This window comes from Phocoena sinus, chromosome 20 (genome assembly GCF_008692025.1).
Source record: "Phocoena sinus isolate mPhoSin1 chromosome 20, mPhoSin1.pri, whole genome shotgun sequence".
Classification (NCBI taxonomy): domain Eukaryota; kingdom Metazoa; phylum Chordata; class Mammalia; order Artiodactyla; family Phocoenidae; genus Phocoena; species Phocoena sinus.
This window is the reverse complement of record NC_045782.1, coordinates 27207554-27279642: the sequence shown is the minus strand read 5'-3', so window position 1 is coordinate 27279642 and position 72089 is coordinate 27207554. Positions and strand designations below refer to the sequence as shown.

At 44.0% G+C, this 72089-nt stretch overlaps 1 protein-coding gene across 4 annotated transcripts; it reads right to left on the bottom strand.

Annotated features, from left to right (window-relative positions):
• Positions 1-16907: 16907 nt before the first annotated feature.
• On the bottom strand, positions 16908-65594 carry SCPEP1 (serine carboxypeptidase 1). 4 transcript variants are annotated; one of them, XM_032615904.1, is made up of 14 exons: positions 65466-65594; positions 63436-63584; positions 58627-58716; positions 55969-56124; positions 55550-55624; positions 42619-42691; positions 40381-40500; positions 38639-38676; positions 37987-38115; positions 37265-37358; positions 36370-36483; positions 33628-33765; positions 32453-32616; positions 16908-22078 (listed from the first exon to the last, which is right to left on the bottom strand). In XM_032615904.1, exons 1-14 carry the CDS (start codon positions 65527-65529, stop codon positions 22016-22018), a joined length of 1467 nt encoding a protein of 488 aa, XP_032471795.1. In that variant the 5' UTR covers positions 65530-65594; the 3' UTR covers positions 16908-22015. The 4 variants fall into 4 exon arrangements, with proteins under 4 accessions (XP_032471795.1, XP_032471794.1, XP_032471796.1 ...); XM_032615903.1 differs by lacking the exon at positions 40381-40500 and adding an exon at positions 30699-30783; XM_032615905.1 differs by lacking the exon at positions 40381-40500.
• Positions 65595-72089: the final 6495 nt, after the last annotated feature.

Below are 72089 nucleotides of genomic sequence, written 5' to 3'. Positions count from 1 at the left end.
CATTCACCAGACTGCTGTTTCCTTGGGAATAGCGTATTATGTTTCTGAATCTTGCACAGCCACCTGTGATTGCTCCATCGTGAGCTGTGGGTCCTATATCAACCCAAACATGCTCTTCCACTTTGCAGCTCTCAAAACCAAAGACAGTGCTCCTAAATTACTCTCATAATCTATTCTAGTAAAGGTTCTTCAGGAAGCTGATGATACCAAACCACAAAATAAGATTCTTCACGCTGTACCCTCTAGTTTCAATTGTTTCTCGATTTTGCCCTCCCCCAATGTGGACCACCTCCTTGGTGACCAGAGGTATTGGAGTTACTCTCTGTTGTCCCCACATAATCCATACTTTTGGGGTGGCTTTGAGGCTTGAGGCTGAAGCTCAGACTGATAGAAATGTGAGCATGGTTCAGTATCAAGGTCTGACCCAGCACTCTCTTTTAATATCATTTTAGTCTTTACAGATAACAATAACTTAGGGACTGTGTGTTTTGCTTTTTTCTTATTCGTTTGCAGTTTTTTAAAAAAAATTTATTTATTTTTGGCTGCATTGGGTCTTCATTGCTGTGCGCGGGCTTTCTCTAGTTGCAGCAAGCAGGGCTACTCTTTGTTGTGGTGCACGGTCTTCTCATTGCGGTGGCTTCTCTCGTTGTGGAGCATGGGCTCTAGGCGTGCAGGCTTCAATAGCTGTAGCACGCAGGCTCAGTAGTCGTGGAGCACGGGCTTAGTTGCTCTGCGGCATGTGGGATCTTCCTGGACCAGGGCTCGAACCCCTGTCCCCTGCATTGGCAGGTGGATTCTTAACCACTGCACCACCAGGGAAGCCCTCGTTTGCATTTCTTATGTATCCAGTGTACCAACTCCCTGGGAGCTATTAATTTTTACTGTTAGTAATTTATCCCACCACAGCTGCTGCTCCATACTGTGGATGCCCACATGACTACCCAGGGATTAAAGGTTCCTTACACTCCACTCACTTTTCCTCTTCCCAAATCACATGTTTCAGTGAGCAAGGCCGTTTTAGCAAATCCCACATTTTTTCAGACACTGAAAGAGCTGTTTTAACACACAGTACTTGTGATACCAAACATGGGTTTTTTTTTTTTTCACATCAACAACCAATTCTCTGATTCTCTGACACCAACTAGGTGTCTTACAATTCAACTCAATTCTGACACTAACCACCCAGAGCTAGCATCAGGCCCACAGGTTTAAGGGCTCAGTCTCATACATCAGACACTGGTCACAAATGGGGTGGTTAGGGTACCCACACTTCTATCTAAATTGGCTAAAGTTTGGGGGTTCCTACAAATCCATCTCCAAGGTTCAATAATTCACTAGAACAACTCACTCAGGAAACAATTTACTTACTATTACAGGTTTATTATAAAGGATACAACTTAGGAACAGTCAAATGGAAGAGATACGTAGGGCACAGTATGGGGTGAGGGGTACACAGCTTCCATGTCCTCTCCAGACACATCACCCTCCCAGCACCTTGATGTGTTCACCAATCCAGAAGGTCCAATAACTGGAAAGTTTTATATGAAATACTATTAAATGAAAAAAAGGGTAGGATATAAAATATAAATACATGATGACTAAAAACACATAAAAATTAAATTTCCACATGGTGCCTGAGCTTGATCGCTCTCTTCTTGATCCCAGATGGTAAGGCTGAAGTTACGAAAGAAGGTGTGAAACTACCATGAGTCCAGGAAAAGTATTTGGGAGGTAGCTATTCTTTACAACTGTACTCAGACAGTGATCATCAGGAATAGAGAAAATTAAGCCAAGTGACAAATGGGTCACTGAAGAAATCAAAGAGGAAATAAAAAAGTACCTAGAGGCAAGTGAAAATGAAAACACAACAATCCAAAAAGCTATGGGACATAGCAAAAGCAGTTCTGAGGGGAAAGTTTATAGTGATAGAAGCTAGCCTCAGGAAACAAGAAAAATCTCAAATAAACAACCTAAATTTACATCTAAAGTAACTAGAAAAAGAAGAACAAACAAAACCCGAAGTTAGTAGAAGGAATGAAATCATAAAGATCAGAGCAGAAATAAATGACATAGAGACAAAAAAAAATCAATAAAACTAAGAGCTGGTTCTTTGAGAAGATAAGCGAAACTGATAAACCTTTAGCCAGATTCATCAAGAAAAAAGAGAGGGCCCAACTTAATAAAATCAGAAATGAAAAAGAAGTCAACACCAAAACCACAGAAATACAAAGGATCATAATAAATTACCATGACACAATTAAACACCAATAAAATGGACAACTTAGAAGAAATGGACAAATTCCTAGAAATGTACAACCTCTCAAGACTGAATCAGGAAGAAATAGAAAACAAAAGCCCAGGATCAGATGGCTTCATAGGTAAATTCTATCAGATGTTTAGAGAAGAGTTAACATCTATCCTTCTCAAACTATTCCAAAAAATTGCAGAGGAAGAAATGCTTCTGAACTCATTCAATGAGGCCAGCATCACCCTGAGACCAAAACCAAAGATATCACAAAAAAAGAAAATTATAGGCCAATATCACTGATGAATGAACATAGATGCAAAATTCCTCAACAAAATATTAGCAAACCTATGCAACAATACATTAAAAGGATCATACATCACGATCCAGGGGATTTACCCCAGGGATGCAAGGATGGATCAATATCCACAAATCAATCAATGTGACACATTACATTAACAAACTGAAGAACAAAAATCATATAATCACCTCAATAAATGCAAAAAAAAAAAGCTTTTGACAAATGTCAGCATCCATTTATGATTAAAAACTCTCCAGAAAGCGGGTATAGAGGGAACATACCTCAACATAATAAAGGCCACATATGACAAGCACACAGCTGAACACAATTTTCCATGATGAAAAGCAGAAAGCACTTCCTCTAAGATCAGGAACAAGACAAGGATGCCCACTCTCGCCACTTTTATCCAACATAGTATTAGAAGTCCCAGCCACAGCAAGCAGATAAGAAAAAGAAATAAAAGGAATCCAAATTGTAAAGGAATAAGTAAAAGTGTCAGTGTTTGCAAATGACATGATACTATACATAGAAAATCCTAAAAATGCCACCAAAAAACTAATAGAACTCATCAGAATTTGGTAAAGTTCCAAGATATAAAATTAATATACAGAAATATGTTGTGTTTCTATACACTAACAATAAACTATTGGAAGAGAAGTTAACAAAATAACCCCATTAAAGTTGTATCAAAAATAATAAAATACCTCGAAATAAATCTAACTAAGGAGATAAAAGACCTGTAGGTGGAAACTGTAAGGCACTGATGAAAGAAATTAAAGATGACACAGATGGACAGATATACGGTGTTCATGGATTGGAAGAATTAATATTGTTAAAATGACCATAATACCCAAAGCAATCTACAGATACAATGCAATCCCTATCAAAATACCAATGGCACTTTTCACAGAACTAGAACAAATAATTCTATAATTTGTATAGAAACACAAAAGAACTTGAATAGCCAAAACATTCTTGAGAAAGAAGAACCAAGCTGGAGGTATCATGCTCCCTGACTTCAAACTATACTACAAAGCTATAGTAATCAAAACAGTATTGGGCTTCCCTGGTGGCACAGTGGTTGAGAGTCCGCCTGCCAATGCAGGGGATACGGGTTCATGCCCCAGTTCGGGAAGATCCCACATGCTGCGGAGCGGCTGGGACTGTAAGCCATGGCCACTGAGCCTGTGCATCCGGAGCCTGTGCTCCGCAACGGGAGAGGCCACAACAGTGAGAGGCCCACATACCACAAAACAAAACAGTATGGTACTGGGGCTTCCCCGGTGCACAGTGGTTGAGAGTCTGCCTGCCAATGCACGGCACATGGCTTCGAGCCCTGGTCCAGGGGAATCCCACATGCCGTGGAGCAAGTGGGCCCGTGTGCCACAACTGCTGAGCCTGCACTCTGGAGCCCGCAAACCACAACTACTGAGCCCACGTGCCACAACTGTTGAGGCCTGTGCGCCTAGAGCCCATGCTCCGTGACGGGACAGGCCACCGCAATGAGAAGCTTGCACACCATGGCGAGGGTTGGTGTGCCCGTACACTCGCCGCAACTAGAGAGGGCCCACACACAGCAACGAAGACCCAATGCAGCCAGAAATAAATTAAAAAAAAAAAACAGTATGGTACTGGCACAAAAATAGACACACAGATCAATGGAGCAGAACAGAGAGCCCAGAAATAAACCCACACTTGTGTGGGCAATTAATCTATGACAAAGGAGGTAAGAATACATCATGGGGAAAAGACAGCCTAATAAATGGTGTTCAGAAAACTCGACAGCTACATGCAAAAGACTCAAGCTAGAGTATGTTCTCACACCATGCACAAAAATAAATTCAAAATGGATCAAAGACTTGAAACTGTAAAATTCCTAGAAGAAAACATAACCACTACACTTTTACATCAGTCTTAGTAACATTTTTTTGGATATATCTCCTCAGGCAAGAGAAACAAAAGCAAAAACAGACAAATTGGGCTGCTTCAAATTAAAAAGTTTTTGCACAGTGAAGGAAACTATCAACAAAATCAACAGGCCACCTACTGAATGGGAGAAGACATTTGCAAACAATATCTCCTATAAGGGGTTAATATCCAAAATATACAAAGAATGCATACAACTCAACATCAAAAACACCACTCAATTAAAAAATGAGCAGAACATTTTTTCCAAAGGAGACATACATATGGCCAACCAGTACATGAAAAGATGCTCAACATCACTAATCATCAAGGAAATGTAAATCAAAACCATAGTGAGTAGATAAATAAAAAGGACTCACTATATAGCACAGGGAACTATATTCAATGTCCTGTATTGGAAAAGAATCTGAAAAAGAATATATATATATATGTATATATATATATATATATATATATATATATATATATACACATATATATACATATGTATATATATAATATACATATGAATCAGTAAATAAACTATACTATGATTTATCACCTCATAACTGTCAGAATGGCTATCATTAAAAAGACAACAGGGGCTTCCCTGGTGGCGCAGTGGTTGAGAGTCCACCGGCCGATGCAGGGGACGCGCGTTCGTGCCCCGGTCCGGGAGGATCCCGCATGCCGCAGAGCGGCTGGGCCCGTGAGCCACGGCCGCTGAGCCTGCGCGTCCGGAGCCTGTGGTCCGCGGCGGGAGAGGCCACAGCAGTGAGAGGCCCGAGTACCGCAAAAAAATAAATTAATTAAAAAGACAACAAATACCATGTGTTGGTGAGGGTGTGGAGAAATGGGAACCCTTACGCACTGTTGGTGGCAATGTAAATTGGTGCAGTCACTATGGAAAACAGTATGGAGATTCCTCAAAAAATTAAAAATAGAACTACCATATGATCCATCAATTCCACTACTGGGTATTTATCTGAAGAATACAAAAACACTAACTAGAAAAGATATATGTATCACCTAAGTCCCAAATGAAACTGGAAACATGAAACTGGAAATGCACTTCTCCATTTCTTAAGTAGGTTCCAGGCTTCCTGTGTGATGCTCATAATTTAGTTTGGTTTGTCGAATATTTACCGCGTGCTCTTGTATGTCAGGCATTGGGACAGGTACTTGGGATCTGAAGATGAGTAAGACACATTCTTTTATTTGTTTATTTATATTTATTTTGAAAACATCTTTATTGGAGTATAACTGCTTTACAATGGTGTGTTAGTTTCTACTGTATAACAAAGTGAATCAGCTATACATATACATATATCCCCATATCTCCTCCATCTTGCATCTCCCTCCCACCATCCCTATCCCACCCCTCTAGGTGGTCACAAAGCACCGAGCTGATCTCCCTGTGTTACGCGGCTGCTTCCCACTAGCTATCTATTTTACATTCGGTAGCGTATGTATGTCGATGCTACTCTCACTTCGCCCCAGCTTCCCCCTCCCACCCATGTCCTCAAGTCCATTTTCTGTCTACCTTTTTATTCCTGCCCTGCAACTAGGTTACTCAGTACCGTTGTTTCTGTTTGTTTTTTAGATTCCATACATATGTGTTAGCATATGGTATTTGTTTTTCTCTTTCTGACTTACTTCACTCTGTATGACAGACTCTAGGTCCATCCACCTCACTACAAATAACTCAATTTCGTTTCTTTTTATGGCTGAGTAATATTCCTTTGTTTATATGTGCCACATCTTCTTTATCCATTCATCTGTTGATGGACATTTACGTTGGTTCCATGTCCTGGCTATTCTTAATAGTGCTGCAATGAACATTGTGGTACACGTCTCTTTTTGAATTATGGTTTTCTCAGGGTATATACCCAGTACTGGGATTGCTGGGTCATATGGTAGTTCTATTTTTAGTTTTTTAAGGAGCCTCCATACTGTTTTCCATAGTGGGTGTATCAATTTACTATGGATTGTAAATTCATCCCTTTTTGTAAATTGATACCAATTTACCTTTTCACCACACCCTTTCCAGCATTTATTGTTTCCAGATTTTTTGATAATGGCCGTTCTGACTGGTGTGAGGTGATACCTCATTGGAGTTTTTTTTTAAAAATAAATTTATTTTTTTATTTTTGGCTACATTGGCTCTTCGTTGCTGCACACGGGCTTACTCTAGTTGGAGTGAGCGGGGGCTATTCTTCATTATGGTGCGTAGGCTTCTCACTGTGGTGCCTTCTCTTGTTGTGGAGCATGGGCTCTAGGCACGTGGGCTGCAGTAGTTGTGGCATTTGGGCTCAGTTGTTGTGGCTTCTGGGCTTAGCTGCTCCACAGCATGTGGGGTCTTCCCGGACCAGGGCACGAACCTGTGTCCCCTGCATTGGCAGGTGGATTCTTAACCACTGTGCCACCCCGGAAGCCCCCTCATTGGAGTTTTGATTTGCATTTCTCTAATGATTAGTGATGCTGAGCATCTTTTCATGTGCCTCTTGGCCATCTGTATGTCTTCTTTGGTGAAATGTCTATTTAGGTCTTTCACTCATTTTTTAACTGGATTGTTTGTTTTTTTGATATTGAGCTCCATGAGCTGTTTGTATATTTTGGAGATTAATCCTTTGTTGTTTCATTTGCAAATATTTTCTCCAATTCTGAGGGTTGTTTTTTTGTCTTGTTTATAGTTTCCTTTGCTGTGCAAAAGCTTTTAAGTTTAATTAAATCCCATGTTTGTTTTTATTTCTGTTACTGTAGGAGGTGGTTCAAAAAAGATCTTGCTGTGGCTTATGTCAAGGAGTATTTTCCCTATGTTTTCCTCTAACAGTTTTATAGGGCCTGGTCTTATTTAAGTCTTTAATCCATTTGGAGTTTATTTTTGTGTATGGTGTTAGACAGTGTTCTAATTTCTTTCTTTTATATGTAGCTGTCCAGTTTTCCCAGCACCACTTGTTGAAGAGGCTGTCTTTTCTCCATTGTATGTTCTTGCCTGCTTTGTCGTAAATTAGGTGCCTGTATGTGTGTGAGTTTATCTCTGGGCACTCTATCTTGTACCATTGATCTATATTTCTGTTTTTGTGCCATTACCATACTGTCTTAATTACTGTAGCTTTGTGGTATAGCTTGAAGCCTGATTCCTCCAACTCAGTTTTTCTTTCTCCAGATTGCTTTGGCTATTCGGGGTCTTTTGTGTTTCCATACAAATTGTAAAGTTTTTTGTTCTAATTCTGTGAAGAATGGCATTGGTAGTTTGATAGGGATTGCACTGAATGTGCAGATTGCTTTTGTTAGTATAGTCCTTTTCACAATATTGATTCTTCCAATCTATGAACATGGTATATTTTTCCATCTGTTTATGTCATCTTTGATTTCTTTCATCAGTGTTTTATAGTTTTGAGTACAAGTCTTTTGCATCCTTAGGCAGGGTTATTTCTAGGTATTTTATTCTTTATCTTGCAGTGGTAAATGGAAGTGTTTCCTTAATTTCTCTTTCTGATTTTTCACTGTTGGTGCATAGGAATGCCAGAGATTTCTGTGCATTAATTTTGTATCCTGCAACCTTACCAAATTCATTGAATAGTTCTAGTAGTTTTCTGGTGAAATCTTTAGGATTTTCTGTGTACTGTATCATGTCATTGGCAAACAGTGACAGTTTTACTTCTTCTTTTCCAATTTGTATTCCTTTTATTGCTTTTTATTCTCTGACTGCTGTGGCGAGGACTTCCAAAACTATGTTGAATAAGAGTGGTGAGAGTGGACATCCTTGTGTTCTTCCTGATCTTAGTGGAAATGCTTTCAGTTTTTCACCATTGAGTATGATGCTTGCTGTGGGTTTGTCACATGTGGCCTTTATTATGTTGAGGTAAGTTCCCTCTATGCCCATATTCTGGAGAGTTTTCATCATAAACCAGTGTTGAATTTTGCCAAAAGCTTTTTCTGCATCTACTGAGATGATCATATGGTTTTTATTCCTTAATTTGTTAATGTAGTGTATCACACTGATTGATTTGTGTATATTGAAGAATCCTTGCATCCCTGGGATAAATGTCACTTGATCATGGTGTATGATCCTTTTAACGTGTTGTTGGATTCTGTTTGCTAGTATTTTGTTCAGGATTTTTACATCTATGTTCATCAGTGATATTGGTCTGTAATTTTCTTTTTTGTGTGTGATTATCTTTGTTTGGTTTTGGTGTCAGGGTGATGGTGGCTTCGTAGAATGAATCTGGGAGTGTTTCTCCCTCTGCAATTTTTTGGAGGAGTTTGAGAAGGATCAGTGTTAGCTCTTCTCTAAATGTTTGATAGAATTCTCCTGTGAAGCCATCTGGTCCTGGACTTTTGTTTGTTGGAAGATTTTTACTTACGGTTTCAATTTCATTACTTGTGATAGGTCTGTTTATATTTTCTAATTCTTCCTGGTTCAGTCTTGGAAAATTGCACCTTTCCAAGAATTTGTCCATTTCTTCATGGTTGTCCATTTTATTGGCATATAGTTGTTTGTAGTAGTCTCTTATCATCCATTTTATTTCTGCAGTGTCAGCTGTGATTTCTCCTTTTTCTTTTCTAATTTTATTGATTTGTGTCCTCTCCCTTTTTTTCTTGATGAGTTTCGCTAAGGATTTATCAATTTTGTTTATCTTCCCAAAGAACCAGCTTTTAGTTTGATTGATCTTTGCTATTGTTTTCTTCATTTCTATTTCATTTATTTCTGCTCTGATCTTTATGGTTTCTTTACTTCTACTGACTTTGGGTTTTCTGTGTTCTTCACTCTCTGGTTGTTTAAAGTGTAGGGTTAGATTGTTTTATTTGAGATTTTTCTTGTTTCTTGAGGTGAGGCTGTATTGCTATAAACTTCCCTCTTAGAACTGTTTTTGCTGCACCCCATAGTTTTTGGCTTATCATGTTCTCATTGTCATTTGTTTCTATGTATTTTTTAATTTCTTCTTTGATTTCTTCCATGATCTCTTGGTTATTTAGTAGTGCACTGTTTAGCCTCCATGTATTTGTGTTTTTTACAGGGTTTTTTTCCTGTAATTGATTTCCAATCTCATAGCATTGTGGTCAGAAAAGATGTTTGATACTATTACAATTTTCTTAAATTTTCCAAGGCTTGCTTTGTGACCCAAGATATGATCTATCCTGGAGAATGTTCTCTGTGCACTTGAGAAGAAAGTGTACTCAGCCACTTTTGGGTGGAAGTTCTAAATATCAATTAGATCTATCTGGTCTATTGTGTCATTTAAAGCTTGTGTTTCCTTATTTATTTTCTGTTTGGATGATCTGTCCATTGGTGTAAGTGGGGTGTTAAAGTCCCCTACTATTATTGTTTTACTGTTGATTTCTCTTTCCATGGTTTTTAGCAATTGCCGTATGTATTGAGGTGCTCCTATGTTGAGTGCATAAACCTTTATAATTATTATATCTTCTTCTTGGATTGATCCTTTGATCATTATGTAGTGCCCCTCCTTACCTCTTGTAACAGTCTTTATTTTAAAGTCTATTTTATCTGATACAAGTATTACTACTCCATCTTTCTTTTGATTTCCATTTGCATGGAGTATATTTTTCCATCCCTTCACTTTCAGTCTGTATGTGTCCCTAGGACTGAAGTGAGTCTTCTGTAGGTAGCATATATATGGGTCTTGTTTTTGTATCAATTCAGCCAGTCTGTGTCTTTTGGTTGGGGCATTTAATCCATTTACATTCAAGGTTATTATCAATATGTTCCTATTACCATTTTCTTAAATTGTTTTGGGTTTGTTTTTGTAGGTCTTTTTCTTCTCTTGTGTTTCCCACTTAGAGAAATTTCTTTAGCATTTGTTGTAAAGCTAGTTTGGTGGTGCTGAATTCTCTTAGCTTTTGCTTGTCTGAAAAGCTTTTGACTTCTCCATCGAATCTGAATGAGATCCTTGCTGGGTAGAGTAATCTTGATTGTAGGTGTTTTTCTTTCATCATTTTAAGTATATCCTGCCACTCCTTTCTGGCCTGCAGAGTTTCTGCTGAAAAATCAGCTAATAACCTTATGGGGATTCCTTTGTATGTTATTTTTTGCTTTTCCCTTGCTGCTTTTAATATTTTTTCTTTGAATTTAATTTTTGTTACTTTGATTAATATGTGTCTTGGTGTGTTTCTCCTAGGGTTTATCCTGTATGGGATTCTCTGTGCTTCCTGGACTTGGTTGCCTCTTTCCTTTCCCATGTTAGAGAAGTTTTCCACTATAGTCTCTTCAAATATTTTCTCAGACCTTTCTTTCTCTTTTCTTCTTCTGGGACCCCTATAATTCGAATGTTGGTGTGTTTAGTGCTGTCCCAGAGGTCTCTGAGATTGCCTTCAATTTTTTATTTAATAAAATTATTTTATTTATTTATTTTTGGCTGCATTGGGTCTTCATTGCTGTGCGTGGGCTTTCTCTAGTTGCGGTAAGCGGGGGCTATTCTTCGTTGCAGTGCATGGGCTTCTCATTGTGGTGGCTTCTCTTTTTGCAGAGCATGGACTCTAGAGCACAGGCTCAGTAGTTGTGGCTCACAGGCTTAGTTGCTCCTTAGCATGTGGGATCTTCCTAGACCAGGGCTCCAACTCGTGTCCCCTGCATTGGCTGGTGGATTCTTAACCACTGTGCCACAGGGAAGCCCCCTGTCTTCAATTCTTTTCCTTCTTTTTTCTTTATTCTGCTCCTTGGCAGTTATTTCCAACATTTTGTCTTCCAACTCACTTATTCATTTTTCTGCCTCAGTTATTCTGTTATTGATTCCTTCTCATGTATTTTTCATTTCAGTTATTGTGTTGTTCATCTGTTTGTTTGTTCTTTACTTCTTCTAGATCTTTGTTAAGCATTTCTTGTATTTTCTCAATCCATGTCTCCATTCTATTTCTTAGATTCTGGATCATGTTCACTATCATTACTCTGAATTCTTTTTCAGGTAGGTTGCCTACTTCCTCTTCATTTATTTGGTCTTGTAGGTTTTTACCTTGCTCCTTCATGTGTGACATTTTTTTGTCATCTTATTTATTTATTTATTTTTTTGACAGGTGGGATTGTGTTCCTGTCTTACTGGTTGTTTGGCCTGAGGCTTCCAACACTGGGGTTTGTAGGCTATTAGGTAGAGTTGGGTCTTGGTGCTGAGATGAAGAACTCCGTGAGATCTCACTCCTATGAATATTCCCTGGGGTCTGAGGTTCTCTGTTAGTCCAGTGGTTGGGACACAGAGCTCCCACTGCAGGAGCTTTGGCCCGACCCTAGGCTCGTGAACCAAGATCCTTCAAGCTGCCTGGGGCAGCAAGAAAAAAAGTAAAAAATAAAAGTAGACTAGTAAACTAACAGATATGTTAGGAAGAATATAAAAATAAAAATATAGATGAATCAACAACCAGAAGGTACATCAGTACCACAATAGTAAAAAGGAGGAGGGAAAAGAAAAAAAAAAGGGTGGGGAAAGGCCTTGGCTGTGGAGGGCAGGAACTAAACAAGGGAAAGGTTTGGGCGGTGGGTGGGGCCAATGCTCAGGACCCACAGAGTCAGTAAAGGCCCTGGGAGCTGTGGGGTGTGGGGTGTGGGGCTTAGGTTCAAGAAACAGAAGGGGCCCAGGCATATCACCCATCCCTGGTCTCAGACGGCAGGGGACCTCACCTGGGAGCCCAGCAGGCTTCCCAGGCTCAAGTGGGCAGGGCACCACCCTCCTCTCCTCTCCTGCTCCTCTGGTCTGGAAGGGCCCCTCCCACCTGACTCTCCTGATCTCCCCGGCCTCCCTCCTATGACCCCAAGGACCCGCGTGGCCTGGAGGGGGCTTTGGAGGGCAGGGGATCAGCCTGGGAGCTCAGTAGCCTCCCTGCTCCCTAGTGGGCATGGCAATTGCCCTCTGCTCCTCTCCCACTCCTCTCACCTGCCTCTCCTGTTCTCCCCTTGGCTTCCTTCCTATGCCCCCAAGGAGCCACATGACCTGGAGGGGGGTTTGGAGGGTGCTTTCGATGGCAGGGGATTGGCCTGGGAGCTCAGCAGGCTCCCCAGGCCCAAGTAAACAGGGCAATCACCCTCTGCTCCTCTCCTGCTCCTCCTGGATGGCTCCTCCCACCTGCCTCTCCTGATCCCCCCAGCCTCCCTCCTATGCCCCCAGGACCTACGTGGCCTGGATGGGGCTTTGGAGTGGGGGTACCGGCCTGGGAGCTCAGTAGGCTCCCTGGCCCGAGTGGGTCAGGCGATCGCCCTCCACTCCTCTCCTGCTCTTCCTGGAGAGTCCCTCCCATCTGCCTCTCCTGATCTCCCCACCCTCAGTGGCGCCAATCCTGTCTGGCCTCCACTTCTCCTCCCCCCTTAGTCCCCCTACATCCTACCGGTTCACTTTGGCATTCCGCCCGTCTCCTTGGGCATCAGAGTCTCCCACCAGCAGCCAGCAGGTGCCCTAGTTGTGGGGAGATGCTAACTCCGTGTCTTCCCACACCGCCATCTTGACTCCCTCTATTTTATATATAGTAGTGTGTATATGTTAATCTCAAGCTCCTAATTTCTCCCTCCCCCCAGCCTTTCCCCTTTGGTAACCATAAGTTTGTTTTCGAAGTCTGTGAGTCTGTTTCTGTTTTGTAAATAAGTTTATTTATGTCATCTTTTTAGATTCCACGTATAAGTTATATCATATGATATTTGTCCTTCTCTGTCTGACTTCACTTAGTATGATAATCTCTAGGTCCACCCATGTTGCTGCAAATGGTGTTATTTCATTCTTTTTTTATGGCCGAGTAACAGTCCATTGTATATACATATCCCATCTTCTTTATCCATTCCTCTGTCGATGGACGTTTAGGTTGCTTCCATGTCTTATGTATTGTAAGTAGTGCTCCAGTGAACACTGGGGTGCATATATCTTTTCAAATTATGGTTTTCTCCAGATATATGCCCAGGAGTGGGATTGCTGGATCATGTGGTAGTTCTATTTTTAGTTTAGTTTTTTTTTTAAACATCTTTATCAGAGTATAATTGCTTTACAATGGTGTGTCAGTTTCCATTGTATAGCAAAGTGAATCAGCTATATGTATACATATATCTCCATATCTCCTCCCTCTTGCGTCTCCCTCCCACCCTCCCTATCCCACCCCTCCAGGTGATCACAAAGCACTGAGCTGATCTCCCTGTGCTATGCGGCTGCTTCCCACTAGCTATCTATTTTACGTTTGGTAGTGTATATATGTCCATGCCACTCTCTCACTTTGTCCCAGCTTACCCTTCCCCCTCCCCATGTCCTCAAGTCTATTCTCTACATCTGCATCTTTATTCTATTTTTAGTTTTTTTAAGGAACCTCCATACTGTTCTCCATAGTGGTTGTACCAATTTACATTCCCACCAACAATGTAGGAAGGTTCCCTTTTCTCCACACCCTCTCCAGCATTTATTGTTGCAGAGTTTTTCATGATGGCCATTCTGACCTCTGTGAGGTGATATCTCATTCAGAAGGGCTTTCGTACTGGCACACTCTGCCTACAACCTGCTCGATTACCTATCCTACAGCATATATAGACCTCCATAAAGTGTAACTAACCTTGCAACAGATGGCCCTAAGTCAGGGGCACATTTCCTTGTGAGAAATACAATTCTTGTTCTTGCTATCATTGAAGACGTTGCTCCCAAGACTTCTGCAACAGTGAACTACATCTGCCAACAAAGTTGGAAAGAGAACAGCACAAATGAAAAGGTCAAGTTTTTGAAACGAGAAAATGTGGCATATTTTCATGCACAGATACGGCAAAAAGTGGGTATCACTGAATGGTGAAATCCCAGTCAGAGCCAATGAGGAAGACAAGCACCTGGAACAAAGCAAACTCAAGTGCAGCTCAGGGACTGCACGATTTGGAAGAGGTCCATTGTGTTCATTCCTCATTCCCGCTCTGGAGTGCCACTCAGCCAAACAACTAGCGAACACTGAAGGCCTACCCTGTGCCAGGGCCCCAGGAAGTGATCACTAGAAGACTGAGGATCACAGAGTACGGGTAGAGGGCTATGAGACTGAGTAAGGGGGCTGCTAACTTCCCAGGGGAATCAGGGAAGGCTTATGAGAGAAGGTCAGGTTTATGCTGAAACCTGAAAGATGAGGAAGAAAGTAGCTACGTGGGGAGGGGCAGGAGGTCTTTCAATAAGAAGGACACATGAAAAGTCCAGTGTTGGGTGCTGAAGAGTGGAGAGGGGAAAGGCTTCTTCCCTGTTTCTGGCTTTAAGTCTTCCTGAAGACTCAGAGCTCTTGCCTCACTTTAATCCTCCACAATGAGGAAGGCTGAGTTATCTGATGGGTATCTGTTTTGTGGCAGTCTCAGCCTATGGACAGTGATGCTACCTATCTGCTCGGAATGTCTGCGGGCACTCACCTGGGCCCCTGCTACCTGTGGTGAGCCTCCTCTTCCCCTACTGGAGCCAGTGTTGTGGCTGGATTAGCTCTTGTGGTTCTGATCATGATTGCAAGATGCACCTCACAGCAACCCTCAGGGAACTTTGAAAAAGCAAGGTTGATTACTCACAAGCCCTGGAGGGTACAGGCATGCCTGGGGCCTACATACTGAGGTCATGGCCAAAGAGAAAGAGAGTGCATACCTGATTTCTGCCTTTACTGGGGTGCCTAGAGTTTCATGAGTTCACTCTTTATTGGTTAATTTAGAACACAGGATTGGGAATGAAGGAGCAGGAAGGGAAAAAGCAGGATCACTCAAGCGGTCAGTCATCTAGGTCACCCAGGGCTTTCTAAAGGGGGAACTTCACAGGTGCAGTGGCCTGGCTCTTTATGTACTTGTGTAGCTGGCAATGTGCTTATTCAATCGAAAGTTTAATGTCAGGCACCTACATTACAATCAAATAAGCTAATTGTCAGGCACTTCCACTACAATATCATCCAAAGTTTAGTGCAGGAAATAGAAAGCACTGTAGATATTTTGGGTAGGAAAGGATTTATCAGTATCAGTGCTCACTACTTCATTGGAAAGACTGGAAGGAGGGAAGAAATGGCTCGAGGATAGGGTCTCCAGGGGTGAGTCCAAGAACATGGAAGAACTCGTCCACTACTGTAGCTCCTACCACTGGAACACTGATTTAACACAGACCACCATAGTTGTAAGTCAGGGACCAGGAGCCCTCAGGCAAGAAGATGCCACCCTAAAAGATCCTTCATACACAGGAAGAATGGGTCCTGGAACGTTGCTGCTGAAAAAATCTCATGATTTTACAACCTGGCTTGCGAGAAAAACAAAACCAAACCAAAAGGGCCACCATCTAATATCCACCTTATTTACAACACGAACCCTAGCTACAAAGGCATCTGTGAGTATAGTTTGGGCTTTCTGACCTCTGCACTCTGGAAGGTGCCTGTGAGGGTGGACTGGCAAGCTAATTCATAGTGTTCATCACACTGGGGCACAGATGGTGGTCTACATTTCTTGACTGGGTAGAGCCAATCTAGCATGAATGCTGGCTTGGGGGGATTTGGCTTTCTTTTTCCCTCTCTACCAGGTGAAGCAGGAGGCAGTGTCTGCCCTACACACTGTCCCTTTCCCTTGGATGGGCTGGTCCAAGGTCAAGACTGGGTATTTGCAATTAGCAAGTGCATTCTGGTTCACACACTAAGCTACGTCTTCCAGTTTATTTTGGTTTTCTTATCTGCTGACTTTATTGTGTTGTTTTCAGTTGTTTCAGAACTTGGGTAAGGAAGAGGATACAACTTATAAGGCCCTCTCCAGGAACCCAACTTCTAATAGCACTGCAGTGAAAAGAGAAAGGGGTAGAGAGACACCAATGAGGCTGAAGAGGGCCCTGATTCTATTAGGTCTTAGGGTCTGGTTAAGGATTTTGGACTTGAATCTAAGGCCATGGGGAAGCCCATTCTTCCACCTCAGGAGTGTGAGGTGTGAGAAGAGCCTGAAAGTCTACACAACACCATACTTTCTCCTCTGACCCCTCTCATGACAAGAAGAGTTCTGAGGTGAAGAAAGACAGAGGGAGGTATGAGAAAATGAGTGCTGGCCCACCTGGTAGACAGTCTCTCAATGGCTCTCAGCGATGTCTGCTTCCTGTATTCATGCCCTTGTGTAATTCCCTCCACTTGAACGGGGCAGGACATACTGACTTGCTTCTTAAGAATAGAATAGGCAAAGGTGATAAGATAGCACACTGGGATTCGGCTATAAAGGACGGTGACCTGTACCTTGCTCACTTTCTCTCCCTGATTCTTCTCTCTCACTTTGCCTCGTCATGCGCTGCCCTGTGGAGAGATTCACATGGCAAATAACTGAGAGAGGCCCTCAGTCCAACCGCCTGTGATGAGCTGAGTCTTGCCAACAATCTCATGAGCGAGCTTGTAAGCAGATCCTTCCCCAGTTGAGCCTTGAGATGACTGCAGCTCTGGCTAATAGCTTGATGGCAGCCCCAGGAGAGACCCCAACTTGACCTACAGAAACGATCAGATAATAATGTTCTAAGTCACTACATTTCTGGGTGATTTATTACACAGCAATAGGTAACTAGTACTAATCCATCAAATAAGGAGTCCCTAGGTCTCTCCGGATTTTGCTTCTTACCAAAGTGGTTGGTCCAAAAAAACAAATACACAAAAACAAACAAAGAAAAGAACCAAAGTGATTGGTCCATCCTGCAGCAGGGGACCATAACAAAATCTAGGTGCCTCTGCCATTAGTGAATAAGGGCCCCAAGTAAGGTTCCCAATACAGACAGTCCACGACTTACAATGGTTTGACTTACAATTTTTTGACGTTAGATGGTGCAAAAGCAATATGCATTCAGTAGAAACCGTACATCAGATTTTGAACTGTGATCTTTCCCCGGACTGCAACACCTGGTACAACACTCTCTTGTCACGCTGGGCGGCAGCAGCCACAGCTCCCTGTCGGCCACATGATCTTGAGACGCTGACAACCATTCTTTCACTTTCAGTACAGTATTCAACAAATTACATGAGATATTCAACAGTTCATTATAAAATAGGCTTTGTATTGGATGATTGTGCCCAACCGTAGGCTAATGGAAGTGTCCTGAGCACGTTTAAGGTAGGTTAGGCTAAGCTAGGTAAGCTAGGTAGGTTAGGTATACTAAATGCAGTTTTGACTTATTTTCAACTTACGATGGATTTATCAGGATGTAACCCCATCAAAGTCGAGGAAGATCTGTTCTTATTGCTCAAGATCCCAGCATCCACCTCCCTTAGGCACCTGAACAACTAAACAGACCATATGGACCCACAACATCCAATCTTCCAGAATAAGAACTAAGGGGACAAGCTAAAAATTAACCAAAAGAACAGGATGGGGAACGAGATTATTCTATAACTACCCTCATTCAAAGATAAGTATACGTAAACAAGCAAACACAATAAACATGAAAAAACACACACACAACCAACCTCAACTAAAATGGAGGAAATCAACACAAAATACAAAAGATAGATGAAACAGATGAGAAACATTCTTTGGAACGTTTGTACTAGGAAACTCTAAACACTTTGCTTCCCTTCAAGGAAATTAAAGCAAACACTGAGTTCATGAAATAAGAAATTAAGAAACAGATGAGAAGACAACAGTTCACGAGGTGAAACAGCAGCTGGCCTAACTAGGAAAAATCAATTTCCATCCTCCAAAGGTCATAGAATCTCCAGTCTTCTAGGCCACTCTAATCAGAAACATAGCGGAAATTTAACTCTGGAAAACAGAGTTTGGTCAAGGCAAGTTGAAACATTACAAAGTCTACAGTCTACCCCTTCTCAACTGGCCACCCACATGTTGCCCGAAACACCATTTAATCTCCAAATAAAGACAAAAACAAAGCTATGCTTCTGCTTAACATGACACACTACCCCTCTTACAACCAAAACCGTTCTAACCTCATCCCCAGGAGAGCATCAAGGTCCCTTTTTCGTCTTTGGATAACATTCATTCTTTTCCTAGCTGATTCACACTCCTGTTTCGACATCTTGTAACTTAAAACACTTACATATAAAGTGATTATGAACACATCTCAGGTTAGATGATAGAGATTGAGAGAGGAGATAAAAAATTTTTGGTTAATATTTATTCAAATATAGTCACATCAAAATAAAGAAGAAATACTTTAAACTATTAGAGTCCTCATCCTACAGCTGGTCACAAGGCCACAGCTAGTATTTATAACTATCATCATCTACTGCTCATTCCATATTTCTTTTGCCCTCAGCAAACACCTCCGTTGTCACAGTTCCTTGCCTGGTGGAATGACTCAAGCCCTTGGTGAAGGATCTGGGACATTAGCAGTCTAAACTCTGTTGTTGTAGTTTTCCGCTGATTTTTGTTTGCTTGTTTTATTGACATATAGTTGATTTACGATGTTGTGTTAATTTCTGCTGTACAGAAAAGTGATTCAGTTATATATATATATTCTTTTAATATTCTTTTCCATTATCGTTCATCATAGGATACTGAATATGGTTCTCTGTGCTATACAGTAGTAGGACCTTGTTGTTTCTGTGTTCTCCATTGATCTTAATCAGAGGATATGGGAGTACTAAGAGGTACCCCAAAGGGTCTCCTGCAGTACCCCTTCTTACCCCCACCGTGCAGCAGCAACCCAGTTTCCCCTTGATAGTCAGGTCAATCACCCCAGCCAGTACTCTGCCTATTGATTCAGTGCCCAAAGAGGCCAGATGGCAGCTTCAAGTTCCAATTTAATGCAATCTTTGCTGTGTCTCCTTGTGAAAGCATTTCTCCAAGATCTCTACACCAGCAGATGCTAAAACTGCAGAGATGGGAAGCAAAACTTTGACTATTGGATCATTAGGGTTAATACTGAGAGGATGGACTTTCATATTTTTCCCTTGATTCCTGAACTTCTGAATCCAGGGTATGGGAGAAACATAATGCTGATTTAGAGAATTTACCACAAACCGGAGGACACTGCCCCAGCCCTTGCAAGATGTCACCACCTATTCGGCAATATAACTGAATCTTCAAAAAGTCATTCAATTGTCTGTCAAAGCAGTTGCTTCGAGATGATGAAGACTAGGGTTGGAACAGTGAATTCCAAGAGCATGAACCCACTGCTGTATGTCATTTGCTGTGAATACCATGATGGTGGATGAGACATCCTGTAAGGCCACAGGTGGTAGTTTTGGCAGAAGCATTGTGGGCAGGGAAGGCAAATCTATGTCCAGAGCAAGTGTCAATTCCAGTAAGAGCAACTTGCTGCCTCTTCCAAAATGAAAGTGGTCCAGTGTAATCAACCTAACACCAGGTAGCTGGCTGATTCCTTGCGGCAATGGTGCCACATTAGGGGCTCAGTGCTGTCTCCTGCCGGCAGGCTGGGCACTGAGCAGCAGCTGTAGCCAGGTCAGTCTTGGTGAACACATGTTCATGTTGCTGAGGCCATGCATAGCCTCCATCACTGTCACCAGGGCCACTCTGTTCACAAGTCCACAGGAGTTGCTGGGGAAGGGGGCTGTCTGATGTCTACCAAATGGGTCATCCCATCCACCCGATTATTAAAACCTTCCCCTGCCCTTCAGTGAGCATTCACATGGAACCCAAATATCTTCACGCTGTGCCAATCAGAGAGCTCTATCCTCAGACCTCTCTCCTTCAGACCTTTCGATTTTCCAGTTGTGCTCCTTCCAGTTCAACGACCCAACCAAACCATGACTCGGGGCAGACCCTTTCTTCTGGCCATCTCTCTTTGCAGGCAAAATAAATAGGTGCACTCTCCCAGTTCTGTCCAGTAGGAGGATTTCCCTTCACCACCATCTTCCAGGGCTGTCCCAGGGAGGAACTCCAGTGCCAAAGTGGTCCTCTTTCAGGCAATGCATGCATATCACACAGAACCATCTACAAACCAAGCCTGGGACTTTTCTTCCTCAGTCAACACATCACAGGGAATCCCATGAAGGCATGCGTGTGGATTGAGAGAGAATACAGTGTAGCAGGAACAGGGGCCTTAGGCAAGTCTGGGAATTTGCTATAGGATCTTAGGGCAAGAGACTAACCTCCTCTGACAGGGATGGAAGGGCTGCTCCCAATGGCAAAAAAGCTTTGAGGTCTCAGGTTCATTGGAATCTGCCCATATGACATATCCTAATGTTCAAACTTTCACTCCTTCCCCCGAAATACCCTAACCTCTAACAAAAAGACTCTGTGAGGTTGGGAATTCAACTTGTGCTGTAATTCAACGTCCAAAGGACTCTTAAGACCCAGTAACTAGTTATACTCATAGTTCAATTTTTTTCCAGCAAATGACACCTGGCAGAAGCAGCAGGAGAACGATAAGCATTGGTGGAGTCCGGGGGGCCCAGCACAAGCCTCTGGCATTCTTCCCCATCCACACAGGAGTACAGGAGCCCTCTCTTCCCAACAGCAAACCAAACTGTGGGGAAAGCGTGGAGCACCACCCAAGGAAGCCTGTTTTAGTCTCAGGTCAGAAGGGGCTGGTCACGTAGGCGTAACCTGTTAGTAACTCTTTCCTCACATACTGCAGGACGAGACTTTGGGTTTGGTTTTCAAAATCTCAGCCCCACAACTACAGGAAGTGGTATTTCTTTCAGGGCTATCATAGAAGCTATCAGGTCCCTTGGCAGATCTTGAGCCATGAATTAAAACTCTAAAGTCCCGAACTCATCATTTTAATTTTAAAGAAATGTTACAATTTTTTAACTGAACAAGTATGCTTTTAGGAAATTATTCTAAGAAAATAATAAGGATGTGTGTAAAAATGTAACTAACAGGATAAATCACCAGAGCACCGTTTATAAAAGCGACAAACTAGACACTGCTTATGGGCAACACTGGGCATTTGGTAGGTAAATTATGGTACATCCATAAAATGGAATGCTCAGCAGACATCATACTGATGTGTGAACAAAGTAGACTGTGAAATAACATAGCAATGATTGCGTTTTTTGTGTAAAATATATATGTATACACAGCAAAAAAAGATTTGCAAGAATAAACACTTAAGTGGTAACAGTGCTTATCCGTGGGAAGGGAGCATATGAGTGTTCATTTTGTTCTTTGTTTGCCTGTATTTCCTGCTTTTTCTATAAATCGCATAATTTGCTTTTGTAATAAGAAAATGTTAATCTATTTCAACCCTTTATTTTGATGAAAACAAATCCAATTTTTAATTATTTATTTTTTGCGGTACGCGGGCCTCTCACCGTTGTGGCCTCTCCCGTTGCAGAGCACAGGCTCCGGATGCGCAGGCTCAGCGGCCATGGCTCACGGGCCCAGCCGCTCCGCGGCATGTGGGATCTTCCCGGACCAGGGCACGAACCCGTGTCCCCTGCATCGGCAGGCGGACTCTCAGCCACTGCGCCACCAGGGAAGCCCCAAATCCAGTTTTTTAAAACTTAGTTTTCAGAAGCAGAAATGATTTCCAAGTTGTCACAGAGGCACTGATTTTGTTCTCTGTCGAAGCTGATGGGACCCTTCACAATCACAGCCAAGTGAGGTTCTCCCCGAGTCAGATTCAAAGGGAGAAGAGTGGTTCCTACACCTTCAGGGTGCTTGCTTCGGCTTCCGTGGCCCAAGGCCAAGCAGCTCACCTCCAGCCCAGGCCATCCTATTCCTGCTGCGTCACCAGCCTCATCATCTGCAGAGCCATGTCCCCTTGGTCGGAAGGAACCTGGAAGCAAGCAGTGTCTGCGTTAGCACTCCTGGTTCTATGCCTGGAGCTGGGGTCAGGGCCGGCATCCCGAGACCCTGCTCCCAGGAAGGGGGCCAGCTCTGTGACAGCAACCTGGGAGGACAGCTGCACTTGGGTGCCACTCCTTAAAAGAGCGTCCCTTCTAGGGCTTCCCTGGTGGCGCAGTGGTTGACAATCTGCCTGCCAATGCAGGGGACACGGGTTCGAGCCCTGGTCTGGGAATTTGCTCCCACATGCCGCGGAGCAACTGGGCCCGTGAGCCACAATTACTGAGCCTGCGCGTCTGGAGCCTGTGCTCCGCAACAAGAGAGGCCGCGATAGTGAGAGGCCCGCGCACCGCGATGAAGAGTGGCCCCCGCTTGCCACAACTAGAGGAAGCCCTCGCACTGAAACGAAGACCCAACACAGTCATAAATAAAAATAAATAAATAAATCTAAATCATATGGGCTTCTAAGAAGGCCTCTGCTTAAAAAAAAAAAAAAAGAGCATCCCTTCTGTGAAACGACCCTACGTCTGGGCCCCCACCTGCTGGGCTGCAGGGGTCTAGAGAAGCCAGCATTTAGGAAGGAATCTCCTATTCCATTGGGGCTGATCTGCTGATTTCTTTCTTTCTTCTTTTGTTTTTTTGGCCACACTGCATGCAGGATCTTAGTTCCCCAACCAGGGATGGAACCCTTACCCCCTGCCGTGGAAGCGTGGAGTCTTAACCCCTGGACCACCAGGGAAGTCCCTGTTGATTTCTTTATAAGGGCTGTGCTTATGTTACTAGGATCCAGCCTGTTCAAGGAAGAGGGAAGACTGTAAACATTTTAAAGGATTCTATGTGTAGGAAGGGTCCCAGAGTGGAAGGGAAACTAACAGCAAATCTGTAAACCAACAAGACCCTTTGTTCGGGGTACCCCCGCTTTTACAGTTATTCAACTTTCTGTTTTCCTGTAAGATTTTCCAAATAATCCTTGTAAAAAAACTCCTTCCCACACACCATCAAAAGGGGGAGGGGCAGAGGCCTCAGTCTGTCCTCCACAAGGATGGCGGTAGAGTAGATGGCTCCAAGTTCTGAAATTCTGCGGCTCCACGATTCTCTCACACCCCTGCCGACTCTCCTGCCAGGCTTGGTCCCCAGGAGGCATAGGCACGGTGGGGTATGCCAAAATGACACTTAATCAACTAAAGAGGAAGTGGTTGGGGGATGATTTAATAACAGTCTCCAACAGCTATTTTAAGGCTGCCCCAACTGATGCCTTGTTCTATGGGTGACAAACCAACAGGAAACGGGCCTGAACTCCTCACACCAGCGACAGCCCACAGCTGGTTCCTCCTGCCTCCCCCTCCTCTCTGACTCCGCAGAGACCCTTTCTTGGAACAGTGTTCTGCTCTAAGACCTCCTACTGCCTTTTCCCAGTCAACACCGAAGGTACTCACAGCCATGACAAAATGCCTTTTTAACCCTGTGTCCTGCTGCCTTGTCCACTGTCTCTTCGGATCAAGTTTATTAAAAGGGTGGGCTACTACTTCCTTCTGGTTTCTTAAAGGAAGTTGTCTTCCATCTTCACTGCTCATTCATTCACTCTGTCCTTTCCGTGCTGGCTTCTGAGCCTGCCGACTCACTAAACATGCTTTTGCCACAATTACCACCAACGTTGGTGCACCCAAATCACTGCTTACGCCTCAGTCCTTTATCTGAGTTCTTGGCAGCATTCGACACCACTGGCCCCTCTCTGCTTTGGGGATGCCCTGGGTCTCCCTCCTACTTTTCTAGCTGTTCTTTACTCAAGTCTCATTTGAGGGTCCTTCTTTTTCCTCCTGCCTCTTAAATACTGGTGTTTCCAGGGCCCTGACCCTGGCTTTTTCCATATTTGACTCCCATATCTCTATCTCTAAGGACAAACATTTAACTCCAGACCCACAAATACACAGTTTATATAGTCAATTGCCTATGGATAGCCCACTCGGCTGGTCTATCGAAAAACAGTTACCAAGTCCTGCTTATTCTCCCTTCTAACATCAAATTCCTCTGTATGTCACCCCCGCCAGGATTATCATAAAAGCATCTTAGATCAGCTCTCTGCTCCAGTCTTGTCCCATGCCCTCTACTGCTAGAATGTTATTTCTTAGACAAATCTGGTAATTTTACTCCTTTGCTTAAAACCCCCCAGTGGCACATCACTGCTTTCAGGGTAGGTCTAAGCTCCTTACCAAGGCATGCAAAGTCTCCCTCTCCAGCCTCATGTCTCCTCAGTGATGCGGAGACAACCCTCCGAGGCCGCAGTTGCCTGAAGGCGCCTCTGGCCTTGCATGCACTGCTCTCTTTGACCCCACACCTTCTCCTCTTTACCCAGCTAACTCCTGCCCATCCTTAGGGCCTCGTCTTTGACCCCCAAGCCTGGGCTGGGCCCCATTCCCAGGGCCAAGCCCCATCGTGGGATGTCTAACCCCACGTTACTAGAGTCTCTGCCTGTCTGCCGTTCTGGTCCATGAGCTCCCAGAGGACAGAGATGGTGTATCATCCATCTGTGTACTCCCAGTACCTGGCACAGAGATGAGTAGTTATGAGACACTAAAATGTTTGCTGTTTATGGTTTCCTTTGCTGTGCAAAAGCTTTTAAGTTTCATTAGGTCCCATTTGTTTATTTTTGGTTTTATTTCCATTTCTCTAGGAGGTGGATCAAAAAGGATCTTGCTGTGATTTATGTCATGTAGTGTTCTGCCTATATTTCCCTCTTAAGAGTTTGATAGTGTCTGGCCTTACATTTAGGTCTTTAATCCATTTTGAGCTTATTTTTGTGTATGGTGTTAGGGAGTGTTCTAATCTCATACATTTACATGTAGCTGTCCAGTTTTCCCAGCACCACTTACTGAAGAGGCTCTCTTTCCTCCACTGTATACACTTGCCTCCTTTATCAAAGATAAGGTGACCATATGTGCATGGGTTTATCTCTGGGCTTTCTATCCTGTTCCATTGATGTATATTTCTGTTTTTGTGCCAGTACCATACTGTCTTGATTACTGTATCTTTGTAGTATAGCCTGAAGTCTGGAAGCCTGATTCCTCCAGCTCCGTTTTTTGTTCTCAAGATTGCTTTGGCTATTCGGGGTCTTTTGTGTTTCCATACAACTTGTGAAATTTTTTGTTCTAGTTCTGTGAAAAATACCTGTGGTAGTTTGACAGGGATTGCATTGAATCTGTAGATTGCTTTGGGTAATAGTCATTTTCACAATGTTGATTCTTCCAATCCAAGAACATGTTATATCTCTCGATCTATTTGTATCATCCTTCATTTCTTTCATCAGTGTCTTATAATTTTCTGCATACAGGTCTTTCGTCTCCTTAGGTAGGTTTTTTCCTAGATATTTTATTCTTTTTGTTGCAATGGTAAATGGGAGTGTCTTCTTAATTTCACTTTCAGATTTTTCATCACTAGTGTACAAGAATGCCAAAGATTTCTGTGCATTAATTTTGTATCCTGCTACTTTACCAGATTCATTGATTACCTCTAATAGTTTTCTGGTAGCAACTTTAGGATTCTCTATGTATAGTATCATGTCATCTGCAAATAGTAACAGTTTGACTTCTTCTTTTCTGATTTGGATTCCTTTTATTTTTCTTCTCTGATCGCTGTGGCTAAAACTTCCAAAACTATGTTGAATAAGAGTGGCGAGAGTGGGCAACCTTGTCTTGTTCCTGATCTTAGTGGGAATGCTTTCAGTTTTTCACCACTGAGGACGATGTTACCTGTGGGCTTGTCATATACGGCCTTTATTATGTTGAGGAAAGTTCCCTCTATGCCTACTTTCTGCAGGGTTTTTATCATAAATGGGTGTTGAATTTTGTTGAAAGTTTTCTCTGTATCTATTGAGAGGATCATATGGTTTTTCTCCTTCAGTTTGTTAATATGGTGTGTCACGTTGATTGATTTGCATATATTGAAGAATCCTTGCATTCCTGGAATAAACCCCACTTGATCATGGTGTATGATCCTTTTAATGTGCTGTTGCCTTCTGTTCGCTAGCATTTTGTTGAGGATTTTTGCATCTATGTTCATCAGTGGTATTGGTCTGTAGTTTTCTTTCTTTGTGACATCTTTGCCTGGTTTTGGTATCAGGGTGATGGTGGCCCTGTAGAATGAGTTTGGGAGTGTTCCTCCCTCTACTATATTTTGGACGAGTTTGAGAAGGATAGGTGTTAGCTCTTCTCTAAGTGTTTGACAGAATTCGCAAGTGAAGCCATCTGGTCCTGGGCTTTTGTTTGTTGGAAGATTTTTAATCACAGTTTCAATTTCAGTGCCTGTGATTGGTCTGTTCATATTTTCTATTTCTTCCTGGTTCAGTCTTGGCAGGTTGTGCATTTCTAAGAATTTGTCCATTTCTTCCAGGTTGTCCATTTTATTGGTATAGCGTTGCTTGTAGTAATCTCTCATGATCTTTTGTATTTCTGCAGTGTCAGTTGTTACTTCTCCCTTTTCATTTATAATTCTATTGATTTGAGTCTTCTCCCTTTTTTTCTCGATGAGTCTGGCTAATGGTTTATCAATTTTGTTTATCTTCTCAAAGAACAAGCTTTTAGTTTTACTGATGTTTGCTATCATTTCCTTCATTTCTTTTTCATTTATTCCTGATCTGATCTTTATAACTTCTTTCCTTCTGCTAAATTTGGTTTTTTTTTTCTTCTTCTTTCTCTAATCGCCTTAGGTGCAAGTTTAGGTTGTTTATTTGAGATGTTTCCTGTATCTTTTTTTTGCGGTATGTGGGCTTCTCACTGTTGTGGCCTCTCCCACTGCGGAGCACAGGCTCTGGACGCGCAGGCTCATGGGCCTAGCCACTCCGCGGCATGTGGGATCTTCCCAGACGGGGGCACGAACCCGTGTCTCCTGCATCGGCAGGCGGACTCTCAACCACTGCGCCACCAGGGAAGCCCTTTCCTGTTTCTTAAGGTAGGATTGTATTGCTATAAACTTCCCTCCTAGAACTGCTTTTGTTGCATCCCATAGGTTTTGGGTCGTCGTGTATCCATTGTCATTTGTTTCCAGGTATTTTTTGATTTCCTTTGATTTATTCAGTGATCACTTCGTTATTAAGTAGTGTATTGTTTAGCCTTCATGTGTTTGTATTTTTTAACAGATCTTTTCCTGTAATTGACATCTAGCCTTGTATCATTGTGGTCAGAAAGATACTTGATACGATTTCAATTTTCTTAAATTTACCAAGGCTAGATTTGTGACCGAAGATATGATCTATCCTGCAGAATGTTCCATGAGCGCTTGAGAAAAATGTGTATTCTGTTGTTTTTGGATGGAATGTCCTATAAATATCAATTAAGTCCATCTTGTTTAATGTATCATTTAAGGCTTGTGTTTCCTTATTTATTTTCATTTTGCGTGATCTGTCTATTGGTGAAAGAGGGGTGTTGAAAGTCCCCTGCTATGATTGTGTTACTGTTATTTCCCCTTTTATGGCTGTTAGTATTTGCCTTATGTATTGAGGTGATCCTATGTTGGGTACATAAATATTTACAATTGTTATATCTTTTCTTGGATTGATCCCTTGATCATTATGTAGTGTCCTTCTTTGTCTCTTGTAATAGTCTTTATTTTAAAGTCTATTTTGTCTGATATGAGAATTACTACTCCAGATTTCTTCTGATTTCCATTTGCATGGAATATCTTTTTCCATCCCCTCACTTTCAGTCTGTATGTGTGCCTAGGTCTGAAGTGGGTCTCTTGTAGACAGCATATACACGGGTCTTGTTTTTGTATCCATTCAGCCAGTCTGTGTCTTTTGCTGGGAGCATTTAATCCATTTACATTTAAGGTAATTATCGATATGTATTTTCCTATTCCCATTTTCTTAATTGTTTTGGGTATTTTATTATAGATCTTTTCCTTCTCTTGTGTGTCTTGCCTAGAGAAGTTCCTTTAGCATTTTTTGTAAAGCTGGTTTGGTGGTGCTGAGCTCTCTCAGCTTCTGCTTGTCTGTAAAGGTTTTAATTTCTCCATCAAATCTGAATGAGATCCTTGCTGGGTAGAGTAATCTTGCTTGTAGGTTTTTCTCCTTCTTCTCTTTAAATATGTCCTGCCACTCCCTTCTGGCTTGCAGAGTTTCTACTGAAAGATCAGCTGTTAACCTTATGGGGATTCCCTTGTGTGTTGTTTTTCCCTTGCTGCTTTTAATATGTTTTCTTTGTATTTAATTTTTGATAGCTTGATTAATATGGGTCTTGGTGTGTTTCTCCTTGGATTTATCCTGTATGGGACTCTGTGCTTCCTGGACTTGATTAACTATTTCCTTTCCCATACTAGGGAAGTTTTCAACTATAATCTCTTCAAATATTTTCTCAATCCCTTTCTTTTTCTGTTCTTCTTCTGGGACCCCTATAGTTCGAATGTTGGTGCATTTAATGTTGTCCCAGGTCTCTGAGACTGTCCTCAGTTCTTTTCATTCTTTTTTCTTTATTCTGCCCTGCGGTAGTTATTTCCACTATTTTATCTTCCAGGTCACTTATCCGTTCTTCTGCCTCAGTTATTCTGCTATTGATCCCTTCTAGAGTATGTTTAATTTCATTTATTGTGTTGTTCATCATTGTTTGTTTCCTCTTTAGTTCTTCTAGGTCCTTGGTAAATGTTTCTTGCATTTCCTCTATTCCATTTCCAAGATTTTGGATCATCTTTACTATCATTATTCTGAATTCTTTTTCAGGCAGACTGCCTATTTCCTCTTCATTTGTTAGGTCTGGTGGGTTTTTACCTTGCTCCTTCATCTGCTGTGTGTTTTTCTGTCTTTTCATTTTGCTTATCTTACTGTGTTTGGGGTCTCCCTTTCACAGGCTGCAGGTTCGTAGTTCCCGTTGTTTTTGGTGTCTGTCCCCAGTGGCTATCGTTGGTTCAGTGGGTTGTGTAGGCTTCCTGGTGGAGGGAACTAGTGCCTGTGTTCTGGTGGATGAGGCTGGATCTTGTCTTTCTGGTGGGCAGGTCCACGTCTGGTGGTGTGTTTTGTGGTGTCTGTGGCCTTATTATGATTTTAGGCAGCCTCTCTGCTAATGGGTGGGGCTGTGTTCCTGTCTTGCTAGTTGTTTGGCATATGGTGTCCAGCACTGTAGCTTGCTGGTCATTGAGTGAAGCTGGGTCTTGGCATTGAGATGGAGATTTCTGGGAGATTTTCGCTGTTTGATATTATGTGGAGCTGGGAGGTCTATTGTGGACCAGTGTCCTGAACTTGGCTCTCTCACCTCAGTGGCACAGCCCTGACGCCTGGCTGGAGCACCAAGAGACTGTCCTCCACGTGGCTCAGAATAAAAGGTAGAAAAAAAAGGAAGGAAGGAAGGAAGGAAGGAGATAAAATAAAGTAAGGTAAAATAAAATAATTATTAAGAAAAAAATTTTGAAAAGTAAAACAAAACAAAACAAAAAACAGACGGACAGAACCCTAGGACAAATGGTGAAAGCAAAGGTATACAGACAAAATGTCACACAGAAGCATACACATACACACTTACAAAAAGAGGAAAAGGAGAAAAAAATACTCTATCTTGCTCCCAAAGTCCACCTTCTCAATTTGGGATGGTTTGTTGTCTATTCAGGTATTTCACAGATGGAGGGTACATCAAGTTGACTGTGGAGCTTTAATCCGCTGCTTCTGAGGCTGCTGGGAGAAATTTCCCTCTCTCTTCTTTGTTCACACAGCTCCCGGGGTTCAGGTTTGGATTTGGCCCTGCCTATGCATGTAGGTCGCCTGAGGGCGTCAGTTCTTTGCTCAGACAGGATAGGGTTAAAGGGGCAGCTGATCCGCGGGTCCTGGCTCACTCAGGCTGGGGGGAGGGAGGGGTACGGATGCAGGGTGAGTCCACGGCAGCAGAGGCCAGCGTGACGTTGCACCAGCCCAAGGCGCGCTGTGTGTTCTCCCGGGTAAGTTGTCCCTGGATCCCAGGACCCTGGCAGTGGTGGGCTGCACAGGCTCCTGGGAGGGGAGGTGTGGAGAGTGACCTGTGCTTGCACACAGGCTTCTTGGTTGCTGCAGCAGCAGCCTTAGCATCTCATGCCCGTGTCTGGGGTCCTTGCTGTTAGCCGCAGCACGCGTCCGTCTCCGTAGCTCCTTTAAGCAGTGCTCTTAATCCCCTCTCCTCACACACCAGGAAACAAAGAGGCAAGAAAATGTCTCGTCTCTTCGGCAGCTCCAGACTTTTCCCAGACTCCCTCCCAGCTAGCCATGGTGCACTAACCCCTTCAGGCTGTGTTCATGCCACCAACCCCAGTCCTCTCCCTGGGATGTGACCTCCGAAGCCCGAGCCTCAGCTACCAGCCCCAGCCCGCCCCGGCAGGTGAGCAGACAAGTCTCTCGGGCTGGTGAGTGCTGGTCGGCACCGATCCTCTGTGCGGGAATCTCTCCGCTTTGCCCTCCGCACCCCTGTTGCTGCGTTCTCCGTGGCTCTGAAGCTTCTTTCCCCCTCCGCCACCCGCAGTCTTTGCCTGCGAAGGGGCTTCTAGTGTCTGGAAACCTTTCCTCCTTCACAGCTCCCTCCCACTGGTGCAGGTCCCATCCCTATTCTTTTGTCTCTGTTCTTTCTTTTTTTCTTTTGCCCTACCCAGGTACGTGGGGAGTTTCTTGCCTTTTGGGAGGTCTGAGGTCTTCTGCCAGCGTTCAGTGGGTGTTCTGTAGGAGTTATTCCACGTGTAGATGTATTTCTGATGTATCTGTGGGGAGGAAGGTGATCTCCACGTCCTACTCTTCTGCTATGTTCCCGTCTCTCTCTGGGAGGTTCTTAAGAGAAGACTAAGGGAAGGGTTTTCCTGGTGGTGCAGTGGTTGAGAGTCTGCCTGCCCATGCAAGGGACATGGGTTCGATCTCTGGTTTGGGAAGATCCCACATGCCGCGGAGCAACTAAGCCCATGCGTCACAACTACTGAGCCTGCGCTCTAGATCCCATGAGCCACAACTACTGAGCGCATGTGCCACAACTACTGAAGCCCGAGCGCCTAGAGCCTGTGCTCCACAACAAGAGAAGCCACTGCAGTGAGAAGCCTGCCCACAGCAACGAAGAGTAGCCCCCCCCACCACAACTAGAGAAAGTCCACGTGCAGCAGTAAAGACCCAACACAGCCAAAAATAAATAAATAAAATAAATAAATTTATATATAAAAAAATATAGAAGACTAAGGGTCAGAGAGGTTGAGGATAAGTTATTCATGGTCAAGATACCTAATAAATATTGTGAGAACAGGTATACCATATACTCAAGCTCCCACTTTCCTCTAGGTCAGGGTTTCTCAACCTTGACGCAACTAACGTTTCACGCAGCACAACTCTCTGTGGTGGGGGGCTGGCCTGTGTGCGGCAGGATGTTTACAAGGATCCATGGCCTCTGCCCACCACATACCAGTAGCAACCTTCCCCAAGCTGTGACAACCCCAAATGTCTCCAGACATCCCTGAAGTCCCCTTGGGGCAAAACTGACCCCAGTTGAGAACCACTGTTGGTAACCCTCAAGTCCCTCAGCATTTCCTTGGCGGTCCAAGTGAATGCTCTATGATGTGCTCACTGTGCAAATGAAGCTTTAAGGCCAGTTCCTTAGGCCCTCCTTTCTAGCCAGATAGCTGTCCCTCAGCCCCTTCTCTGTGGAGATTCTGTCTTAGCGCTATGGCGCCAAGCCTTACCATCTCTCCCACAGATCTCCTCCAGCAAACTGCCATCTGGGACGAAAGGAGAGCCTGCATTTAAACGGCTGGACCAAAGCATAACCGTGAGGGAAACACCTGGGCCCCTCTGCTTCCTGGGCATTCCCGTCTTTGGCTCCTTTGCAGGTAGTCTGTGTGTGCACGTGTGTGCGTGTGCTTGCATAGTGGATCCATCCCTCCATCACCTCCCTCAGCCCGGGGAAAGCTACTCAGTCCACCTACAGCCTAAGGGAAAACACCGTGTTCGCTAGGCAAGTGCAAGAGTGCTGCAGCCTCAGTGCCCATCGTTGCAGGTGAAGCCACTTCTGAATTGAAGTTCCAGAGCCACCGCTCCTCACAAACACTTGTTCTCTGCACTGTGCTCAGCCTTACAGACCACCGAGCTCTGATTTCACTCCCTGAAAATGTCAGGGAAAGACAATTTCTCCCTCCCTCCCTCCCTCCCTCGGGACAAGTTGTTCCTTCAGGACAAACTGTCCAGAGGAAAGTAACATTCAACTCATTTAATCTAAAGAGCAGAGGATAGAGAACCCAGCGTAAGTCTCTCAGGAGGATTTACTCACAAATAGAGTTTCGTTAGCAACCCCAAAACACCCCCAAACCCAATGCACTTATGAGACCAGTGCGTGTGGCTCTTCCACCCCCAACTCGAGTGGCAAATCTGGAACAAACGCTGACCCTCTCTCACCATGTGTCCAGCTCTGAGAATCCAGTAGAAAGCCAGGTTCTTGTGGGACTTGACAAAGGCAGACGTTTCTGAAGTCTTAGGGTCACTGTACAGGGGCTTCCACTTCAGCTGACTGAATTTGGGCAGTTCTGCCCACTCCAGTTTTCGCACCCAGGCCTCCTGACCTGGTGAGGGGGATAAAGAAGGGCCCAGCATTAAGAGCTGAGTGGAGGAGAACCCAAAATCTGGGTCCCATGATTCGGCATGGAATCTGCAAGCTGGGATGTACATAAAACTCACTTTGGGATCTTGTTAAAATGCACATTGCAATGCAGTAGGTCTGGGCATGGCCTGGGACTCTGCATTTGTAGCACTGGTTGTCCCAGCCACAGCCAGGCTGCCCGGGAGAAACCTAACAGCTGTGACTACTTTTTGCCCCTGACCCTCCCACTGCCCTACGCTCTGTAGGAAGGAAATCGGGGACCTCTGGAGGTGGACAGCACTGTCAGGAGGACGGAGAAGCCTCAGGGTAAGGAGATGCTGGATCACATCGGGGAGGTCGTGGAAGAAACACAGAACCTTTTCAAATCGTCCTCAGTACCCTTGGCTCCCAAGTCGCAAAAATATTCAATCCCGCTGACTTTGAGGAACGCTCATACCCTCCAGACCATGTGCCTCGATTTATCTGCCAGTTCTGAGAACCTGCCTGAGCTTCTCCCTGGCCCTCCCTGAAACCAGAGGTGGGCACAGGTGGCAGCCAACGCGGGAGGGACCCCACCAAGGCCATTTCCCCTGGGTCCTCATCTTTACAGGGTCAGCAGGGCTGTCTTGATTCACGCTGCAGTGCTTTACCATCCCCTGTGACGCTGCACAAAAATGAGGCTTTCCCTCAGTTAAATGGTGCCTCTGTCCGGTGGCTAGGGAAGTGTCTTCTTTTTAAATTTCGAGGTGGGCGTGGGTATTATCCTTTTCTGTAATCATACCTAAGGCCTCAAAAGCTGGACAGGCCAGGCTTCTCTGAGGGGTCACAACCTCGGGCAGCCCTACCCTCTTCAAAGAGTCAAGGTCAGGGGTGGATGCATGTAACAGGAAATGGCCTTCCTCCTGCCATTTCAACGTCAACAGTCCCCCAAGAGGCCAGTTCCCTTCCAGCTCAACCCACAACACTGCCACCATGGGCCCCGAGTGGTTCCTACCCATGGTGTCCACGATGAGGTCAAGCTGCCCATTATACACAGTCACGTTGACCCCGGCTTCCAGCAGCTCGTCCACAATGCTGATGACGGGTTTCATGAAGTCCCCCTCCATGTTCAGGAAGACGCTGGCAGCCTGGCCTGTACAAGGGGAAGGAGAAAGAGGTAGCAGCTTGGAACCTGCCAGAACAAGAGGCACCTTTCAGCCCAGAGCACCCAGCACCCAAAAGTGACCACCGTGCAGCACCTAACAAAGACCGAATACACAGCTGCTTCACCAACAGGGACCAGCTGGCCCAGAAATCTGTGTCCCGAGCTGGCCCTGTAGAAGGGGATCCCAAACAGCACACGTGTCTGGTCATCCAGGTGCTTGTGATGACAGCAGATGCCATCTGTCATGAGGGATGGAAACCCAGAGAAAGCTAACACCCAAGGAAACAGGGAGGTTTAGAAAATACCTTTTGAGGGACTTCCCTGGTGGCGCAGTGGTTAAGAATCCGCCTGCCAACACAGGGGACACGGGTTCAATCCCTGGTTCGGGAAGAGCACACACGCCGCGGATCAACTAAGCCCACGCGCCACAATTACTGAGCCCACATGCCGCAAGAACCGAAGCCCATGTGCCTAGAGCCCGTGCTCCACAACAAGAGAAGTCACCACAATGAGAAGCCCACGCACCGCAACAAAGATTAGCCTCCACTCTCCACAACTACAGAAAGCCCGCGCGCAGCAACGAAGACCCAATGCAGCCAAAAAAATAAATAAAATTTAAAAAAAAAGAAAATACCATTGCGCTGGTCCTCTCAGGGGACAAACTGATTTGGGGCCAGCATTAGTTTTCCTCCTTTGCTGAGTCACACCAGAGACAAGGTTTTTTTGTTTTGCTTTGTTTTTGCTTTTTCAGGGCCAAGTTTTAAGCTCTGAACCAGTAGGGCTACCTTAGTAATCAACAAATCAGTCCTAAACCAATTCGGAGCTGGCCCTTGGTAAAGTCACATGGATGACTAGCCCCAGGCAAGAGAGGAGGCGGTCCACACAGCCTTCTTGCTGGATCCCTGACCATCACTGTCATCGTACTGAACGATGGCAGCAGCCATCATTGATTTTTAGTTGCCAGTCACTGTGCTAAGTAAGCACTCTGCAAGCAACATCCCATTGCCTCCTTCCTTCACCAACCCTGCGAGGTTAGGTTCTTTAGCCTGTGCAATAGCTAAAGAACATAAGGCTCAGAGAGGCTGAGCAACACGCCCCGGGCGAAACAGCCAGTGGCAAGCTGGGACCGGAACGCAGACCTGGCTGACTCTGAAGTATGCAGGCCTTAACTACAAACTGGACTTGGGACACTGAGGGTACCCGGAAAGGACAGTCTGTCCTTTCCAGACCCATACACAGGCACACCCGAGCCAGGGAGAGTTTGCTCTTATCAGTTTTCATCTGCAAAAGTGTAGTTGGCTCGCCCAACCAGACACATTGGGCAGGGAGGGGGGGTCCCTATAACGAGAGAAGCTGGGGCTGGACAACACTGTCATGAAGGCAAGATGAGGGGGTTGAGCTGAAAAGATGTGCTCTTGTGAGCTTGACCTTCACCTGGCCTCCTGGGGGTGCTCACATCTCCTCCTTCTCAGCATCCAACCTCCCATGGGTGTCTGTACCCCTTTAGGCTCTGACACCACATTCTTTTGTTTGAGCTAACTTTTCCCTCATCACTAGAAAACTCTAAGGGATGAGGGGGAAATGAAGACACTAGGTCTAGGACGAGTCCTCTGTTGACTGCAATGTTGGGAGGATGGCCGTGTCCCCTGAAGAAGCCAGGGCCAGAGCCAAGTCCCAGCCTCTCCGCCGCTGTCAACGTTCTGCCCTAACAGAGGCATAGCTTTGGGGTCTCTTAGACATGAACAAAACCCTCCTCAGCTTGAGTGGTTCCCCTCCAGGAGTCTGGGAGTCCCACTTACTCACGGCTTCCCTATAAGACTGAGGAGGAACTTACTGGGGTCCCTGAGGACCCCAGTATTTCCCCACTATGACCTTCAGACCAGAATGCAATAGAAGCCAGACCACATCCACATCAGGACACCTGCAGAAGCCAGCCCGAGAAAGCTTCTCAAACCCTGTCCGAAAGGACCTTTGTCTGGAAGTCTCACCCACAACCAACTGTGGCCTTGGGCATGGCTTTTTTTTTTTTTTTTTTTTTTGCAGTACGCGGGCCTCTCACTGTTCTGGCCTCTCCCGCTGCGGAGCACAGGCTCCGGATGCACAGGCTCAGCGGCCATGGCTCACGGGCCCAGCCGCTCCGCGGCATGTGGGATCTTCCCGGACCGGGGCACGAACCCGTGTCCCCTGCATCGGCAGGCGGACTCTCAACCACTGTGCCACCAGGGAAGCCCTGGGCATGGCTTTTTTAATCTCAATTTTTTATTATGGAAAACCTCACACTGATACAAAAGTAAAGAGGAGGGTGTGATGATTCCCACGTACTCACTCCTGGCTTCCACTTATAAAAAGTCGCTTCATTTCTCTCCCCAGCCACTTCCCTTACCAACCCCCGATTCTGAACCAATTTTGGCATGTTATTTACTGTCTTTCTATGTTTGCTCATCTATCAATGTCGATACTGTTCTACCTGCAACACACTATCGCCACCACCAAAGCCCATTCAACAAATTAAGGCCTTTGAATTTCCACCTTTTTCACCCCCCCCCCCCACCAGCTCTACAAAAGACGCTTTAATTAGGTCACACAAGTTACCTCCCCAGGAGCAATCTTCAGGAATAATTTTGAGTTTCTTTCTGATGGGACCATTCATGAGCTGACTTAAGGCATCCTGCTGTAAGTGTCTCACGTGGCGCTGGAAAAGGTGAACTAAAACAAACTGGTACACGGTGAGTCAAAAGACTGGAAATAAGACCAAGAGAACCTCTTTTCTAAGCTGCCGGGGATGCTGTGTGTAAGAGGGAGGCCTGCACCTGGAAGAAGAAAGGTGTCCCCCTGACTCCCGCCAGATGGTGGGGGGGTGGGGGGAGTCAGGAACATGTTCAAAGTGGAGATGCTTTATTGGTTTCGATTGCTGCATTTTATGTACTCTGGGGCCACTGAGATTATCCAGCACGGCCAAAGGCAGTCAGCTGAGTGGAATCTAGAGGCCTCCTGCAGCTTGTACATGGCGGGAGGATACCAGGCATTCAGCACCCGCAGGGAAGACAACTCAATCCAGCCTTTAGGAGAACTGACATCGTAATTCAATGTGCAAAAGCTGGTTTCCAAACTTCAAAACACCGTCTAAGCGCAAGAAGCCGGATGCAAAAGACTACCTAGTGCATGACTCCATCTATGTGAAATGTCCTGAAATGGCAAATGTACAGAGACTGAAAGCAGATTAGTGGTTGCCTGGGGCTGGGAGTGGGAACAGAAATTGATTGCAGACAGACATGTGGGATCTTTCTGGGGTGATGGAAATGTGCTAAAACTCGATTGTGGTGATGAGTGCACAACTCTGTACATAAACTAAAAACCATGGAATTACACACTTAAAATGGGTGAGTTTTATGGTATGTAAATTATATATCAATAAAGCTTTTTAAAAAATTGGTTTCTTCTCACACGGAGGCTGAGACAGGGTCTAGCAACTTCAAGGTCCACTCACCTGTGTGGCTCTGGGTGAATTCTAGACTCGATTTCATGGTAGACGTGGGAGACGTCTTAGTTAAGATGTTATAGAAGTTCACCCCGTCTGTGTTCTGAAATGCAGAAGAAATATATTTGGTTGTTTGTTTTATTTATTCATTATCAAAGTTGCAAAACAGAACGGCACCTGGCTCTCCACCTTATCCGAGGACAGCTTTAACTCTGTATATTTGCTCAGACCAGAAAGAAATGTAGACCTTCAGGCTCAGAGACCAGCAGTGTCAGCCCAGTCTCCTGGCATAGTGAGCAGCTCATCCGAGTGGAGCTCCGATGCCACAGGAGGAAACCAAGGGCCTGTGTGTTAATTACCAGGGAAAACCGAGCTACGGTGTCCTACATACTGAAGTCCTCAGCCTGTGCATTCTTCCCTCCTGGCTCACTGGGGCCAAAGCACTGCTCGGCAAGGATCCAAACACTTGCCTCTGTGTTTGGCAAATCTGTGGGACATACTCTTTTTTATAGAAGCCATACCTTCAGTCAAGAGGCAGGCAAGTCTTGCAGGCTGGGTGGCTTTCTGACCCTGTCTTTGCTCAGACTCGGCAGATTTATCGTTTAGTTTGACATCATTTCTCGACTTGTGGGCAGTCTCAGGATAGATCCCAATCCTAACACCACCAACCAAGGTCCCTTCACCCAAGGGGAAAAGCCAAGCAGGCTGGCCCCGAGCGCGTCCCCTCTTACCTGTTCAATGACCATTTCTGCTTTCTCCCACAGCTCGGTGGCCTCTTTGTAGAGTCTCTTATTTATGGCATCCAGGACTTGTTCTGCAGCCTGAGACACCTCTGCCAGACCTTGGTCGTCGAGAAGAGACTGGAACGCAAAGCAAGAACTAAAAGGCCCGCTTTGTGAGAGACACAAATCTGGCATTGCTCCAGTTAGGGATGGGTAACAGAAAGAGCGGCAGGAAGGAGAAAGGGGACCATCCATATGAAAGCACAGCATTACAAATGCTGTGTTTATTGATGACGGAAATATAGGAAAATGGTAACTGAGTCTAAGTGATGGGTATATGGGTGTTCCCCATGATCTTCCAACTTTTCTGCATATTTGAAAATGTCTGTAATAAAAAGCTGGGGGTGGGGATTTTAAAATGTGCATTTCTTATAGCTGGAGAAATGGGATAACCGTGCTGATATTTCTTTAAATTTGTCCCCAAGGCCGGCTGTTGCTTAGGGTCTTTGATTTGATACAGATTATTTGATAAGTCCCTAAGGGGCAATGTCAACCACACAGGCAAACCCAGCTAGCTTTGTCCTTCCTTCGGACAGAGCCAGAAGAGGTCAGCTGGGCTGTTAAGCACAGAACGTGCAGAGTTGGGGACTCATCTACTTACCATGCTGTACAAGTAAGGTCCCCAGGAGAGCACTGAATCTAAAGGAAACCACATAATAAAATAAGTTTGTTGTGGCTCTGTCCTCCCCACAAAATACCTAACTAGTTTTCCTTCCAAAGCAGAAAGAGACAGAAGAAATGCAGTGGCTTTGGGTCTGAAGGCTCCTTAACTCACCAGGGCCCATGCAGGGCTGATGTCTCAGTGGCTGGAAGGTGGGGCGAGGCTGTGGGGGTCTTTCTGGTGACTCAGGACTAAATGCTACATTAATTTGGCCTGATACTGGCACAGCCAGTGAGTCGCCAGGGATGGCACCACAGCCAAGCAGTGCGTGTGCAGTGGAGGCCCTCATTTGCAGGCTTCTAGACTTTGTGACAGCCTAAAATATTTCCTCCACTTTCAGACTTCTGCTCTGCATCCTGCCTGCTCCTCCAATTTGGGGACACCAGCTTCCGTCAAGGAGCTAATTAAGGAAGAAGACTAATGACCTCACAAGTGTCTGTGCTGTAACTGCCAATCAATTCATTTCAATCCTGAAAATGTATTGAGAGTTTACTATGGGCCTAAAGCCAGTAAGGAGCTTTATAAGATATAAACATGAGTAAGACAATACCTGACTTCAAAGAGCATAGTTGTGCTTGTTTTGGACAAGTTCACAACTACCATAACACTAAGTACGGCTAGTGCCATTGAGAGATGTGCCAGAAAAGTAGCAAGGCCCACAACTTTTTTTTTGGCTTATGTGATTTTCTTCTTCTGTAATTAAAAAAAAAAAACTGAAGTATAGTTGATTTCCATCAAGGACCATAACTTATAGAGCACATTTGAACACGTCACTCCTTTGCTTAAAAGCCTTCAATGGTTCCCCCTAAGCCCAAGTATCTCAAAGTCTGTTTCAAATAACCCCAGTTCTAAGAATGTTAACCAAAGTATTACAAGGAAAAATGACTTGCAGGTGAAATACCTTTGGGGTTATGCAAAAGACAACATATTTTTATTTTTTACTGCAGGACTTCTAAAAGCCTTTAATGTACCTGTGAACCTTGAGGAAGTGGGACCAGTATTTGGCACTTCTGAAACTTATTTGGCCATGGAGCCCTTTGCATAGCACTTCACTGGACTGGTATTCTTCAGAGCACACCCTGAGAAATGCAGGCACACCAGGTCCTACAGGACCCAGTTGTCATTCACCTCTCCAGCTAAACCATCAAACCTGTGCCTCAGTTTCTGTTGCTTTTTTTTTTTTTTTTTTGCGGTACGCGGGCCTCTCACTGTCGTGGCCTCTCCCGTTGCGGAGCACAGGCTCCGGACGCGCAGGCTCAGCGGCCATGGCTCACGGGCCCAGCCGCTCCACAGCATGTGGGATCTTCCCGGACAGGGGCACAAACCCGTGTCCCCTGCATCGGCAGGCGGACTCTCAACCACTGCGCCACCTGGGAAGCCCCCCTCAGTTTCTTATAAAGAATCATCTGCAGTTCTCCAATGCATCCCATTCCCTGCTTGATCTAGACCAGGGACTGACAAACTTTTTCTGAAAGAAAGAGATAAATAATAAATATTTCTGGCTTTGCAGGCCAGCTGATCTCTGTTACAACTACTCAACTCTGTTTCGGCAGCCTCCAAACAGTCAGAGGATATGTAAATAAATAGATGTGACTGTGTCCCAGTAAAAACTTTATTTACTAAAGCAGAGTGGCAGGACAGAATTGACTTGGAGGCCGTAGTTGCTGAACTCTGATGCGGACCTCTGATGTCCAGTAGAACTTTCTGCAATGATGGAAATGTTCTACATCTTTTTCTTTTTCTTCCGCACCGCGAGGCTTGTGGGATCGTAGTTCCACGACCAGGGACTGAACCCGTGCCCCCTGCAGTGGAAGCACAGAGTCCTAACCCACTGGACCACCAGGGAATTCTCAAAATGTTCTGTATCTGTGTGGTCCAGAACAATAGTCAACAGCCACATGTGGCTATTGGGCACTTTGAAATTGTGGGTAGTACAAATGAAAGATGGAAAATTTTATGTATTTTAATTAATATAAATAGTCATATGTGGCTATGGCTACCATACTGAACTGTGCAGATCTTCTTGAAGGAATGAAGCATGTCTGTGCATCTTTCCTAGCATCCAACAAAACAACTACTCCCTAGAGAGCAATTAATAATTGCTTGTGAAAATTAATAGTACTTCTTCAAAAAAGAGAGTACTTCTGGGGTGGAAGAGTGATACGTAAGGTGGATCTGGAGGAAGGGATCAAGGTGGACCTGGAAGGAGGGATTAAGAGCTGGGCAGGAAGATTCAAAAGGGGAGGTGGGTCACAACAATGTGAATTCGGGAGATTTTGGACCAGATGAAGAGCACATGCAAAGCCATGAGGCTAACTTACTGGTCTCAGGGGAATGCAGGGTAATGGTTAAGTGCATGGATTCCACTGCCTGCTGCCTTCATGTGCATCCTGGCTTTAGCTGTGTGACTTTAGGAAGATTGCTTAACCTCTCTGAGTCTCCATTTCATCACCTCCAAAACTAGGATAATAATACCATCCATCCCATGGAGCTGTTGCAAGCATTAAGTGAAGTTAACACACGAAAAGTGTTTAGTGTTATTAACACAGCTGTGATGAGACCCTCGAAGGAAGTGTGAGGCCAGGACCGTCACTCTGAGTGAGACACCTGTCAGGAAACCTGCTGACTCCCTCACGCCTCAGGTCAAGGCTTCTGCAACATCTTGGCGTCCTAGGAAGTACATCCAGGAAGGAAACACAAAGAGCAGCCCTTTTCACAATGCGGACTGAGCTTTCAGTTCTGTCCTTTAACCCCTGCCCTGGAGATGCCAAGAACGAGGGCAAGAAATAACCATTCCAAGCAGCTTCAGAATGTCTTGAATCCATCAGGGACATGGCTCTGTAATGAGCCAAATCTCTATCTTTTAAGGGGAAAATATTACCTTGTATAAATTATTATTTTTAAAAACCTGAGGCATCATCACAAACCATAGACATACATTTAGAAGAGTTTCGATTAACACATCCACTCGTGTAACAACCACCCAACGAGAGCCTAAAAAGTTCCTTCGTGTCCCTTTCCAGCTTATTCCCCTCCCCATTTCAGAGGTAACTTCTCTTCTGAAATCTAACTCTACCGTTTGGTTTTGTCTGTGAAAAGTCACCTTTTGTTAGGTTAGGGCAGTAGTTCCTAACTGGGGTGATTTTGTCCCCTGGGGACATTTGGCAATATGTCTGGAGATATTGTTGGTTGCCAAGCTGGGGTGGAAATACTGGCATCTAACGGGTAGAGATGCTGCTAATATCCTTCACTGCACGGGACACCCCTCCCCCACCACAACAAAGAATCACATGACGCTCAAAACATCAACATTGCTGAGATTTAGAAATCCTCACTAGCGTTAACCCTACCACAGTGACTATTTCAGATGCCTGAAGCCACACCTTGGGTGTATACAATCCAAACAACTTTTATCTATACTCCCAACAAGGATGCTCAGGTTATGAAACTTCGAACCTCTGAGTTACAGGACCAGATGGTAGCCCTGTCTCACCATCAAAATGAGCAACAGGTGGGAATTTCACCCCAAATGCTCATGTTAGCATAAGGATGGTGGACAGGACGAGATGACAAACAGACTTGGGTTTGTATCCTGCCCAGGCAACTCATTCTGTGTGTCGGAGGGCAAATTCCATCATCTTTCTACGTCTCTAGAATGTCTTCAACTGTAAAATTTGATTCTTTTGTTGTGAAAATCAAATAAGAGACCTCGGTTCAGCCTGTAGCAGTCCACGGTAGGTGCACTGTGAGTGCTCACTCCTGAATTTCTTGGAATACTCCTGGAGCAAACACTTTCTGTGCTGACTTTTTCAAGGACCCAGAGAATTCCATTGCCTTGTTCTTTGATCTAGATACCACAGCCCAAAGTCCCGAAGGGTAGGGAAAGGGACGTTTAAAATGTCTGAAAATTCCCTACTTACCGATGGGAGAGATCCAGGAATCACCCAAAGCAACCCCGGCAAAGTTGCACTGGATGGTCCCTTGCTGAATGGCCTGAAAGAGAAGCCAAGAAATATCCTTGTCAAGAAGACCCAGGGGCCTCCATCCCTTCCTCAACATGAGGGAGCCAGGCCTTTATACACTGCCTTTCCTGAGCAGAGACAGCTCCTGCCCACCCAGGATACCCTGGATATCCAAAGACAACAGATGCCCACTAGAAGGCAAGGGTAACTCTTTCCTGCTGCCATTTGCAAAATGAGTAGGAACTGTTTGAGTTTTCCCAAGGGTGTTGGCAGGATGTGCGGGGGACCTGGTGTAGCTCCTATCTCTTCCTTAGAAAGGACGCTGGCACTCTTTCCCCTGGAGGTCTCTGATTTCTCACAAGGTGCTCTGGGGGCTCTCTGGGTACAATCGCCACTGTCTCCAGGGGACACTGGAGAGCTGGGGGGCCTCCTCAGAAGGTCCTTGAGGGTGGAATGGATGCCTTAGGACTGGGAACTCATGCCCCCTGCTGCTTTTATCCATTTAAAAGGAATTCATCTGCCCAGTAGCAGAACATTGGAAACAACTGAAATATTTATCAATACGGTGGGCTAAATTAATTATGGTTATTTCCATGGTGCATGATGCAGCTTAAAAAAAGGAATGAGGGGCTTCCCTGGTGGCGCAGTGGTTAAGAGTCCGCCTGCCGATGCAGGGGACACGGGTTCGTGCCCCGGTCCGGGAAGATGCCACGGAGCGCCTGGGCCCGTGAGCCGCAGCCACTGAGCCTGTGCGTCTGGAGCCTGTGCTCCGCAACGGGAGAGGCCACAACAGTGAGAGGCCCGCGTACCACAAAAAACAAACGAACAAACAAAAGGAATGAGAAGGCTTTTTATGGTCGAATATAAAAAGATCTCCAGGGTATATTGTTAAAGTAAAAAAGAGACATGTGGAACAGTGTGCAGTATATACAATCATTTGTATAAAAATGGGGGAAAAGAATATACATGAACTAGCTTATATAGGCATGAAATACTCTGAAAAGGTACTGAAAAAACTAACAGAGGTTGCCTTGGGCGGGGGACAGAGGCAAGACGGACATTTTTTTTTTTTTTTTTTTTGCGGTACACGGGCCTCTCACTGTTGTGTCCTCTCCCATTGCGGAGCACAGGCTCCGGACGCGCAGGCTCAGCGGCCATGGCTCACGGGCCCAGCCGCTCCGCGGCATGTGGGATCTTCCCGGACCGGGGCACGAACCCGTGTCCCCTGCATCGGCAGGCGGACTCTCAACCACTGCGCCACCAGGGAAGCCCGAGACGGAGAATTTTTATAGCATACCTTTTACATATTTTGAATTTTGAATTATGTGAATGCACAGGCTATTCAGAGATCTAAAATAAGAAAACAATGAATAGCCTGACTTTGAACACTGGTAATAAAAGAGAAAAAATTATGCCATTATTTGGCTTTTCCAAAAGGAACTTATTTCAAGTTACTTAAATACTACCAGTTGATGAGGAAAAGTTCCACTTTATAGGAGAATACCAGCTAACAAATGTGAACAAAATGAAGGGAGGAGAAAACCATCATTTGGAAACTCCTAATGAAATTACTGACTTGCGTAAGAATTAAAAATTGATGTTAAAACCATTATTCAGTGAAAGATGGATGAAGAACTGGACATCCCTGTTAGGTGAAAATAACACCACTCAGATCATTTTCTGTCCAGGCGGAGGGTACAGGAGTCCAATGGAGGGATCAGACTAGATCTGGTTATTATGTGCCCTCTGATTCAAAGCAAAATGAAGTGCACAACATCCCCTACGTCAGAGGCTGGCAATTTTTTCTATAAGGGGCAGATATTAAATATTCTAGGCTTTGTAGAACAAAAGTCTACTACATTGCAGTTACTCAACTCTACCACTGCACTGCTAAAGCAGCCACAAGCAATATGTAAACAAGTGAGAGTTCTAATGAAACTTTATTTGTGGAGGAGCTTCAAGATGGCGTAAGAGTAAGATGTGGAAACCACCTTCCTCCCCACAAATACATCAGAAATACATCTACATGTGGAACAACTCCTACAGAACACCCACTGAACACTGGCAGAAGACCTCAGACCTCCCAAAAGGCAAGAAACTCCCCATGTACCTGGGTAGGGCAAAAGAAAAAAGAGACAAAAGAATAGGGACGGGACCCGCACCAGGGGGAGGGAGCTGTGAAGGAGGAAAGGTTTCCACACACTGGAAGCCCCTTCGCGGGCGGAGACGGTGGGTGGCGGTGGGGGAAGCTTCGGAGAGCACAGCAACAGGGGTGCGGAGGGCAAAGCGGGGAGAGATTCCCACACAGAGGATCGGTGCCGACCAGCACTCACCAGCCCGAGAGGCTTGCCTGCTCACCCGCTGGAACAGGCGGGGGCTGGAAGCTGAGGCTCGGGCTTCGGAGGTCAGATCCCAGGGAGAGGACTGGGGTTGGCGGCGTGAACACAGCCTGAAGGGGGCTAGTGCACCACAGCTAGACGGGAGGGAGTCCAGGAAAAGTCTGGAGCTGCCGAAGAGACAAGAGACTTTTTCTTGCCTCCGTTTCCTGGTGCGCGAGGAGAGGGGATTAAGAACGCTGCTTAAAGGAGTTCCAGAGACGGGCGTGAGCTGCGGCTATCAGCGTGGACCCCAGAGACGGGCGTGGGACGCTAAGGCTGCTGCTGCCGCCACCACCAGGCAGCCTGTGTGCAGCACAGGTCACTCTCCACACCTCTCCTCCCGGGAGCCTGTGCAGCCCGCCACTGCCAAGGTCCCGGGATCCAGGGACAACTTCCCCGGGAGAACACACATTGTGCCTCAGGCCGGTGCAACGTCACGCCGGCCTCTGCCGCCGCAGGCTCGCCCCGCATCCTCACCCCTCCCTCCTCCCTGCCTGAGTGAGCCAGAGCCCCCGAATCACCTGCTCCTTTAACCTCATCCTGTCTGAGCGGGAACAGGTGCCCTCAGGCGACCTACACAAAGAGGCGGGGCCAAATCCAAACCTGAACCCCGGGAACTGTGCGAACAGAGAAGAGAAAGGGAAATCTCTCCCAGCAGCCTCAGGAGCAGCAGATTAAAGCTCCACAATCAACTTGATGTACCCTGCATCTGTGGAACACCTGAATAGACAACGAATCATCCCAAATTGAGGAGGTGGACTTCGGGAGCAATGATATATATATATATATATATATTTTTTTTTTTTTTCCCCTTTTTCTCTTTTTGTGAGTGTGTATGTGTATGCTTCTGTGTGTGATTTTGTCCGTATAGCTTGGCTTTTACAATTTGTCCTAGGGTTCTGTCTGTCCATTTTTTTTTCCCTAGTATAGTTTTTAACACTTGTTATCATTTCTGGATTTGTTTTTTGGTTTGGTTGCTCTCTTCTTTCTTTCTTTCTCTTTTTTCTTTTATTACTTTAAAAAATTTTTAATAATTATTTTTAATTTTAATGACTTTGTTTTATTTTACTTTATTTTATCTTCTTCTTTCTTTCTTTTCTCCCTTTTATTCTGAGCCGTGTAGATGATGGGCTCTTTGTGCTTCAGCCAGGCGTCAGGGCTGTGCCTCTCAGGTGGGAGAGCCAAGTTCAGGACACTGATCCACAAGAGACCTCCCAGCACCACGTAGTATCATATGGCGAAAATCTCCCAGAGATCTCCATCTCAACACCAAGACCCAACGCCACTCAACAACCACCAAGCTACAGTGCTGGACACCCTATGCCAAACAACTAGCAAGACAGGAACACAACCCCATCCATTATCAGAGAGGCTGCCTAAAATCATAATAAGGCCACAGACACCACAAAACACACCACCAGACATGGACCTGCCCAACAGAAAGACAAGATCCAGCCTCATCCACCAGAACACAGGCACTAGTTCCCTCCACCAGGAAGCCTACACAACCCACTGAACCAACCTTAGCCACTGGGGACAGACACCAAAAACAACAGGAACTACGAACCTGCAGCCTGCTAAAAGGAGACCCCAAACACAGTAAGATAAGCAAAACGAAAAGACAGAAAAACACACAGCAGATGAAGGAGCAAGGTAAAAACCCACCAGACCTAACAAATGAAGAGGAAATAGGCAGTCTACCTGAAAAAGAATTCAGAATAATGATAGTAAAGATGATCCAAAATCTTGGAAATAGAATAGAGGAAATGCAAGAAACATTTACCAAGGACCTAGAAGAACTAAAGAGGAAACAAACAATGATGAACAACACAACAAATGAAATTTAAAATTCTCTAGAAGGGGTCAGTAGCAGAATAACTGAGGCAGAAGAACGGATAAGTGACCTGGAAGATAAAATAGTGGAAATAACTACCGCAGGGCAGAATAAAGAAAAAAGAATGAAATAATTGAGGACAATCTCAGAGACCTCTGGGACAACATTAAACGCACCAACATTCGAATTATAGGGGTCCTAGAAGAAGAAGAGAAATAGAAAGGGACTGAGAAAATATATGAAGAGATTATAGTTGAAAACTTCCCTAATTTGGGAAAGGAAATAGTTAATCAAGTCCAGGAAGCACAGAGAGTCCCATACGGATAAATACAAGGAGGAACATGCCAAGACACATACTAATCAAACTATCAAAAATTAAATACAGGGCTTCCCTGGTGGTGCAGTGGTTGGGAGTCCGCCTGCCGACGCAGGGGACACGGGTTCGTGCCCTGGTCTGGGAAGATCCCACATGCCGCGGAGTGGCTGGGCCCATGAGCCATGGCCGCTGAGCCTGTGCATCCGGAGCCTGTGCTCCACAATGGGAGAGGCCACAGCAGTGAGAGGCCCGCGTACCACAGAAAGAAAAGAAAAAGAGAATTAAATACAAAGAAAAAATATTAAAAGCAGCAAGGGAAAAACAACAAATAACACACAAGGGAATCCCCATAAGGTTAACAGCTGATCTTTCAGCAGAAACTCTGCAAGCCAGAAGGGGGTAGCAGGACATATTAAACTGATGAAGGAGAAAAACCTACAACCAAGATTACTTGAACCAGCAAGGATCACATTCAGATTTGACAGAGAAATTAAAACCTTTACAGATAAGCAAAAGCTAAGAGAATTCAGCACCACCAAACCAACTTTAGAACAAATGCTAAAGGAACTTCTCTAGGCAGGGAACACAAGAGAAGGAAAAGACCTATAATAACAAACCCAAAACAATTAAGAAAATGGTCATAGGAACATACATATCGATAATTACCTTAAATGTAATTTAACCAAAAGACATAGACTGGCTGAATGGATACAAAAAGAAGACCCATATATATGCTGTCTACAAGAGACCCACTTCAGACCTAGGCACACATACAGACTGAAAGTGAGGGGATGGAAAAAGATATTCCATGCAAATGGAAATCAAAAGAAAGCTGGAGTAGCAATTCTCATATCAGACAAAATAGACTTTAAAAAAAGACTATTACAAGAGACAAAGAAGGACATTACATAATGATCAAGGGATCAATCCAAGAAGAAGATATAACAATTGTAAATATTTATGTACCCAACATAGGAGCACCTCAATACATAAGGCAAATACTAACAGCCATAAAAGGGGAAATCGACAATAACACAATCATAGTAGGGGACTTTTAACACCCCACTTTCAGAAATGGACAGATCATCCAAAATGAAAATAAATTAAAAAACACAAGCTTTAAATGATACATTAAACAAGATGGACTTAATTGATATTTATAGGACATTCCATCAAAAACAACAGAATACACATTTTTCTCAGGTGCTCATGGAACATTCTCCAGGATAGATCATATCTTGGGTAACAAATCAAGCCTTGGTATTTAAGAAAATTGAAATCGTATCAAGTATCTTTCCTACCACAATGCTATGAGACTAGATATCAATTACAGGAAAAAAATCTATAAAAAAATACAAACACATGGAGGCTAAACTTAATTCAAACTTAATAAACTTAATACAAAACTTAATAAACTTAATACAAACTTAATAAACTTAATACAAACACATTGAGGCTATACTTAATAACCAAAAGATCACTGAAGAAATGAAAGAGCAAATCAAAAAATACCTAAAAACAAATGACAATGAAAACACAATGACCCAAAACCTATGGGATGCAGCAAAAGCAGTTCTAAGAGGAAAGTTTATAGAAATACAATCCTACCTTAAGAAACAAGAAACATCTCAAATAAACAACCTAACCTTACACCTAAAGCAATTAGAGAAAGCAGAACAAAAGAACCCTAAAGTTAGCAGTAGGCAAGAAATCATAAAGATCAGATCAGGAATAAATGAAAAAGAAATGAAGGAAACGATAGCAAAGACCAATAAAACTAAAAGCTGGTTCTTTGAGAAGATACACAAAATTGATAAACCATTAGCCAGACTCATCAAGAAAAAAAGGGAGAAGACTCAAATCAATAGAATTAGAAATGAAAAAGAAGTAAAAACTGACACTGCAGAAATACAAAGGATCATGAGAGATTACTACAAGCAACTCTATGCCAATAAAACAGACAACCTGGAAGAAATGGACAAATTCTTAGAAATGCACAACCTGCCAAGACTGAACCAGGAAGAAATAGAAAATATGAACAGACCAATCACAAGCAATGAAATTGAAACTGTGATTAAAAATCTTCCAACAAACAAAAGCCCAGGACCAGATGGCTTCACAGGCGAATTCTATCAAACGCTTAGAGAAGAGCTAACACCTATCCTTCTCAAACTCTTCCAAAATATAGCAGAGGGAGGAACACTCCCAAACTCATTTTACGAGGCCACCATCACCCTGATACCAATGCCAGACAAAGATGTCAGAAAGAAAGAAAACTACAGGCCAATATCACTGATGAACATAGATGCAAACATCCTCAACAAAACACTAGCAAACAGAATGCAACAGCACATTAAAAGGATCATACACCATGATCAAATGGGGTTTATTCCAGGAATGCAAGGATTTTTCAATATATGCAAATCAATCAATGTGATACACCACATTAACAAACTGAAGGAGAAAAACCATATGATCCTCTCAATTGATGCAGAGAAAGCTTTTGACAAAATTCAACACTGATTTATGATAAAAACCCTCCAGAAAGTAGGCATAGAGTGAAATTTCTTCAACATAATAAAGGCCGTCTATGACAAACCCACAGCCAACATCATCCTCAATGGTAATAAACTGAAACCATTTCCACTAAGGTCAGGAACAAGACAAGGTTGCCCACTCTCACCACTCTTATTCAACATAGTTTTGGAAGTTTTAGCCTCAGCAATCAGAGAAGAAAACGAAATAGAAGGTATCCAAATCGGAAAAGAAGTAAAGCTGTCACTGTTTGCAGATGACATGATACGTAGAGACGTGTACACAGAGAATCCTAAAGATGCTACCAGAAAACTATGAGAGGTAATCGATGAATCTGGTAAAGTAGCAGGATACAAAATTAATGCACAGAAATCTCTTGCATTCCTATACACTAATGATGAAAAATCTGAAAGTGAAATTAAGAAAAGACTCCCATTTACTACCACAACAAAAAGAATAAAATATCTAGGAGTAAACCTACCTAAGGAGACAAAAGACCTGTATGCAGAAAATTATAAGACACTGATGAAAGAAATTAAGGATGATACAAATAGATCGAGAGATACATGTTCTTGGATTGGAAGAATCAACATTGTGAAAATGATTGTACTACCCAAAGCAATCTACAGACTCAATGCAATCCCTATCAAACTACCACTGGTATTTTTCACAGAACTAGAACAAAAAATTTCACAAGTTGTATGGAAACACAAAAGACCCCAAGTAGCCAAAGCAATCTTGAGAACAAAAAACACAGCTGGAGGAATCAGGCTCCCGGACTTCAGGCTACACTACAAAGCTACAGTAATCAAGACAGTACGGTACTGGCATAAAAACATAAATATATATCAATGGAACAGGACAGAAAGCCCAGAGATAAACCCACGCACATATGGTCACCTTATCTTTGATAAAGGAGGCAAGAATATACAGTGGAGCAAAGACAGCCTCTTCAATAAGTGGTGCTTGGAAAACTAGACAGCTACATGTAAAAGAATGAAATTAGAACACTCCCTAACACCATACACAAAAATAAGCTCAAAATGGATTAAAGACCTAAATGTAGCGCCAGACACTATCAAACTCTTAGAGGAAAACATAGGCAGAACACTACATGACATAAATCACAGCAAGATCCTTTTTGATGCACCTCCTAGAGAAATGGGAAAAAAAACAAAAATAAACAAATGGGACCTAATGAAACTTAAAAGCTTTTGCACAGCAAAGGAAACCATAAACAAGGCAAAAAGAGAACCCTCAGAATGGGAGAAGATATTTGCAAATGAAGCAACTGACAAAGGATTAATCTCCAAAATTTACAAGCAGGTCATTCAGCTCAATATCAGAAAAACTAACAACCCAATCCAAAAATGGGCAGAATACCTAAATAGACATTTCTCCAAAGAAGATATATAGATTGCCAAGAAACACATGAAAGAATGCTCAACATCATTAATCATTAGAGAAATGCAAATCAAAACTACAATGAGATATCATCTCACACCAGTCAAAATGGCCATCATCAAAAAATGTACAAACAATAAATACTGGAGAGGGTGGGGAGAAAAGGGAACCCTCTTGCACTGTTGGTGGGAATTTAAATTGATACCACCACTATGGAGAACAGTATGGAGGTTCCTTAAAAAACTAAAAATAGCACTACCATACGACCCAGCAATCCCACTACTGGGCATATACCCTGAGAGAACCATAATTCAAAAACAGTCATGTACCAAAATGTTCATTGCAGCTCTATTTACAATAGCCCGGAGATGGAAACAACCTAAGTGTCCATCAACAGAGGAATGGATAAAGAAGACGTGGCACATATATACAATGGAATATTACTCAGCCATAAAAAGAAACGAAATTGAGTTATTTGTAGTGAGGTGGATGGACCTAGAGTCTGTCATACAGATTGAAGTAAGTCAGAAAGAGAAAAGCAAATACCATATTCTAACACACATATATGGAACATTAAAAAAAAAAAAAAGTTCTGAAGAACCTAGGGGCAAGACGGGAATAAAAACACAGACCTAGTAGAGCATGGACTTGAGAATATGGGGATAGAGAAGGGTAAGCTGGGACAAAGTGAGAGAGTGGCATGGACATATATACACTCCCAAATGTAAAATAGATAGCTAGTGGGAAGCAGCCACAAAGCACAGGGAGATCAGCTTGGTGCTTTTTGACCACCTAGAGAGGTGGGATAGGGAGGGTGGGAGGGAGGGAGATGCAAGAGGGAAGAGATATGTCGACATATGTATATGTATAACTGATTCACTTTGTTATAAAGCAGAAACTAACACACCATTCTGTAAGCAATGTAAAGCAATTATACTCCACTAAAGATGTTAAAAAAAATAAAATAAAAATTACAAAAAAACCCAGCTTGGGGCTTCCCTGGTGGCGCAGTGGTTGAGAGTCTGCCTGCTAATGCAGGGGACACAGGTTCGAGCCCTGGTCTGGGAAGATCCCACATGCCACGGAGCAACTGAGCCCGTGCGCCACAACTACTGAGCCTGCGCGTCTGGAGCCTGTGCTCCGCAACAAGAGAGGCCACGATAGTGAGAGGCCCGCGCACCGCGATGAAGAGTGGCCCCCGCTCTCCGCAACTAGAGAAAGCCCTCGCACAGAAACGAAGACCCAACACAGCCCAAAATAAATAAATAAATAAATAATTAAAAAACAAAACAAAAAAAAAAAAACCCAGCTTTATTTGTGGACCTTGAAATTTGATTTTCACACAATTTTCATGTGTCATGAAATATTATTATTCTTTTAATCCACCCCACCCCACCACTGTCACTTGATAATGTAAAATCCATTCTTGGCTCATGGGTCGTATAAAAAGCAGGTGGAAAAAAAAAAAAGAAAAAAAAAAAAAAAAAAAGCAGGTGGTGGACTGAATTTGACCTATAGGCCATCGTTTCCTGAAATCTGATCTATTATAATATATTCTCTCCAAAACTTTTACCTTGAATGCATCAGGCCTTTAACTACGACCTCCAGTTTTGTAGGAAACACCATGAAGAGAGGAATAAACTAAATTACACCATGAAGATGCTACCACACAATTCCAGAAAATGGGATATTCTGTTAGTCTGGTTTCTTTATCAAATGGGGGTCATAAAAAAGGAACTGTGTTAGATGAAAATGGACTTTAGGGACATCCCAGCCACATGTAATTCACGGATCTGGACTGAGTCCTGGCTTAAACAAACTGACCACAAAGGATGTGTTGGGATTACTAAAGCCTGAATATTTGAGATGAAAATTTACTGAAGTAGGAAAGGGAGGACTAGTGACGGAAGGAAGCAGGCTACAGACATTACGTATACTACTATCTCCTATTGGTTAAAAAATTTACTTATTTCTAAAAGCGCAGAAAAAGATTTAAAGGCTATACACTGAGGTGTTAACAATGGTGATCTCTTTTTAATTTTTAAAATTTGTGCTTGCTGTATTTTCTAATTTTCTGTTATGCACCTATACTGCTTCTTATAAAAGGTTCATTTTTAAAAAGAATTAATAAATCTTAAAAAAAAGCTCATACTGTATAACACGAGGAATATAGCCAATATTTTACTATAAATAGAGTATAATCTTTATAAATTGTGAATCACTATATTGTATATGTGTAACTTATATAATATTGTACATCAACTATACTTCAATTTTAAAAAGCTCATACAAGCTCACTGTAAAAAGTTTAATCACAGAAGGAGACAGGAGAAAATGTGGAAAAACTTCTACCTCTGCCCCACCTGCACCCTCACGCTCACTAACCAGTTAACATGGTATATATCCTTCTAACTCCTTTCTTTGTTTTCAGAAGCATATATACATACATACATGTATACATATGCACAGATCTACCCATTCTTTCTGATGGCTTCAAAGTGTCCATCACGGAAGGATCCACGTATTTCAGTCAAGTAATCCTCTACACACAGCCACTGATCTTGTTTTCCGTTTATGGACATTATAAGCAACGATGAACTTAACATCCTCTGACACACACACATGTATAAGTATTCCCACAGGACAGATTCCTGGAAGTGCAATTATTGGGTCGAAGGGCACATACATTTTAAAAGTTTATAGATACTGCCAAAGTGCCCTTTTACAATGATTTACCAATTTTCATTCCCATCAAACGTGCACAAGAGCACTTATTTGCCTGACTGCTTACCAAAACTGGGGGTTACCAAATTTTTACTTTATTTTGTTTTTTTGGCCATGCCACGTGGCATGCGGGATCTTAGTTCCCCGACCAGGAATCGAACCCGTGCCCCCTGCAGTGGAGGCGTGGAGTGCTAATCACTGGACCCCCAGAGACCTCCCACCAATTTTAAAAAATATTTGCAAATCTCACAGATTTGACTTACTACTAAAAGTTGAACATTGTTCACATGTCCATAGGCAGTTTGCATTTCTTCTATAAATTGTTTGCCCATATTTTCTGGCCAATATCCTATTAGAATATTATCTTTTTTTTTTTTTTTTTTTTTTTTGGCACGGTACGCGGGCCTCTCACTGTTGTGGCCTCTCCCGTTGCAGAGCACAGGCTCCGGACGTGCAGGCTCAGCGGCCATGGCTCACGGGCCTAGCCGCTCTGCAGCATGTGGGATCTTCCCGGACTGAGGCACGAACCCACGTCCCCTGTATGGGCAGGTGGACTCTCAACCACTGCGCCACCAGGGAAGCCCCCTAGAATATTATCTTTTTTAATGGACTTATTGATGTGAATACTACTTCTACTATATATTTATTTGTGTGTATATATCTTTTAAAATTGTTTATGAAACTCTAATTACTTTTGAATTTCTATGTGGTCTAAATACGTCAAACTTACTCTTTTTGCTTTTGGGTGTTTCATCTTATGAAGGAAAAGCAAGTTTTTTGTACCCAAGATTATAAAACTTTTCTCCTATATTTTCAGGTTCTCTTACAGTTTTGATTTTTATGTTTAGATTTTTAATCTATCAAGAACTGATGTTTTGGGGCTTCCCTGGTGGCACAGTGGTTAAGAATCCACCTGCCAATGCAGGGGACACGGGTTCAAGCCCTGGTCTGGGAAGAACCCACATGCCGCGGAGCAACTAAGTCCGTGCACCACAACTACTGAGCCTGTGCTCTAGAGCCCGCGAGCCACAACTACTGAAACCCGCTCGCCTAGAGCCTGTGCTCTGCAACAAGAGAAGCCACTGCAATGAGAAGCCCACTCAGTGCAACAAAGAGTAGCCCCTGCTCGCCACAGCTAGAGAAAGCCTGTGGACAGCAATAAAGACCCAATGCAGCCAAAAATAAAATAAATAAATTAAATTTAAAAAAAAAAGAACTGATGTTTCATGTAAGGCAAGAATCTAACTTTACTATTTTCCAAAGTGATAGCCACTTGTCTCCATATCATTTATTGAACATTCTGTTTTCCTCAATGATTTGAAATACCACCTTATCATTTATATATGTTCATATGTAAGTATGATACATATGTATGTTATAAACATACACAGATACATATATGCGTATACATAAGTATATATAAAATATGTTTCTAGATTCTTTAGCCTGATGAATGTATCTGCATTTCTCTGTTGCTATGCCAGCCCCAAATTGCTTTACTCGCTTAGCTGTATAGCCTGTTCGATATCTGGTGGGGCAAACTTCATTGTTCTTTTTGAAACTTTTCATGGTTATTATTACAGACTTACTCTGTATGTACAAGGTCCTATTCAAAGAATATTCAATTATCAGGTGACTATAACAAGAAAGATAATCAGTTTCTGTCCAACATCAAAACAAAGTCATCTTCCTTGTTACCTTATAAAGTTCTAGAGCAATGCCAGCAGCCATTTTTCCTCCATAGGACTCTGAGAAAATGTAGAATGGAATCGTCTAGGAAGAAAAGGAATTTACAAAGAATTAAATATCCTGAATGTCTTTTAATTCACACGAATCAATTTCAAATTTCTATTGCATGTAATGGCCAGACAAAACAAATCTGCTTTTGCTGATCTTTCCTCCCATATCTGATTATTAGGTTTAATTAGAATACTGGCTGCAGGGTCATTTTTTTCAAGCTAAAACCACCTTTAGTGATGACTGAAACAGAAGCCCACAATCTGATCCTGGGTGCAAAAAGGTTTTCTCTGGAATCAGCTAGGCATGTAACTCTCGGGGAAGTTTGCGTCTGATAGATGCAGTGCTGCAACTGTCAGCCCCCATCTGAGCTTGCTTACCTGGAATTCTTTGTGGCGTTCAAAGAAAGTCTTCAGGAGAACCATCATGTCTGATGCCACCATGGCCAGGTCTTTGGTGTACGCGTCACTCTTGTTCACATAACTGAACCCAGTGCCCACTGGGTTATCCACAAACAGGAGACTGGCCGACTGGAGCTACAAGCCACAGAGGAAAGTCAAATGTTGCAATCAGGGGCTCCCCTGGTGACGCAGTGGTTGAGAGTCCGCCTGCCAATGCAGGGGACACGGGTTCGTGTCCCGGTCCGGGAAGATCCCACATGCCGCGGAGCTGCTGGGCCCGTGAGCCATGGCCGCTGAGCCTGCGCGTCAGGAGCCTGTGCTCTGCAACGGGAGAGGCCACAACAGTGAGAGGCCCGCGTACCCAAAAAAATAATAATAACAAAATGTTGCAATCAGCCAGCCAGTCACCAACTATCTTTTGATCACCTTATATGAGCTCAACAAAAACCACACATGTGAGGATATCAGTGTGGTTATGATGTTACTAAAATGGATTAAAAAAAAAAATTGGGGGGCTTCCCCTCGTGGTGCAGTGGTTGAGAGTCCGCCTGCCGACGCAGGGGACATGGGTTCGTGCCCCGGTCCGGAAAGATCCCACATGCCGTGGAGCAGCTGGGCCCGTGAGCCATGGCCGCTGAGCCTGTGCGTCCAGAGCCTGTGCTCCGCAACGGGAGAGGCCACAACAGTGAGAGGCCTGCGTACCGCAAAAAAAAAAAAAAAAAAAAATATTGGAACAGGAACACAGACTAGTATAGCAAAGAAAGGCAAAGAAAAGGAGAGGCAAGAAGGAAAAGTTAACATATACACAGGGATCGAAGCATCTAGGCTGTTACTTTCAGACACTACAAATGTCCTGAATGTAATTCATTCGTGCAGGTAGAACCATGCAGTGTCAGTCTGAGCAACAGCTCGATGCAGTGAGAGGTCGGAATACCACACGTCTGTTTTCTTCAAGATGAATCCAGTTTCCACATTGGCCTGGCTTTGCTGAACACTACAAGAACAGAATTTATTCTAACACCTTTCCCAAAGAGGTTTAGAGTTATAGAATTTTTACATCCTGAAGGATCCCTAGTGATGGCACACTACAGCCATGTCCTTTACTGATCAGGACATTAAAGCCCAGAAAGGCCCAGGACTTGTCCAAGGTCACAAAGTTAGATAGGTAATGGCAGCATCAGGACCAAGGCCAGCATCTCCTCACTTCTTGTTCAGGCTCTCTGCCCCAGTCACATTACCCTATTAGTCGTGGGAGGCTTGGGGACAAGCCAGTGGGGTACTCTGCTACTGGAAGTGAGTATGTGAATGTTCTAGGCTGAGGGAACAGCATGTGCAAAGGCCCTGAGGCAAGAGTAAGTAAAATGTGCTTAAAGAAGACCAGTATGGAGACAGACAAGAAAATCAAAGGGCTCAGAGGGGATCTTCAGGTGGAGGTGCTCCCGCACTGAGTCTTAGAGGTGAGTATGGTGAGCTAGGTGTGACCGGGTGACCAAAGGAATGAAGTGCAAGCCCAGGAATGGCCCACGCAGAGGCCTCAAGGAGAGTGCACGTGGAGAGAAGCTGGGAGGTGTGGCTAGCAGAAGCCAGTTTACGCCCAGGAATCTGGATCCGATCTTTGGGGAACTGAAAGACAGTAAACTAAGGAGTGACTGGCATTGGAGGGTTTCACCCAAGCACCATGTGGGAAGTGGATTGGGGTTGGGGGGGGGCATTTTGAAAGCACCCGTGAGAGGCGATGGAAAAGGGGTGGATGAAGAATATTAACAACACTTGGGTATTAAACATAGAGCTACCATAGGACCCAGCAATTCCCCACCGCCCTGCCAAATTGAAAATAGGGGCCCAAACAAATATTTGTACGCTAATGTTCCCTGCGTTACTCACAACAGCCAAAAGGTGAAAACAACCTTAGTGTCCATCAACAGATGGGAGAGGAGCAGAGGAGAAGCACAGAGCAGAGGGTGGCCACCAGCTGGGAGCAACAGCCCCACCCTGCCCACTGGTGTGGTTTTACCCACCAGTGTTTGGCAGCCTGGAGGAAAGGGCTGAGCAGGTGGACAGGGGGACTGACCCCAGGCTGGGCGTGGCAAGGATGCGGAGGGAGAAGAATGAGGGAACCAGGGGTGGGGGTTAGGTAACGAAGTGAAGCGAAGAATGAGGGGGCGGGGTGAGACAGAGAACTAGAGAGACATCAAAAGGGCAGAGGACAAGGGATTTGAAGTCCTGAGGAAGACAAGAATGGAAGTAGGAGAGTAGGAGGGGAAAGGATTGCAGGTTGTGGCCAGAAGGTGGGACCCTGGTGTCTCAGATTGCAGGGATGGCCAATATGTGGGTAATGACAAGGTCCAGGGGGTCTGCTAGAGTAGACAGAGGTTTCTGCAGGCAAGTGGAGAGAAAGGTCACCGAGTTGGGAAGGTGTCCAGTGTGGGATAAGCTGTCCCAAGAAATGGAAGAGGCTGGCCAAAGAGGAAGCCTGTGGACAAGTACGCAAGGTCCCCCTGGACACAGAGGAAGAGGGAGGGGGGTGCAGTGGGATCGCTCAACTTGTGACGCCACCCAGAATGGGGTAGGGCTGGGTGGGACTCAGCCTGGGGGAGGCCACACGGCAGTTTGAGTTCGAGGCCTTCCTCACTGTACCCAAGTAGTTCTTCGTGGTTTGAGGTCTCTGTCAAGGGGCCCGATTTCCTCAAAGTTCCCAAATCCAGTGCTGGAACCACCTGGACCACCCTGTGAAAGCAAAAGAAACAAACAAACAAAAATAAAGTCAGAGAAAATGTTAGTCAAACCTTTGTCACTACAACAATGACCCCATTCACTATAAACAATTTATGAGTCAGTGATGGCTGGGTCAACCTTACACACAGGACAAAACTGATCCAGTGTCTGCACTAACTGAGCCCCCTGGTAACTGCTCAAGTCTTTCTAAAAAAAGGAAGCAACCGGGCTAAGAGCCCCCAGAGGGAACGTTCCTACCTCTGATTCTCTGAGCTTGAGCCTTGGCCTCACGTGGGGTTTGCTGACCTCAAAACATCTCGTCCAAACCTCTCCCTTCAAAGATGAGCAGTATGGCCCAGAGAGGGAACGTGGCAATTAGGGGCTCCACCAGGACTGGACCCGGGGCCTTGTGACCCTCCACCACCCTCTCCTCAGTGTCCCTGAGGATTTACAAGGGACCCAGACTGAGGGGCAGTTTGATCAAGATGATACCCAGGATATAACATAGTAAATGCGGAAGTCCCTGGGCAGGAAGCACTCAACACTGTGGGCATCCAAGGCCAGGGGCGAGGCAGGATTCTGAACAGAAGCTCAGTGCTGGGGGCCCAGACAATGGGAGGCAGAGGTTCTATGGCTCCTAAGGGCTAAGAGAGGGGAGGAGGTCCTTCAGGAGATGGTCAGGGGTAAGGACGGTCAGTGCTTTTCTGGACAAAACCTCAGGGGTCAGCTGAGCCAACAGGATAGGCCGAGGGCCTTGAATAAAAGGATGCTGTCTCCCTGTGCAAGATGGTTAGGAAAGGGAGATACACAATGATGGAAGGAAACAGCTCAGGCAAAACAGAAACCAGGGCAATCTGTACAGGGAAATCTAAAGGAAAAAAAAAGACAACATAGAGTCAGGGCTCAGGGGTAACTAAAGGACCCCAACAGAGAGTTTATGAAACTACTGAATGTTTTGAACCGACACCAAGCTAACTATTATAAAACTGGGAGGCTATAAATCCCTCTAAGCAATGTCCTCACCATCGACAGAATGAAAAGACCTATGGAACGGGAGAAAATAGTTGCAAATGATACGACCAATAAGGGGTTAATATCCAACATATATGAACAGCTCATATAACTCAACATCAAAAAAACAAACAACCTGATTAAAAAATGGGCAGAAAAACTCAATAGACATTTTTCCAAAGAGGAAATGCAGGTGGCCAGCATGTACATGAAAAGATGCTCAACACTGCTAATCATCAGGGAAACGCAAACCAAAACCATAATGAGATACCACCTCACACCTGTCAGAATGGCTATCATCAAAAAGACCACAAATAACAAATGTTGGCGAGGATGTGGAGAAAAGGGAATCCTTGTAACACTGTCGGTGGGAATGTAAATTGGTGCAGCCACTGTGGAAAACAGTATCGAGGTTTCTCAAAAAACTAAAAATAGGGGCTTCCCTGGTGGCGCAGTGGTTGAGAGTCCGCTTGCCGATGCAGGGGACGCAGGTTCGTGCCTGGTCCGGGAAGATCCCACATGGCGTGGAGCGGCTGGGCCCGTGAGCCATGGCCGCTGAGCCTGCGCGTCCGGAGCCTGTGCTCCGCGGTGGGAGAGGCCACAGCAGTGAGAGGCCGCGTACCGCAAAAACAAAAACAAACAAAAAAAAAAACTAAAAATAGAACTACCACATGATCCAGTGATTCCACTCCTGAGTATATATTTGAAAAAAACATAAACACTAATTTGAAAAAATACATGCACCCTAATGTTCATAGAAGCATTATTTATAATAGCCAAGATATGGAAGCAACCTAAGGGCCCACCAACAGATGAATGGATAAAGAAGATGCGGTGTATATATATACAATGGAATACTACTCAGCCATAAAAAAGAATGAAATTTTGCCAACTGCAGCAACATGATTGGACTTTGAGGGTATTATGCTAAGTGAAATAAGTCAGACAAAGAAAGACAAACACTGTATGATGTCACTTATATGGAAAATCTAAAAAATACAACAAACTAGTGGCTGTAACAGAAAAGAAGCAGACTCACAGATACAGAGAACAAACTAGTGGTTACCAGGGGGGAGAGGGAAGGGAGGGGGGAATGTAAAGGAAGGGGATTAAGAGATACAAACCACTACGTATAAAATAAACTACAAGGATATATTGTACAACACGGGGAATATAGCCCATATTTATAGAACTATAAATGGAGTAGAACCTTTAAAAATTGTGAATCACTATACTGTATACCTGTAACATATAATACTGTACACCAACTATTCTTCAATTAAAAAAAAAGCAAAGCAAAAAACAAAAACAAAATAAAATAAAAGCAAGGGTCCTTGAGTGAAAGCTGGGCCCCTTTTTCCTAGTGGACTTACTGGGCTGGGATAGGACCAAAGTGAAAGGAGAGAAGCTGGAATCCTAGAGGTATGGTCTTTGTGGGAGAAATCCCATTCTCCTGTTCTGTTCTACTTGATAACATACCACTGCAAAATCTCTTTGTCTAGAACTTTGGGATAGGGGTACTGTCATGGCCCGGGACTATGCAGTGACTCTGAAATATGGCAAGTGTGTCCAAGGACAAACTAAAACGCTTAAATGACCTGAAAGTGTACCTAAAGTAGCACACTACATCACTCAGAGCTACTCCACTCAGATGACGTGACCTTGATTCCCAAAGACCTGTCCAGAGAAGTCAGTGCATGGATTCTCAGTAGGCTGCTAAGAGAGATCTCCTTTTAACCTGAATTAATTATTTCTTCCTTAATCATACGCTTTTCCCCTTCCCTTGGGCCTCTGAGGAGATGAAGAGCAGGACAGTGAACCAGTTGATAACCATCAAACAGCATCTCAGCTCACAGAAACCAAAGGTCACAAACTGCACGGTCTTGAGCGGCCAGAAGTACACCACACGGAGCAGAGAGGGCAGGTGGGTCCCCTCCCCCAGAAGCTCCTGCCTGTGCGCAGGAGGGGCCCCACCACTCCGCTCCGGGACAGCAAGTTCAGGCCCCAAGTAATCGCATCTCATGGTTTTTGGAAAAAGGAAGGAAACGTCTTGATTTGTAAATGTTGGCAACTCATTCAAATAAGACAACTGCCCTACTCTGCAATCAACCAGAAGGAAGGTTTGCAGTTTCAGAAATTCAGTGGTTTTCAAATTGTGTTCCTGGAAGCCCAGAGAGTACCTGAGGGGCAGCATGTGACAAAGGGGAGGCTGAATGGGTGGGACTTGGCACTCCGCCCCAACCTCGGCCCCAGCACTTCTTTCTTCTGCTTTGGCTGGTCTGCAAGCTTTCACTTGGGAGGGGAAGAAGTTCTGGTGATTAATAAAAAGTTTGAAAACTGCTGAAATCCCACAGACCAAAGCCCAGAGAAGGGAAGTGTTTTGCCACGGCTCTAAGTGGCAGGAAGGCAGAACTGGGCTTGTCCACTGCACGGCTCTCCCTGACAGCCCTGCCACAGCTTCATCTCCAGCCGCCCGGGATGCACAAAAGCTCCCTGGGCCACACAGACGGGTTCTTCTTCTGAGACATTTTCATATCTGCACTCTCAGGCTGAGCCTCACCCCAGCCTTCAAAGAAAACACTTGCGATAATCCCAAGAGAAAAAGGCCCCTCCATGCAAACTGCTCTTCTTATCTCATCAGAAAGCCTGTATCCACTGGTCTGGAAGGCAAAGCTGGGGGCACTGGGAGGCTGCTTATGAATAATGACATTTTTGGAGGAAGTGACATTTACATCCCATGGGGGTGAGTATCAGGGCACCCTATTTTTTTTTTTTTTTTTTTTTCGGTACGCAGGCCTCTCACTGTTGTGGCCTCTCCCGCTGCGGAGCACAGGCTCCGGACGCGCAGGCTCAGCAGCCATGGCTCACGGGCCCAGCCGCTCCGCAGCATGTGGGATCTTCCCGGACCGGGGCACGAACCCGTGTCCCCTGCATCGGCAGGCGGACTCTCAACCACTGCGCCACCAGGGAAGCCCTAGGGCGCCCTATTTACTGGTGAGCAACCTGGCGCCCCAGCTGGGCCATGCCTACAGTTTCCAGAAGGTGAAGCAAGACCGCATTCCTCAACCCCTCCCTAGATCTTGGTCTTCCAGGTGGGTGTGGGCCACCTTTGTACAGACATTTTAGGAATGAAAGGAAGGATCCTCTGCCTGCCCTCAAGTAATTTCCAACCAGTTTCCTGTCTTCAATCCTTCCACTAGAGCTCAAGATTAAGATGCAAACACTCTTTAGGGAGAAGGATAGGGCCCAACACTTAATTCTAATATACAAAATGCCGAGTTCTTTCAAAATACCAGTTTTTCTAGGGGCAAGGAATTCAGGTCTAGGAAAGGACTGGGAGGGGAGGGAGAGGAAGGGCTGGTCAGGGTACCTCAGTCTTTGCTTTGGAACCTTCCAGAAACACTTTCTGTCAGCATATTGTCAAATGTGTCTTCAGGAGCTTCCAGTTAGGGTTCCTACTGTTGCCTGTGCTGGGCTCAATAGAAAAAGACCCCCGTAAAAGACTAGAACCTCTCACTCTCTGATTTGGCTTCCTTGACTGTACCATCGCCTTTGCCTGTCTCAGAAGGACGCTGAATCCCCAAGCCTAGGAGAGCCCCAGCTGGCTGCTGGACCACATCAGTTCTTCACTGCTGAGCTGTGAGCCTTTAAGGGCAAGCAAAGTGGTAAGTGGGGGAAACCTGGCCTCAACCTCAGGCCAGGCAATGAAACCAATTTTACCTGAAGCCACATGACCAGGGGCAGTTCTGAGAAGTTCTTGCTGGGGCTGGTGGCATAATAGAGCCACCAGAACATGTGGGCGTCCTTCCGGACAGTCACATAATCCCATACTTCCTTGCCCTCTTCTGTGGGCCAGCTGATGACAGCTCCTGAAACAGAAGCACAATTGGATTTTCTGGAAGAATGTCTATGTCCAGTTAAATTCCCAGCCCAGGAGACACGGCTGGGTTAGGCTAGTGATGATTTGGTTTATACTTCAGACAATTTATTTACTCCAATATATTGTGGAGATAAGGAAAAAAAACTCAAAAAACTCAGCTATGAAAAAACATACCAAACTTAATAGTGGCACAGGGTGCTGGAGGCTTTCACGTTTTCACCTACACCCTCTGTAATGTTTGGATTTTTAACAGGAAGCATAAAACGTGTTTATAATTCTGTTTAAAAGAGAGAGAGAGATTTACACTTGGGGGAAAAAAGAAAAATCTCAAAATGCAGCACGTTGATTTTTGTTCCTCATTTAATATACAATTAAAGAAGCATCACGGGCTTCCCTGGTGGCGCAGTGGTTGAGAGTCCGCCTGCCGATGCAGGGGACATGGGTTCATGCCCCGGTCTGGGAGGATCCCGCATGCCATGGAACGGCTAGGCCCGTGAGCCATGGCCGCTGAGCCTGCACCTCCGGAGCCTGTGCTCCGCAACGGGAGAGGCCACAACAGTGAGAGGCCCGCATAACCAAAAAAAAAAACCAAAAAACAAAAAGAAGCATCACAAGTTAGTGGGGCAAGATTACTTACTATATTACTCTGGGGCAACTGTTAGATTTTTGAAGAAAAAAAATAGAGATGTAGGTTCTTTCTTAACACTCTAAACCAAAATAAATTCCAAGTGGTTCAGATATTTCAATTTTAAAATTTAGATGTGAAAAATAATATGAAAATAGAGTTGAAAGTCTTTTTGACCTCTGGATGGGGAAGCGATTAAAGCATACCCTAGAGACTATAAAACAAATATCAAGAGTTGAGGACAGAAACTTGTTACATTTCTGTACAACAAAAATAAAAGGCAAAACAACAAAGAAAGGTCGGCAACAAATATGAAAAAGGGTATTTCCTTAATCGTTAGACCAACTAAAAAAATGCAAGATCCTTGAAACAATCAAGATAGTTGTACAATACCTAGCACTTACCAGGCATTCAATGAATGCCCCCGCTCGCCGCAACTAGAGAAAGCCCGCGCGCAGCAACAAAGACCCAACGCAGCCAAAAATAAATAATAATAAAATAAAATAAATTTATATAAAAAAATCGGGGGGCAACCTATTCGACAACATTTCCCAGACACAAGTCGAAGGGTCATATGATCCCCATTTTACAAAAGGGAAAACAAGTTAAGCAACTTGCCTAAGATCACAAGGCAAGTTTGTGGTTAGTTCGAATTCTCAGTTCTTGATTCACACCAGGGCTCATTTTGCTTAAAGAAAAGACTGAAAATCAATTTGCAAGTCATCCCATTAAACACGAATTTGTTTTTGCCAAAACGGACTGCGGTGAGGGGACATATTATCTCGCCTGTTCTGATCAGGTAGAGGGAGAAAGGCTTACTCGCAATTAAACGTCCCATTCGTGGTAGGATTTTTCAGAGTCTTGGTACCGTGCGTTTCAGTTCAAAATAAAAAGACCTTATAATCTCATTTAGCAGCCAATCACGGCAGGAAAAGGGAGGTGGCCTTAAGAATGCGGAACCCTCATTGATCAGGAGCTTCTCCAAATCTTACATTTTGCAAAACTGCTTCTACCTACACGCAGGGAAGAAACAAGCCAGCAGACCACCCAGAGCCAGAAAAAAGTAGAAAAAGAACTTTGAATCAGGAAAAAAAAAAAAGTGAGGCTCAAAAGCAAAAATAATTACGCAAGGCAGAAACAGGGGAAAAGGAATATGCTTTAAAAAGCACAAACCCACTAACTGATTCTTATCCCTAAAGAAGAGAAGGAGGCACCGGCCGCTGAAGCACTTTTGCCCGAACCTACCCGTGCTCAGGCCCAGGAGCAGCAACAGCAGCGGCATACGACAACTCCGCGGCGCCAGCTCCATGACGAATACCGCGCGGCAGCATCAGCTACGGGCTGGACCCCGCGCCTCACCACGTGACGGTGGCGGGCTGGGCGAGGCCGAGCCGGGGCGGGGGCGGAGCCTGGGCGTCGGGGCGGGGCCGGGGCGGGGCCGGGGCGGGGCCGGGGCGGGGCCGGGCGGGGCCGGGGCGGGGCCGGGGCTTGGGCGGGGCTTGGGCGGGTGGAGAGGCTAGCGACGTCTCGCGCACCCTCTGCCCAACTGGCCCACTAGCGTCCCTGCAACGGCGCTCGGCGTGTTCTTTTTGCCGTTTTGGGGACAAGCAGAAAGGAAGAGGCGTTTAATGCATTGATTTGACTTGGGTTGTGCGACAGAACTGAGACGCTACAGAGAAATAACCAGGAGGACCGTCCTTCCTGCCCCGCCCATCTCTTCCTTCCCCAACAAAAGACCTGGCATTTCAAACTGCTGCATCTGCCCCAAATCAGATTAAACCTGGCCAGCTTAATCTGGAAACTGTGAGATTCCATTTTCATAGATTTGTTCTTAAAATTATTTTTCTTATAAAATTACGAATATAATGGACATTTTGGAAATTTGGGGGAAAAATTGGATACTACATTGTTGGCATTTGGGATTTTTTTTTCCTCTAGTCTTTTACGTCATCTTTTTAAATACGATAATAAAATTTTTTATTGTTTTTTTCTCGATAATTTGTCATTGGCATAATTCTGTGTTGTTAATGATAGGGATTGAGTAGGATAATCAAATAGTTAGCTTAGAAACCCCGTTAGGGGGATTGTTGATAGGGAACTTTAGGGAGCTTTGGGAGACCACAGTAAGATTAATGATCACTCAAGAAAGTAATGGGAAAATCCTGAAAAAATGTGGGCTTGCTTGACTCAAAGCAGAACAAGTGGCTTAACATCAAAGCCAGATTGGCTTGCTTAACAACAAAATAAAGCTAGCTTGATTAGCAACAAAATAATGCAACAGAAGCCTGAGACATGCCCCGGAACAATACAACAATGGTGGCATGAGACCTATATCCTGCCCAGTGGTGTCATCAAGTTAATGACAACCGGCACATGCTCTGTGCACACAAAAAACAATCATTTATGGAAAGGTGACATATCAAAGTGAAAGGTCCTCATTGTACTGAGACCTGAAATAATTTTTCCAAAGTGCCATGACAGTCCTGGCCTGACTATGTAGGGACAAAAAACCCAATCTGGAGGAGGAACCGATGAGGAAAGCATGACATCTACTCAAGAAAGACAAAGAAGGTCTTCTCCCCCTCCTCTCTCTTCCTCTGATTATAAAAATGTAACCCACTAAGTACTCGGGGCATCGCAATGCTTGCCTGACTGCTTGTTAAGCCTCGCAAGCGTCCTATTCTAATAAATCACTTCTTATCTATCAGTTTGCCTCTCGCTGAATTCTTTCTACGCTGAGGCATAAAGGACCGAGCCCCCTAAATAACACCTAACCGTTTCGTTAACACGACAACAGTCATTTTAAAGAGGCAGTTAGAGGTTTGGGAAGGGGAAGGGAGGAAAAAGGACGGGAGAGGTGTTTTCTTGTGTGTGTGTGTGTGTGTGTGTGTGTGTGTGTGTGTAACAGAAAAACGAAGTACATGTGACAACTCTCTCTTTCCTGTTCCCTTCTCTAACCCTTTGCCCCTGCAGGTAATTAACGGACAGACATTTTCATCTGTAGCCTTGTGAAATGGCAGAGTGCTGCAGATGAAGGGGGAGGGTGCTGAGATTTGGGCCAGAGAAGAGAAATATGCAACCAGGTTCTCTTAAACTTTAGCATGGGATGCTCCAGAAGGAGTAAAATCCCATAATGCTGGTATTGGGGATGAGCCTCTGGAGAAACATTTGAAAGATATTATTTATATAAAAGTTACACCGTTAGTCAAACAGAAGTAAGGATGTAACAAAGATTGTCCTAAACTTTTCCTAGCTAAACATTCAAAGTTGTTCTGTGTCGCCAGAGCCTCAACTACACTTAAACCCTTCCATAATTAGACTCTAGGGCTTCACTTTGTCACAGAAAAATAGCACTATGATAAGTATCTATATTTTGCCTATGGTATTTTCCATATTTGGGGTTATTTCTCTAAGATAAAATAGAAGTGGTACTATTGCATTAAAGGCTGCAACCGTTATTCTGCAAGTCAGCCCTCCCTCACTATTGGCTGGTTCCATATCTGTGGATTCTTCATCCGTGGATTCAACCAACAGGAGATCAAAAATATTTGGAAAAAATTCTAGAAAGTTCCTAAAAGCAAAACTTGAATTTACTGCATGCAAGCAACTATTTACATAGCATTAACATTGTACAGGCATACCTTGGAGATACTGCCAGTTTGATTCCAGACCACCACAATAGAGTCACACAGATGTTTTTGTTTCCCAGTGCATGTAACAGTTATGTCTACAGTATACTGTAGTCTATTAAGTGTGCAATAGCGTTATGTCTTAAAGATTGTACATGCCTTAATTTAAAAAATTTTTATTGCTAAAAAAAATACTGACCATCATCTGAGCCTTCAGCAAGTCATAATCTTTTTGTAATAGTAACACCAAAGATCACAGATCACAAATCACCGTAACAAATATAATAATAATGAAAGTTTGAAATATTGGCAAATTGTGAAGAATTACCAAAATGTTATACAAGATGCAAAGTGAGCAAATGTTACTGGAAAAATGGCACCAATAGACTTCCTTGAAACGGTTGCCACAAACCTTCAATTTGTGAAAAATGCAATACCTGTGAAGTACAATAAAATGAGTCATGCCTGTATCTACAACTATTTACATAGCATGTATTAGGTATCATAAGTAATCTAGAGATGATTTAAAGTATATGGGAGATTATATGCAAATACTACGCTATTTTATATGAGGGACTTGAGCATCTGTGAATTTTGGTATCTGCAGGGTGATTTGGAACCATTTCCCTATAGATACTTAGGGGCGACTGAATATAACATTAAAAGTGTTATTCTTAAATCATGGGATGGGCTTATTCAGTAGAAGTAATGGAGGGGAGGGAACTCCCTGATAAAATGACAGAGTAAAAATCAACTAGAAACTGTGGTTGATAAAAGGCAGGTATCAAAGGGATAAAAGGCAGGCATTGACAGGGAAGGGATATGAAATTTCCTGGGGGTAGTGGTAATACTGCACATTTTGATAGGTGTGTTAACGAAGAAAATTCAACTGAGTAAAAAAAATTTTTTTTTTTTGGCCACGTCTTGCAGCATGTGGGATCTTAGTTCCTTGACTAGAGATCAAACCTGGGCCCGCTGCATTGGGAGGGTGGAGTCTTAACCATTGGGCCGCCAGGGAAGTCCCCTCAACTGAGTAAATTTTAAAGATCTTACTGGCTTTATTCGGTGAGCCATGAATCGGGCATCATTCAACCTAGCAGATAGAAAGGAGCTCCAATGTACAAAATGAAAGACTTTTATAGGTAGAAAGGAGCAGAATGAGGAAGTTATACAGACAAAAAAGTTGGTTATTGCAAGTTTACTTGCCTTTACGGGATGGCAGGGGTCTATCAGGCAGATTAACTAGTGCTGAATAGACAAATCCTGATGGACTGGTTTAAGATTCCATTTCTGGGACAGCCAAAACTGTAATTAAGTCTCGATTTGGTGATGTGGGGCTGAGCATAAGTGACTTCATTTGGGGCCTGTTGTCTTGTTTGTAACAGGTGTTTGGATTACAAAGATGTATATATTTGTCAAAACTCAGCAAACATACACTTGATTTGCTCGTTTCGTAAGAGACAAATTTTGCTTGAAAAGGAAGAAATTGTAAACAAAACTTCACCTTTAGTTAATCATATGGGTGTGAAGTGTTTAGGAGGAAGTATGTATGCAGTCTTTAAAATGTATCCAAAATATACGATGGAATGATGGGTGGAAAGAGCAATGAACAGATGGATAAATATGTGATAAAGCAAGTATTATAGTAAGATGTTAATGGTAGAATATGGCTGGCAGGTATATGGGTGTTCACTATATATTTTTTCAAACTTTATATGTGTCCGGAAATTTTTATAATAAAATATAAGGAAAAAGCTTGCAAAAAGTAGGACTAGACCTCTGATGGATTGTAGAAGTCCATTCTTAAAATGCCTTAGGACCTGAAATGCATACTATTTCATCTGTTTAAGTTTTTGATGATATAAGCAAAGGCTAAGCAGACAAGGGAACCCCCAAAATGCTCTTATGACACAAGAATCACCAAACAATGAGTCACTTACAGTGGCTGTGTAGATAAATGTGGTGTTAAGTATGGCACACTGTGAGTAGGTGCGCTCTAATCTCCATTTGAATCTGGCCTTCAACACTGGGTAGTCTTTTATGAGGGCAAACACTAACATATCCCCTTTTCTTTACAGTTTATAATCACTAGAATCAAAGCAACAAAACACACCTGGGAACCAAGTGAAAAATTATTATTCTAAGAGCCAGCAGTAAAGTTCCTCCCAACAACTGGAATGGTCTTTAAGAAAAATATCTTTTTGAATGAAATAATGCCATTTGCAGCAACATGGATGGACCTAGAAACCACTGTGCTAACTGAAGTAAGTCAGAAAGAGAAAGACAAATATCACTTATACGTGGAATCTAAAATACGACCCAAATTAACTTATGTATGAGACAGAAATAGACTTAGACATAGAAAACCAATGGATGGTTCAAAAGGGAAAAGGGTGTGGGGAGGGATAAATTAGGAGCTTGGGGTTAGCAGATACGAACTACTATATATAAATACAGAAACAACACGGTCCTACTGTATAGCACAGAGAACTGTATTCAATATCCTGTAATAAACCATAATGGGAAAAAAAAAAACTTATCGGTTCCTTGACATGAGGAGGTGGGAGCTGAGAGTATAGGGGCATCAGCAAAGGCAACAAAGAATTGCTAAACTGTGCTGCACAGCGATTTGAGAGGAATTTGCTGTCCTTCTAGGAGAGAAAGAAGCGAGATAGATGAAAAGAAGGGGACTGTGCAGAAAGACCAGCAAAAGAGAGTTAAGGCTGAAGAGCCAATGGAATTTTCTCTCATGGAGAGTGGCAAAAGCACATTTTCTAAGGCTATGCTTGTGCCTGTGGTTCAGTTTGAACTTGCATTTTCTGTGATGTAAACTCGTCCTCTCGGGACAGATCAAAAATGTAATAGAGCTTTGGGGGAGGCAACAGGATCGGAAGAAACTTATCTCAAAACTGTGTTTGCAACAATACTTTATGTTTTAAATTATATGTTGGGGAAAGGTATGAGAAGCTGATGGAGGCTCATTGCCTGGGGGTTCATTAAAGGCCTTCCCAGTGAATTGTTGCAGAATAAAGTACAAGGGGTCTTGGTTGGTCTGGATCAGAATGCAGCTACTGCTGACAAGCTACTAATTCAGGATTCACTGCAGGTGGTGTGAATCCGGGGAAGAGGATTCAGCAGGCAATCACATGACCAGATCTGCGGGGGGTGGGGGGGCAGGTAATTTTGTTTCATAGTTGCAACAAAAGTGTTTTTTCTCTTCTTCAGGGCTAATTTCCTGAAGGAACTGGGCTAAACGTCATAGCAATTATTTCCAAAACTCAAAAAGGATGATAGCGGGCAGGGAATCATAACAAAGCCCCCCAATCAAGGAGGAAGGAAGATATAAATGTGCTTGACAAAGATGAGTGAGAACAGGAAAATATGAGAGAAGGAATGGACTAGAAATAATTCTTAGGAGCAAGGAAAACCCAGGAGGCCAATGCTATTTTCATGCTCCTTAGTTTCAGCTTCAGTTTCTAAATTTAAATCCTGTAGGTGCAACAACAGGAATTCAACTCTATATGTGGGGTGAATCAGAATGCACCTTGTTTCTCAAATTTCCAAACTCAGATAAAAATAAATCAGGGACCAGAGACAAATGAGTTTGCTTGAGTCCATTCTTACATGTCAACCAGGATGGGAACTCCCACCAGTGGGAGGAGCTTCTCAGCAAGGAGGAGCCTCTCTGCCACTTGCGCCTTCAGGTGTTAACATAGCCCAGGTAAGGAACTTGGACTTCAATCCCCACCTGCCGTACCTCCCCTCCCCCACCAGAGCAGTGTCAGAGAAAGACAGCCAAAACAGAATAAACAAGATCCAGAATCTCAGACCATAATATGAAAATGTTCAGATTTCAACTTCTTCAATTTCATACCCAGAACCAGGAAGATCTCAAACTGAAAAAAAGACAATTAATAGATGCTGACACGGAGATAATGGAGATGTTAGAATTATCTGACAAATATTTTAAAGCAGACAGGATAAACATGTTGAAATGAATGAAAGAAAAGAAAGACTCAGCAAGGAGATATAAAGTCTCAGCAAAGGAATAGAAGATGTGAAGGAGAACCAGAAGGAAATTTTAGAACTGAAAAATACAATTACCAAAGTAAGAAGCTCAGTGATGGACTCTACTGAGAGAAAATAAAGTGAAAAAAAAAAAGAGCCTCAAGGATCTGTGGGACTATAATAAGAGACCTAACGTTTAAGCGATTGGAATCCTAGGAAGAGAGGCTGAAAA

Coding starts and splice junctions, on each gene's coding strand:
- SCPEP1 (XM_032615903.1), bottom strand. CDS start 65,529: ATGGAGCTGGCGCCGCGGAGTTGTCGTATGCCGCTGCTGTTGCTGCTC. Junction 58,717..63,435: donor CCCTGGTCATGTGGCTTCAG/GTAAAATTGGTT, acceptor TTGCTTTCACAG/GGTGGTCCAGGTGGTTCCAG. Junction 56,125..58,626: donor AACCACGAAGAACTACTTGG/GTACAGTGAGGA, acceptor TGTGGCTTGTAG/CTCCAGTCGGCCAGTCTCCT.